This window comes from Pseudopodoces humilis, chromosome 17 (assembly GCF_049639895.1).
Source record: "Pseudopodoces humilis isolate 2021_Gansu_Grassland_sample_001 chromosome 17, ASM4963989v1, whole genome shotgun sequence".
NCBI classification, from domain to species: Eukaryota; Metazoa; Chordata; class Aves; order Passeriformes; family Paridae; genus Pseudopodoces; species Pseudopodoces humilis.
This window is the reverse complement of record NC_142216.1, coordinates 9,750,923-9,823,011: the sequence shown is the minus strand read 5'-3', so window position 1 is coordinate 9,823,011 and position 72,089 is coordinate 9,750,923. Positions and strand designations below refer to the sequence as shown.

Genomic DNA, 72,089 nt, shown 5'->3' with positions numbered 1-72,089 from the left:
AATTCACCTTTTAATGTGTGGCTTTTGTGCACCTCATGGATCTCTCCTTTAACAATTCTCCCTCAATTCTGCTTTTGACAGATCATATTGTATCATATAGAATACATAGAATATAGATCATACAAAATATAGACCCTATAAAATCATAGAATGGTTTGGACTGAAAGGAACCTTAGAGATCACCCAGTTCCAGCCCATCTGCCATGGACAGGGATGCCACCCACTAGATAAAATTTCTCAGGCTCCCATCCAAAGCTCCATAGCTTTAAACATGGAGGAAATATCATCTCGTTCCCACAAGAAGATTTTGCATTGCTTTCTCCTTTAATCTGACTTTTTGTACCCCAGCAAAAAGGAAAGACCTACACATGCTTAAGAACACAGCTGAGTTAATGTGCAGTTAGCAATTAATTTAACAAACTTTTCCTCTTCAAAGAGGCGCAGTCCCCTGCCCAGCCAGCCTCCTTTGACTGAAGCTGATGGAAGAGCTGCCAATTGTATCAGCACAGCTGGTCTACAGCTAGGCAAATAAATTTGGCCATAAATGAGAAACCAAGTTTGGCTCTCCTAGGTCGATAAACAAGTCCCTTGGTGGGCAATGATAGGATAGATCTGAACTCAAACAGAACACCCCAACCAATCCTTTTCAACCCTGAATGCAAAACATATCACTGGTCAGGGAGCTGGACGTGCTGAGACCTCAGCCAATCAGTTGTGCAGACACGGGAATTTTGAATCCTCTTTATAAGGGGGCAGCCATAATAAATCTTTGCTGTTTGTCTCATGATCATTGGACTCTAGTCATGAATCTGTCTCTGACCTATGACTGCATGTAAATGGGAAATGGAGAGCTGACATCACTCTCTCCCCCCCACCTCTCTCTCTGCTAATAGAGTTTTACTATTTTACTATTTGCTATTAGTTTTACTATTTACTATTTAGTTTTCCTTTCCTGTGTCATTCTCCTCAGCTCAAGCCTCATATCAATAATATTAGTAAAAGCTATTATGAATAATCTCTGTCAATTAACTAATTTACAAGACTATTCAAATGGTCTTTGAGCTGAAATGTAATTTGCTTGTTATTGAGCCCTCTTGACTGTCTTGTCCCTGTGCCAGAGGAAAACCACTGTCCAACTTCATCTGTCCTGCAGAGACAAAGCAGATTTCCCCTAATTTTGATTTTCATTTCCCATTCAACTATTAGAAGAAATCCATTCATCACAGCTATAGGTTTTCCCTCTGAAAACCTTCAGCATTTAAAAGCTTTTGACTGAAATACAACATTAATGGAAGCCATGATTACACAGCCCTCTGCTGACCTTCCATAGGCTGAAATTGCTTATTTTGCTAAATTTATTTGCTACCCATTTATCAGTCTAAATCTAAGGTGGTTTTAAAGGTCATAAACGTAACAGCTACTGAAATATGATTAAGGAATATGGAAATAAATTACAAACTCACAATGTTACCCCTTCCCATGATTTAGTGGCAGAAACTTGGATAAAGTATGGGAACTTTTTTAACATCTTTTGTATTTGGGGATTCATCTGCCTCCAGAGAGTTGCTCGAGCTCTGTTAATTCATGATGTGGTGCTTTGTGCCTACTGAAAGGAGGATTAGAGGGGGCAAGCCCCAGGTCAGGAGCAGACTAAGAAAAGGCTTTAACTTTCCTTAGAGGGAAAAGTCTCTCCTTGATGACCAGACACACTGCGCTGAGAACTTCCTTCCCACTGAATGAGTAGTGCAGTCGTTACCATGTGCAGTTCCCAGACTGCCTCCAAAATAATTAATGGAGCATTAAACTGCCTTAACACTGCAGGATTAGCATGAAACATGCTGAAGGTTATAGGGAAAATGAGCATTTTTTTTCTGTCTGGACGACAGAAGTAAAAGGGAATCTTCACAGGAAGCTTTGAGGCATGTTGAGCAAAGTTGGTAATGGTAAAATAGCCAAAACAATTCAGTGGTGAGCACCAGGAGGTGCTGTACAATTTAAGCTAGGGAGAAACAGCATGATCAAACTGCCCTGCATGAGCTGCCAGAGGAGCACTGGAGACAGCACTGGTGCCCAGACAGCACTTATTTGGGAGTAATTAGATAGGAGCACAACAGCAGTGGTCTCACACCCCTGTCCAGCTGGCATCCAGCTGCTTTCCCTTGGGTGTTCCACAGCCCAGTGCCCTGGTTCTGCCCTGCCACTGGGTAGAGCTTCTTGAGAAGCTGTGAATGTCCTGTCCCTGGAGGTGCTCAAGCCTGGGTCAGATGGGTGTTGGACCAACCTGGTCTATGGAAGGTGTCCCTGCCCATGGGAGAGGGTCAGAACTGGATGATCCTTAAGGTTCCTTCCAACCCACACCATTCTGTGATTCCTCAGAGTGAGCTGGACCAAGGAAGCCGTGCTCTCTCCAACATGTGTCAAAAGTAACTGGTAAATCATACAGGCTAAAAGCAAACTGCCTGCTCAGAATTAGGCATTAATTCCTGCATGTCATAGAAACAATTTTGATTTTATTACCAGAAACTTCAGTGAAATTAGTGTTCAGGCACTTGTGAATTTTAATTCTTGATGAACCTCTAATTCCCTATCCCAGCAGATATGGGTAAGCAAACACAACTATCTACATCCCTACAAAAATCAAATACCACCTCCAGAAACACAATGCTATTTTTGCTCAATATCACTTGATTTCTCAGAGAGCGTAATTCCATGTGGCAGGAAAGAACTTTTGAGGGTTTTCTAAGCAGATCTACAGAGACAGAGCTCCAGTGCTATCTGGCAAGAGCAATGCAGGTAGCACTAGCAGCCTGAGGTGCAAAATAAGCACAGCGTTGTTTCCTGAGCTGTGATCACATTTAGCTGTTGGTTTTAGTGCCTTTTCTTTTCCCTCTGGTCTAAATTGATTAATGAATTATTAATAAAAGAGACATGCATAGCAGACAGACACTGTTTCATAAAGACCTCTTTAGAGAACTATGGGGAATAAAATAGAGAGTACAATGGAACTGAAAGAAGAGCGTGGTATCTTAGGCCTGATCGAGCAGAAACTGAGAGACAGACACGGGTGACTCCCAATAAGTGACCAAGAAACATGTTGTGAAACTTTGTGATAAGATAATACTACCAGATGAAGTGATGTCATGAAGAATGTGTACCCAAAGGCAAATTGTTACCAAAAGTAGAGCCCTATATGAGTGCCATACAAGTAGCACCCTATATAAATGCCTTATATACTCAATAAAATCGGCTTCTGATCTCTGCTTGGATGTCCCCATCTCTCAATTGCTGACCAAGAACAGTGGGATGAAGACAAAAATAAGAAAAGCAGTAAAAAGGCAAGAAGAAAGCAAGCAGCAGCAGCCTTGTGAATGTATTATAAGTAACCATAAACCCAACAGAGGAACAGGAAGGCAAGTATTGCCTGACACAGTCCCTGCAAGGGGCTGCTTAAATGGATTGTTGAAAAAAATTAGATGTACCAAACTACTACAGCAGCCAGAAATACAGCCTTGCACATCAGATCAGCAATATTAAGATGTACACACAGCAAAGCTTTCTGGTTGCTTTATTTCTGGATTGACTCCAAGGCAAAGAACCCAAAGATAACATAGACAGTATGAAAGATGTCTTACAGAAGTTAAGAAAAATAACAGGGCTTGTGACTGACTTGGAAAATCCAGCTGTTCTCCTATTGATCTAAAAAAGCAGTTCTGCAAGAGCCAGGGCAGGTCCTGCTTGCATTTAAAAGCCTGGGCTTTAGGGAAGATTTCTGTTCACCTGCAGCACCCCAGTGAGAGGATCCCCGTCCTCTACTGATTCCCCACTGCTCAGCAAGGACTTGAGGTAATACTTTACCCTTTCCTTAGTCTAAATCTCTGAAAAGGATTTTCTCTGCTGCCTGTTTTCACTAAATTTGCAGAAATATCATCGCTTCAAAGCCTCTATTATCAGAAAATAGGGTTAAAATGTATTAATTGGTCCAAGAGTGGCAAGAAGAAATTATACACCCCCCCCCCCCCAAGCATGGACACTGCAAGTCTGATACCACAAATGTTGTTTCCTTAGGAAACCAAGCTGAGAAACTAAACTGGTGCTTTCTATGACCTGGATCACTTCTGTCACTTTTTGCCAGTTTTTTATTCTGCACTCTGCAGATCCAGACTATGTGGGGGCTATTCTGGGCAGAAGGAACTGGAAAGGGACCAGATGTCAGAAAATTGATTGCATTGGCACAGATCCAGAAGAATGCTTCTGTGGATCAGTCCCAACTTTCATATGATATTTTAGCAATTTCTCCAAGTCCAATTAGCAACTGATGTGTAATGCATTGAGAAGCCTGTGGTTAAAGAGTGTATTCCTATTAACACACTTATTACCTGCAGAGTTTGACATGTTGTCAGCTTAAAATGAATCATAAAAAACTACATTTTAAATAAGGGTCAAGAAAATAAACAAATAGGCATAAACAGAATTTTTCAGGTATCCATAATAGAGTTGCAGCAATAAAAAATGAGTTAGAAAGAATACATAGCCATTCTGAATTATGTGATCACAAAATTATGACTTGATTGACTCAGCTTTAATGCTTGCATTGGCTGGCACAGTTGGATCACAGAATTTCCTTTGCATATATTAACATTTATTTTAAAAATTATCAATTTTGAAGTTATGAAATGCCTTTCTAATTTACTACACTGCCATTTACTGCTAGGGAGCTGACCATTTTTCCAGACAAATGCCCTGGGAGTTCATTTTGGCCTGTTATTCATTTGAAGAAAATTAGTTGATTGAGTTTTAGACTAATGCTGCTGGAGGGCAGCTGGGGGAGATGGTACAAGTTGGGTAGCAACATCACACTGGCTGTTAAGGACAGCTTTGTTTCTTAACAGCACCTCTATGATGAAAATAAAGAGATTACTCCACTGTGAAAGTTGCATATCAGAGAGAAATTATTTCCCAGAGAAGCTGTGGATTCCTCATCCCTAGAAGTGTCCAAGGCCAGGTTGGATGGGGCTTAGAACAACCTGGTCCAGTGGAAGATATCCCTGCTCATGGAAGGGGTTTGGAATGAGATGAGCTTTAAAGACCCTTCCAACCCAAACTATTCTGTGACTCCATGAAATCAGAATGGAACAATTTTATGTTTTGAGACAAGCAGCCAGAAACTAGGGCTTAATCCTGACCTCATAGACATGAGTCAGTGAGACATCCAAAATAACCATGTTTTCATTTTGCTAATCACCTGCTCATAAGCTGCACTGGACATGGAGCACACTGGGCCTCTGAGTCCTGTCCAACTTGCACAAAATAAATGAAAACCTATAGGTCTCCACCCTACCAGTCACCTGAGCCTCATCCTGTCACCAAGGAGATAAAGAGCTGGCCTCACATCCAAGACACCATTGGATGAACTATAAATCTCATAATGGTCCAGGAAGAATGGTCCCCATCCCCTGTGAGGCTGATGGACCTGAATCACCACCATGAGCAGATGGAGACCCAGCTCTCCCTTCCACCACAAGCACTTTGGGAATAACTTCCCTCCAGCACCAGAAAAAACTCAGGTTTGAATAAGCTGCACCTAAAGCCCAGCCAAAGCCAGCAGTGCCCAACAGAACTGCCTAACCTGGCTTTTTTCCACCCAAAGCCTGCACACAGGCAGGTAGCTGGTCTGCAGAGAAGCAGCCCTCAGTGTGGGTTTGGGGCTTAGCTCAATGAAAGATGCTTGTAAGTAAAGATCCACACAGTCCATGTTTCTTTTTATATTTTTAAGACTGGGGATACAGGAATTCATAATGCTCCTGACTAAAGTGTGTTTATTTGATAATTCACCTTCCTCCAGGTGAAATAATAGCCACATCAATTAAACATAGAACTTCAGATAGTACAAGGTTCCAAGGCAAGAGGTCTCCTACCTCACTGCTGAGATTTTCCAGGCTGCCAGCAATTTGATTGCCAAGATCTCAGTCGGACATGAAATAATCAATTATTTACATTGCAATCCAGTGCCTACAACAAAGCTGTTCATTTTTCTGGAAATCTGGCAGTAGGAGAAAGCACTCAACAGCTCTGTAAAACATCTGAACAGGGAGCTCAGCCCACAGCACCCTGATTCCAAGAGCTGCTGTCCTGGGAGGTTCAACCCTTCCGAGTGGGAGGAACAGGGCATTTATAAGGGAGATACTCCAAACCACATGGTTTCAGTTTAATAATAGCAAGCAACTTGACACACATTTGGCTCCCAAACATGTATATCCCTTTTGTCTCAGGAAACATTTTGTGTAAGTTTGGAGACTGGGCTTTAGTGTATGTTATTACTAATTGCCTTACTCCTCAGCTGTGCAACAAACCACCCTGAAACACAGTTTTATATTAGCACCAGACAGGGATCAACTAATTAGCAAAAAAACCCCAAAAAATTTCTTGATATAACATTATAGATATATATTAGCTAATTAAAACTCAAAAGCTATGTCCAAGAACAACAACTTTTTTATTTGCTTTTTTTTATCTTGGGTATTCCCCAGTCACACATTTTCTTTTCCTCTGCCATGTCTCAGGCGTAATAAATCACTAAAACTGGACATGTGTCCAATTAAGTAATGAGATATTATTTAGTCTCATCTTCAAGGGCCAAAAAGAAAACTTACCTAGTCCATTTACTGCTGAACAACAGCAGTTCAGTGATCACAAAATAGGACATGAGGCCATTTCTGTATCTGTTGGTCAAACTCAAGCAAAGGGCTTGAAAGCTTTTACCTGGGAGGGACCCATAGTTTGCCTAACAATAATTCCACAGTTCAATAACTCAGAGGTGAGAAGTGGGAAGGAAAAGGAGGAGGGGTGACAGTGTGGTCCAGACAGGCACATGCCATGGAGGAGGCAGCAGTCCTGTCCTGGGGGAGAGCAGAATGGTTTAATGAGGCATGAAGACATCCCTCCAAACATGGGAGCAAAAGGAGCAAGGAAAAGCCAAGGAATTACACTCCAACCTAAAGGGGATTAGTCCACAGTGAATGAGAATATGACTGGGTAGGACCATTAATAAGCATCAGTGAGTCTGAAACTGTCAGACCGCAAAGCCTGAAATCCTTGAGTGAGTGTTCCCATCCTCTGAGAGCATTTGGGATTAGGCATGGCCTCTTCATGCATCCTTTCACATTGTTGAGCTGTGAATCCAATTTCACAGACCACACTGACTTTTTGAAAGGAACTTGTCCATATTTTCTTTACATCAACCTCTGCACAGATCCACTTGCAACAGCTGTCATTTTGTCTCCCAGATTCATGAGGTTCAGAAATTATAGCTCAGGAAACAAACTAATCCAAATCAAATGTAAAGTCAGCTGGGTCAGTGGGGGGTGCAGTGACCGCTGGCACCTCCACAGCCACTTTTGTGATTTCCACTCTTTAGCCCTGAAAAGGTTGAGTGAAATCAGCTCTTCAGACAACACAGAAGAAGAGAGATGGAGCCCTGTTGGAGTTCTCTTTGGGACATTTTAATTCAGCTCTTTTCTCCCAAAGAACCCAGAAACAAGAGCTCCTGAGGTCAGGGAGAGCCAGCCTTTTATACACTGCAGGTCAAGGTGGGGCAAAGGGAGTAACCAATGAGCAACACAGAATCTACATAAACTGAAAGGCATGCTGGGCAGGCAGCTTTTTTACCTCAGCACACCTGCACAGGTGGCTAGCTAAGGTTTCTCCCCTAAGGAGAGGGTGACAAGCTACATCTTAAAGGCTGTCTTCTCTCTAAGGGAGAACAGCCACATTTCTGGCTGGATCCCCAGCCACTACACAAATGGACCTAAAATGTCCTCCCAAGTAGAAGATTTGTATCTTTTTCCTCCATGGAAATCACCAGTGCACATCCATAAGGACTGAACATCACGCTTCCTTCACAGGAAGACAATTGAAAAGTTCTCCTGGCTGGCAGCAAACTCACCTCTTTGCTGTATTTGATAATACCTGTTCTTTATGCACAGACAGGAGAAGGGTAAAGAATGGTATTATCTCATTACTGACACCGATCACAGTTCAGGCACTAAATCCTACCTAGGAGAATATGCCTCCAAATATTCATAACTTATCTTTGCATGAAAAGAAACTATGATTAATCAGCAGCATAGAGAGCCACTGTCCTGTGACATACTGGAGAAGATCAGAGCATACCCTTCTGAACGAGACCAAAATTTTCCAGAATTTCATTGTGATCTCATTAACATTATGAGATCACAGAAAGTACATGGAAACAGGCAGATTATTATGCTTATTATTATTATTATCATTATTGTTGTTGTTGTTGTTGTTAATATTTCCATTATTATTATTTAATCAATGTACCCACAACAAATCAGCTCTCTGACATCCCAGGGCTTTCCCTTCGGTTTCCTAACCTCATCATGAGTACACACTTGAGTCCTGTTCTTCTGGGAAGAGCACCAAACCAGTAAAACATACTGCACCTGTAAACTGAACCAGCAGCCAACAGCAGCTTCTGTGGGACACATTCCTGAGATTCCTGATATTTGGAAATCTGGTAGTTTTCCCCTGGGTGTATTTCCCCTAGGATTCAATTCTCCATTGCTCTGTAACAATGTGCATCCATTTACATGCACGTCAAACATGCAAGACAGAAGTGAGGAGTTGCTACTGCAGCAGCAAAGCCCCAAGATGAATTCAGTCCTTTGAAAGTTCCCTTGAGTGCTCACTAATATTCAAGTAGCTGTTTAGCACCTGGGTTTTGTTAAGTTTTCTGGTAGCATGGCTTTTGAAACTGTATTACTAGATGCTGGGGTATGATTAAAATGCTGGGCTTTCCATGATAACATTACCCATCTTAATCTTGTTTCTTAGTGAGATCTGAGCCAACCATACCAGTAATTTCCTTCAATGGTCAGTCTTCAGTAATAATTCTGCCCTTTAAATGCAAAATCTGAGGCAACACATGATTGACAGAGATCATGGCTTTCAGCTAATTAAGTATTCTGAAGACTCAGTCATGGGAGATTTTTTAAATTGAAATAATTTTAGTTGCCAGACTCCCTGTGGCAGCTCTGCTGTTACCAAAACCTCTGGCACAGCCCTGGGGTGATGCTGCCGAGCAGTGGAGCTGCTCTCCCTCTCTACAGTGGGGACTCACCAGGCTCCCTCCACCTATCTGGATGTAAATGGAACTCCACCCTCAATTGCACAAAGCACTTAAACGTGCTGGGTTAATTAGTTACAGCAAGGATGATCTAGGCAAGCAATGTGCTGTTCCTTGTAAATGATGCTGCCACTGAAGTGTTAATTCCCTTTGAGGATTAAGCTGCCTTGGTATAAATCAGGTGCTGCAACTGCCCCAAAATACCAATTGCTGTGCAAAGATCATAGTCAAAAGAAGGAGAGCAAGGTGCTGAATACTTTGCACAACCTGGATAGGCTTGGAACACTTGTGAGATGCATCACATGGATGGGCTAAGAGTAGTTTAACTTTGGTTTTTTTACAGTGCAAGAGCATGTTCAGTTCATCACAGCTCTGAGTGGGGTTTGGGTCTTTGAACAGCACTGCAATAAAATTATTTGTAGTAAATTCTAGAATAGCAAAGGCAAGGCGCATGGCCACTTTGCAGGTGTCAGAAAGGATGAGCTCTGCTGGAGTTTGTCACAGCTTCAGCCCCACTGCTGTGACTGCTGCTCTTCCACCACAAACACTTTTGTACGCTTTCTCACGTACCTGAGTATTTGAAAGCCCCCTTCAGCAGAGATGATTTGCTATGATAAGTCTCAACCAAATCAAGCATTTTGCCAACAGCAGTTGGAAAGTGTCCATCTTTTTATTGCCTGCACATTCTACATATCCCATTACTATTGTTCTGTAATAAATGTATTCATAGCTCATACGAGCTTCCCACCTCAGATTAAGAGTGCTGCAGCTGGAAAAGACACCTGGGTGGACTGGAAAACACGTACCTAATTTAACAGTCTCTCTCCATCTGTAACACAGAACAAGTCAGGTGCTGTTCACAATTTAGCTGCAAAGCATTTCATCTAGAGCCTCCAGGATAGCTGTAACCTGGAGTAGCCTAGGGCTCTGGAAATCCTTGGGCTGAGCTTTGAACAAAAGGCTCCCTGGATAGAGAAGTGAACAAAAGGGAAAAACCAAAACCAAAACAAATAAAACAAAACAACAAAAGAAAGGGACAAAAGCTGCATTGTTGGGGAAAAAAGGCTTTACAGCCTCTGCAAAACTAAAACTGCTCACTTGGCAATTGAGCTTCAGGAAAGTTTTAGCTGCTCTAAGTGCAGAAGTATTTAAATCCTTTAGTCACAGGATGCAGGAGGTGATATTCTGGAGACTACAAACAGATTGTAGGCATCTTGCAGTTTTATTGCTCTGTTATTGCAAGGAGATGTAGGTACACAACAGCATACCTGAGCCCAGCTGGGGCACAGGAATCAGAAACAATCCCTGAAGGCAGCAGCAGCAGCAGCACTGTCAGGATGGAGCTGTGGTCCCAACCCTCCCAGGGATCAGGACAGGCTATGGCACGTGCGGGGATCCTGCTGCTTCGTGAGGATGTGTGGATCAGCTGCACAGGCAAAGAAAGGCTCATCTTGAAGCTTGGCATCAAATAAAATACGTGTAGGATCATGCTGTTAATGAACACACATCACTGACAGGGCTGCTGAATAATTTATCACCACAAAACCCATCTTTCTCCAGAGTTTTCATAATTCTCATATCTTTTTTTATAAAGTAGGAATCTGTCTAAAAAAAGAAAAAAGGGAAAAGCAAAATTTCAAATGTAAGCCCTAAAATGTGGTGAAATAGTGAAAACTCTAAGTGGAGAAGAAGGGATTCAGCTACTTAATTTTGCAACTTTCAGATGCCAAGTGTTCCTGAAATTCTGAGTTTGGGGCAGTTATACTCTGCACATGAAGTCTAAACCATGGCCTGAGCTTCAGTGATGTAGAAGAGGATGAGGATGTTCTGCTAGAAGCAACAGGGTTTTGGTGTTTTCAAAAGCAGAAAATATTTGAGGGCTTTGTTCTTTTTTTCCTTTTTTTTTTTTAAGAGGATTGATGGTAATAGGAGGTACATTATGTAAATAATTTCTGTAGTGAAGACCTTTATCCAATCAGCAATTTCCACAACAAGTTGCTGATATAAAAATCTGTAAATGCCCCACTTAGGAAGTAGAAGAAATTGTGACATTCAAATATTCTCACTTGAAGCATAAAGACAATCTTTATTGTCTTTATTGCAGACCAGAAATGCAACAAGCAGATTATGTCCCCGGAGATAGAAGAATATATTTGGAAAAGCTTTTAAGTATCTCAAGAGCAAAGGGCTATTTGAAAACTAACATGTCCGTCAGACATTTTAACATGAACATACTGGTTCCATCAGCCCCTCTATAGTAAATATTTCAAGATAATCTGTCCTGAAATAGAAAACTGGCTGCTTGGTTTGAATGCCCTGATCTCTGCTGGCCTCCTCACAGCAAACTAAGGCTCAGCAAGACCAAGCTGGTTGAGCTGTGCATTCCTGGGACTGGGGAGAGCATAACCAGGCTGAGGGAGTTGATGGCAGTGTGGAGTGGTTTGCTGGTACAGCAGAGAAACCCTCAGGCTTGTTGAGTGCCTTGTTGACTGCCTATTTCCAGCCCTGAACACTGATGTGGTTCCACCTTCCCAAGAAGACTTCCCTAATTTGACAGGGAATGTAGGCAACCCCTTTCCTCAATCAGCAGGGCATTTTGAGACATGCTTTGCAGCAAGTGCCATGAATAGAGGAAAAAGAACTGTTTAGTTTTAGAGAAGTCGCAGCTCCCACCCCCAGCAGGACATCCTTCCTCGAGCCAAGGTGTCAGCAGAGAGAGGAAGAAATCACATTCCCCCTGCTCTCAACCCGGGGCCGAGCAGCCAAACCTCCCTGTGATTTTCTACATTTGCTTTTCTTTACTTTCCTCACTCAGACAGAATGTTGCCCCTCTGCTCCTCACTCTCTGAGGAGCCTCCTGCAGAAACCACTGACATTAATCACAGAAGCAATTCAGACAGAGGGGGAACAGCTCTGTAAACCCAAACAAGATTGAAACCATCTGGCAAAAAGAAGCAAACCTGTTAAGAGACCAGTTTGTCCTTCCTGCAACTTCAGCACAAGCTGTCAGAGGCATTTCAATAGGAAGTTTTCCTTTACAGCACAGCACACAGTGCTCAGTTTAGTTTAGGCTCTTTTTGCCCTTCAATATTATTTCATTTGTTGTACCAAAACTGGTGGATTGCTTTTGAAGTAGGTGTAATCCAGCCTAACAGCATCAGAGCCTGGACCATCATCTCTAAAGCCTCAGCCCTCAATTACCTAAACATCTGTTTGCAATTCATTGTAGGGAGGGAATTAAACAGCACTCAAACAAACAATAAACTGGAGAGAAATACATAGAAATTTTTTATCATTATCTCTGCTGATGCTGTTTCCACCTCTAGACTATGTTTTATGTTCTAGGACTGGCAAGTTACTGAGAAATAACGCAGGAAGTTAACCTGAAGGCTTGGTGGGTGCTACCATGATAGTTTTCTTTTTCTTTTAGTGATTCTGATTAACATTTGTTAGGAAATCTATCACCTTAATCTTGGGTAAAGAGGCATGCTAATGGCTGTACCAATTTTTGTGATTGTTTTGGCTTTTATATTTAATTTTATTTTTTGAATGGAGCATAAAGAGGAATAGTATGAAGGACTACCAGACTTCAGAAGCACATCAGAGTCCTCTGAACATTAGCAGAACTCTGCTTTGAGTGCTCCCTGGTGGGAATTGTAATCAATTTTAACAGAAGTTAATTGCTGCTGTAAACATGAAAATGGATCAGTAATGCAGGATTGACTTGAGTTGCTCTGGGACTGGGGTTTCTGAGGACAGGGACGGGAGACCCTCTCCTGCTCTCAGCTGTTAGGCACACAATAACTCACCAGTGCATCTTCCATGGACCTCAGAGGGGTTCCCTTGACCCTCGGTGGCTTCAAGAGCCATTGCAGGACCCCTGTAGAGCATGTCAAGACTTCAAGGAGGGTGACAAATGGATACTGCAGATGATGCACAATTCCCAGCGTTGCTTGTTGGACTGGAGCCTTTTTCAGCACTGAGCATTTTCCCTTTAGTACTGGGGACAGAAGGAGACCTTTACTGGAGATCACCCCAGATACAGCAGCTGCAGCAGAGCTGAGAATTTTTATTTTTCTCCCAAATTAAGAAATTTCTTCCCTGAGTTTCTTAGACATCTTTGCCCAACATTGCAGCTCCACAAGCATTAGCAATTCCCATATGACAACTGCACATGTATGTAATTGGATGAAGAAATGGTTAAGCAAGTAATTAGGCAGGCAAACTATTTACAGATATAAAATAACTGTTTTTCAGACATTGAGTTCAACAAGAACTAGGTATTACCAGTGTCCATGTAATTAATCTATTAACCGGTGTTTTGGTGATGTATTTCTAAATCTGTATTTACTCAAGCACATAGCAATCATTTGTCTATTGCTCTGGAAAAGGTTAGGTGCTGTCTGGTAAAATTCATCATATTACAATCCTATAAATAGCAACATTTTTTCTTTCTAATAATTTCTGCTCCCATGCAGTAACATTTAGGGAGATTGGTGTCTTTGCTTTCCAATGTTTTCCTCTTGCACAACAATAGAAATTTATGTTAGATTGAGGAAACAGATTTATTTTTCCCTGTGTTAGAGAAGAACAGTGTGATTTCAAAGCTGTAGAATATTTTGCTGAGCGCCCCCCCCCGGAGTAGAGACAATTTTTATTCTTATAAGATTATTACAGCTGAGATGGATTAATACATAAGAGCTTCTGATGTTAGAGACATGCACTTTTCAGGACAAAACTAAAAAATAAAGGCCCAGGAATGCAGTGTAAGAAGAAGATAGAATAATTTAGATTGGAAAATTTGAAAAGACAATGTAAGATCATTGAGGTCATTACTCCAAGGTAAAAAACTCTGTTTCTTGAAGATTTTTTTAATAAAATAAACTGGGAGTTTTTAGAAAGTAGGTAAACACCCCTTAAGACTCCTCCACATCTCAGTTGCTCTATGGACTCATGCTGTCTATCTCACAGTGTCAGTTTTGTCCGAAGGAATTTATCCTAACTCATTCTTGAGTTTATTTTGCACTTTTCCAGCCCCTTGCTGCCTACCAGGTGTCTTCTATGGTGCAGCCACACTCCCCCCTGCTGGCTGCTCCAAGTGCTGGCTAGCAGCAGGGAAAGCTGTGGAAAATAAATTAATTTAATATCTAAAGTGAATATTATTTTTCTTCTGTGTATTAAAAAAGTTGACCTCAGCAATGATGGTTTCACAGCCCCAGCAAGGTAAGCTTGCTTCCCAGATAAAATACCTTCCTCTACCTCACAACTGAGTTCTTTTTGCAATACAACTTCTATTTAATAGTTCTAGTGCCTTCTTGCCCAGGCTCAGACAGGAGCAGGCAGCACCCCAGGCAAGTGCCAGAGATGACAGAAGGATCCTTTTATTCTTAGAGCCACTGCCCACCAGCAGCAAAATACATCTTGTTTGTGCTGTGATACCCAAAATATTCACGCCGAAGGAAGAAAGGGTGAGCATAGGGTTTTTCAGGGATTGGAAGATAAAGAAACTGCCCAGTTTGCTGTCCTGGTTCTCTTTAACAAGCTTTTCCTGCTGATCAGTTCTATGCAGACCAAGGATGACAGCTCAGGAGAGGAGCTCTGCTGGGACACCCTACTACTTCTAGAGCAAGAACAGCTGCCAGATAACAAGTCCCTCCCATCCTTCAACCCCAGGAAGCTTCACTGCCTCCAAATTTAGGCAGAAAATTGAAGCCTGAGCAAGTACCTGCTGCCAGCCAGGTTTCTTTTTGCTCAGCATGTCAGGTTTCCACCAACAATAAAAGCAAATAAAATCTCCCCCACTGTGGCTCATCACAGGTTTCCTAAACTGACCAATTCAATTTTCAACTTTCAATTTCCTAAACTGACCAATTTTCCACTTGGAAAACCCCTGACCAATGTTGTTTTTCAGTAAGAGTCTGTGTCAGAGACACAGAACTCTCTCTTTTCCCTTTCTATTATTTTTATAGCATTTAAATTCATTTAAGACATATGACATTTTTCATCTCCACCTTGCAAATTAATTTCCTGTAACTCAAAGCACCCTGCTCAGATAAACCCTTTTCTCTTCATCTTGTACACAAATGAGCAACAGCCAAGGACAGTTGACTTAGAGCTGAATAATATGCACTGGTGCTAAATGAAAATTAAACCATTAATATTTTAAAATACCTGATTTCCTGGATAGTAAAAGTGAAATATATCATTTGTTTAAACTATCCTATTCATTATTTCTTTCTTCATTTCATAAAACCCAGCCACTAACAAGAACCTACATAAATAGAGCTTGAACTTTCATCTTGGAAAGTTTAATCAGGAAGCTCTTCAGGAATATTTTATTCCTTTTATCAGAATATTGATGGAAGTCATAATTCACCTTAATGTGAGAAAGTTTCCTTTCTTCACTAAAGAAATTCATCAAGACATTTCTTGTTGGTAAGATGTGACATAAATCCGATTGCTTTTTCCTCTGTTTGATCTCAGCACTTTATGAGTTTTTGATTGCCTGCTCTTAATTTCCCACAAGCAAATTCAGAAGAAATTAAAACCCAGTAGTTCAACCCTGATCACCCCATCCACAAATGGCTCTTTTATTGCACAGCAGATGACATATGCCACGCTATCCTGGTGCTGCTGGAGCCCTTGTAAAACCGGATCAGGAAAAACCTGTTCCCTGTTTATTAGTGCTATTAGGCAACAGCTATTGACCACCCAAGCCAATTCAGCAAGCACTTCCCTTGCTCAGGCAATAGTCCAAAGGCTATTAAGGACGAAAAAACAGCCCTGGAAAAAAGAAGTCAGTCACTGTGTGTATGAAACCTTTCACCAGCGGAAGGGCGAGGTCCCATCTCCACGGGAGAATGACACACAAGCGTGCCACAGAAATAACCCGGCACCGCCCTGGCCACGGTGGAGCTGAGAGATCACCTTGCTACAAATGAACTACACTTTTACACTGGCACACAGCAGGGACTGCAGGGCAGGGTGTCTCTTTGAGGATACAAATCACCGCTGCTAATTGGCACTGCAGCCTCTGTCACTGAACGCCGGGCATCAGCCGTGGACAGGTTTCAAGAAGACTGGAATTACCATGACTATCATTTGCTGTGATGCATCCACAAACATTCCATCCACCAAACCATCTCCTGAGGCACCGTGCTGCAGTAACTGTCAACCTAACAGAGACACACTCACAAGTCTTTCAAATAAATTTGTATCCAAAAAGAGCACCTGTTTAGGTAACCCCCCAAACTAAACCCACTGTTTAAAGAACTTCAGTGATTTCAAATTCATATTAATTCCCTTCGAATTTAAAATTATTCTTATAAGCTGCCCTTATTATCAAGAACATAATTTTAAAAAATATATTTTTAAAAAGTTTTTCTTACTTCCGTGACAGAGGATGCCACAGAAGTGACAGTAGAGCAAGCAAAGAATAACTGCTCCTCTTAAGTGATTGAAGTACTTGAGTGAGGCAAAGCTGTACTCTGCTAGAGAAGACACATGTGCAAACCATCATTTCATGACCTCAAACATCACTTACCCAACTCAAAAGGTTTCAGTCCTGGTATGACTTCAAGAGCAAAAGGCTCATAATGTGATTTTCTCCTCTAAGGTAACCTCATAAGAGCATTTCAGAGGACAGCCACACTGGCAATTCAGCAGAGGATTGATTTAACAACTGCAGTCCAGCCCAGGGGAGCTGCAGGTCATTAGGCCTAAATACCTAATGAATATCCCACATCTGTGGGACAGGTATCATCATGGCACAGCTAAACCTACAAACATTTTTAAATCTGCTGACTGCAAAACAAACTGGTTCACTGAGCTAAACCAGGCCTTTGTCTTCTGTGAGCTTTTCAGGGAAAGATGTTAATCATGCCATTAGCTGTGTGCATTCCTCCTCCAGAAGTTAGTGGGTTGGTTGTAAGGAACAGCTTAAAAGCTGTAAAGATTAATAAATATCTCTCCTTAGAGACAGCCTATCCACAAGGACAACTTGAAAAAAGCAGGGCAAGGAAATGCAAGATTATTCCTCAAACATATATTCTTAAAGGAGACATTGTTAGTTGTTCAGAAAGCTGAAAGAACACATTTACATTGGTTTTATCCCACCAGTTGAACTGTGCTTCAAGAGCTCTGGAAGACAGCCAACACGGATGAAGTTTATATCTATGAAGTCCAGAAAATAACAGAATATGCCTTATTTCTATTAATTTAGAATGATGTTAATTTTCTGTATTTTTTAAACAGTATTGTAGCTATTATAGTGAGGGAAGTGGCTAAAAATGTAACATGTCTCAATGGCCTAATTCACTGTGTGGTTTGAGGAGAAAATGAAACTTCTCACTGTACCTCTGCACAGTCAGGTTGTTCACTGTGGCTTCTGTGTAAGGCCTGTGGTACCAAGCTGAAAGGAACACAAGTTTCTGCCAAGAGTGAATGTACTATTTTCTACTGTCAAAATCACTACACTTTATAATCAGTAATTTTTTTTAAGGACAAAGTTACTGAATTTCTTGGGTGCAAAAAAATTAGCCACCTCCTCAAATTCCAATATTTAAAAATCCTAAAGAAGCTTTGAGAAGTAACCTTTCCCTTTAGATACTGACCACAGCAGTGTTACACTTCAAAGTAGGTATGTTCAGGTAAGAATTTCAAGTATCTTCCACAAGAATTATTCCACAAGACTAAACAACTTAAGCTAAACAAATCATGTTAAAGAATGCATTCATTCCCATAGCTTAAAATATTTACTTTAAGCCTTGATATTTACCCTATACACCATTTAATAGATGCATATAACAAACCTTCATACACCCAGTATGGGCAACTGAGAAGATAGTTTTGAAATGGTTTCCAATTCCAAGCATAAGCAAGTTCTTTACTGGAAGTTACTGTATAAAACCAGTGAAACAGTTGAGATAAGAAACACAGGCTTATTATTGTAATTTATTTTAAAAACCTTATTCAAAATATTAAGTGATACAAGTCCAAATACAATAAAAATTACTGCAAGAGAAGTGTTTTTGGATATTTTGTTTGTGCTTCACTTCCTGTGGTTATGAAAAGAATGAATTTAACAGTAGGATATAGAAGCTTTAGCATTTCATTCTTAAGACAGTATCATGCCTTCAGACTCCTCATGCCAACAGGCATGAAGTTGATTTGTTTCCAAATGTTACATAACTACTTGAATACCAAGTCATTAATTATGGGGTTCTGATTCACCATTATTTACAAATGTATCAGTCTGAAAACTAAATCACAAACAGAATGTACAGAAAACTAAAATTTTGTATTTTACAACTCAGGAAAACATAAATAATGGACATACAAAAGACAAATTAGAAAAAAAAACAACTAAACAAATAAAAACAACGAACAAAAAACCTACTGTAGCAGTGACTTGATTTACACTAATGCATAAATGTTTGTCAAAAATCAGAGTGCCCTGTCCACAGACTGGTGGACCCCACACCCTTACTTTCACCTGTCTGTTACCTGGGTCAAAAAAACAACCAATAAATTATTCTTACAGTTTCTCCCATTTAAAATATAACAAATCAAATAGCCATTTCCCAACTGTCTCAAAATTCAACAGAAAGCTTTGATGTATTGAAAGCCTGTCAGCTATCTATATTTTAGTAAGATTATTCAACAAGGTTTGTTTTCCACTCATTAATTACAAAGACAATGAAGTAGTCATAAATAGCCTCAGAGAAAAGGACAGTCAAGGAGCTGCCTTCACAAACATCTTAAACGTTTTAGGAAATACAAAACTTCTGAAATCAAATGGGTTATACATTATTATTTTTAAATTATTTCCGGCATGAACACATACAGAAATTATTAAATTGCCATTCTAGCTATTTTGCCAAAATAGGATCAACTTATGCAACAAGAAAACAGAATCAGAAAAAAAAAAAAAACGAGATGAAAGACTTGCAGCATCAGATTTAAGCAGAGAAAAAAGTAATTATATTCTAAGTTTGCAATACAGTGGAATTTATAAGCCATGTAAGTGATTAGCAAAGAGATCATTAACTTGATTTAGTGATGCCAAAGTCATTAATTTATTAGACCTAAAATATTTTATGTTCTTTTTTTGTAGTATGACTATTAAGACTACTCCAGACAGAAGGGAATGATGCTTCTTGAATGGGAAGAGTGCTAATTTATTAAACTCGCTATCTTTACAGTTGATATAAAACCCAACCAAAGCAGCAAACAGATGGATCATGCCCTTGATCTTCCATGAGATTTCATCTCCAAAACATCCAGGTCAAAGAGAGTACATCTTATTTCCATACAAGCAGCTTATTTAGAATACCTGAATATCATTACATGACTGGACAGGCAAAGAGTGATAAGTTCAGCAAACTCAAATCATGGTGCTTTCAAAACACGTAGTCATTGGTTATTTTCAGGGAAGGCATCGCTTCATTAACGTTTTGATCCAAGCGATGATATTCCACTGTCCTGGAGCACAGGCCATCCCTCCATCTTCGGCTCTGCACCAGTAAAAAGATCTGAAAGAAAAATGGGACAACTTACAGATGCTGTGCAGAAACATTCTGGGTTTGACAGACAGCTTCACAGTGGTACTGTCATCATGGTTTTACCTGCCATGCTGGCAAAGGCATTACTGCGGCAAAGACAACTCATTCTTTAATCACTTACTTAACTGCTCTCAGATAAATTTTCAAAATGCAACAGTCTTCAACATCTTCCCCTATAAGGAACTAGCAATGCACATTACGAATAGGCCACTGCACAGTAAAAAAGGTTTTGGGTTTTTTGCTGCTTTCTTTTCAGAGTCCTGCAAATCCTCACCCAAATTAATGTTCTCCCCCAAAGATAAACACCAAAACTTCCCTCATGTCTAAAAAGTAATCTGTGGTTTAATGCAAATTTGTGCATGCACCTCTATTGCATTGGGTTGGGCTAAAGGTAATTTTTAATGCTAACAATGTATTTTGGAATAACACCAATCAGGCTACTTTTGAGACACAGATAATTACTTTGTACTGAAGAAACATTTACCTGAAAATAGTAACTTAGTAGCTTCTTTATGTAAAACTGGAAGCAGCATTAAACATTTTCTAAAAATTTGTACATACATTCTCAGAATGTCTATGATATAAAGACCATATTGAAGTGACTATTAGAAGGATTATCACAATCATAACAAGAACATTCCCACACCATGTGCAATTAAAGCTCCCTTAATTTGTTGTTTTCCTGTGCAGAAAAAAAATGAATCATTCACCCCCACTTGACTTGGCTCAGGCGTCCTTTATAGAACTTACGTTGTGCACTGCAAGTCTCCATTACTGTACTGACTGATAACTGATGTTACCAATTAACTCATTTTCTTATAGTAAATGTTTGACTCAAGTTCATTTTCATTGTGAAGATAAAAATGACACTAATGATCTGCATATTGGTATCACTACAAGACTAAGTGGTCAAAGATTTCATTCTTCAAAAAGCTAAGTTCCTCTTCTTAAAAAGCCTGTACAAGGGAATGCAACTTTATTTTGAACACTGCAGCTGTTTCTCTCAACCTTTCAGAGCACACCTACCTTCCTCTTATTGTGATAGGTGACATAAATAACAGCTACTAAGAAGGCAACTACAACCAGATGAAAAAAAAAATGGCTGTCTTCTTCCTCCTCCAACCCTGAGACAGAAACAGCTTTTATCTTCTCATCAAGGGTCTTGATCTCCTCATTGTAATTACTGATGGTGTCAGAGTTGTCATCTGACATCTCTAGAAGGTCTGGATTGTATCTGGAATTCGGTGTCATTTCGTAAGCATAGTCATCTCCATCTGACTCCATAGCTTCTTTTATGATGCTTGGGGAACTACTTAGTGTGTCTTTCAAATCTGTTAGAAGATCATCTTCCTCAATTTTAGTGTCTTCAGAAGCATCAACATCCACCTGTGATACTGGACTAGCAGGGACAACAGGCGACAAAGAGTCACCATTTCCTGTAGGTGGCTTTCCTGCAGTCACCGAATTGATTTTGGCTGTTGTTGGGAATGCCTCCTTTCTTGCTGAGGTTAAACTCTGCAAGGTGTCTGTCAAATTTTGGGATCCACTTAGTGTTTCATTCTCACTTGTAGAAGAAATATTTCTTGTAAGCATATCTGCTTCCACAGCACCTGAGAAAAGGATGAGAAACAATCAGCACTACGCACAAGGCACTGACTTCTCTTCTGACAGAAAACTACTGCCACAAGTTTCCTTCACAGACAAGAAATCACATGAAGAACACAGTATATGTCACTCAGCAAACATTTTAGCATTCATATGCAGAAATACACACTCCTGCACTTTGGCAAATTCCAAAGAAAAGTCTTGAGTGGGACAGGAACTAAAGGTTGGAAGTATATGCCTTCTAGATTAGTGAGGCAAAGTGTCCCTGAAAAACTTAGCACAGCGGTTTTCCAGAACTTCATAGAGATGTCATCCTTCCCTCTGTGGATTCATGATGTCTTGCAGAATCATACATGATTACCATTTTCTCCATCATCAGATTCTTCCACAGAATGAGCTGAGGTCTACAAAGGGGGATGTTCTCAGCAAAGTGTTTCCTGCAGTTAAGATTTTCATCTTTCACCACTGCATGTTTTACCAACAAAAAATGAGAAGACACAGAGGTTCCCTTCAGTCAGGACACATGGTCCCAGCACCTCTTCCCAAGGACTAATGTTTATTGAATCTGTAGACACTGAAACAGATTTCCAACCCTATATTCACTCAAATTAAACTACTGAACCATGGATTAAATATAAATACTGCCCATGCTCCTGGAGGAAAGCCTTTTGTTGGCAGCAGTTATTGTAATGAAGTAAGTCAGAAAGAGCACTGTAACAATGCACACTCAGGCAAATTCAGCACCTCTCCAATGCTGGGAGAGCTTTGAAGAACTACATAAAAAACAAGGTGAGCATTAAATCCAGATGCAGAGACCGCTGTCTCTTTTCTCTATCCAAAGGAAAGTAAAAGAAAGATGCAGAGTTTAGTAGCCAATTTTTTTAAACCTAAAAATTAGCAAAGTATTTATGTTTGTAGTACATCACTACCAGATTGAAATCCAGAGGCACCATAAAAAACATAGAACAAATTTTAGACTTTCAGCCTGCATTTTCATTTAAACCAGGAAACCATACCTGCCTTATATTCTGGCATGTCAAACTAATTTTTCATTTTACAAAAGCAAAAATACTTTCATTACTTTCATTAAACACTTTCACAGGAAAGCTACAGACTCTAGAAATGAAGCATTCAACCAACTGCTTCTGTCAGTTACAGAGTAAGTAAAATATTATAGAGGGGACACTGAATCACGTTATTCATGGAACTTGTATATTTGCAGAGGTTGAGTTACAACAGAACTCTTGTTTACATGGCACACTTTTGCAGTATTCATTACTCTTTAACCAACTGTAAAACAGAGAAGACTCATCTCACGTGAAGCAGACACCATGGGGCCTCTCTGCTGAAGTTCGAAGTCAACCATTTCACATCTAACACACTTCTTGCTGCTGAAAAAACTACTCATCTGAATTATCTTATCAACATTAACTTGTTCAGTTCTTATTCAGGACAAGTTTAGGGAATTCTGATCTCAGGTTTAAGCCAGTTAGTTGCATATGCAGAGATAAATATGCAAGATAATTTCATGTTTATAGCTAGCTGGCACATTGTGAGTGAGGTCAACCTTACTGCTACCCTCCCCATACAGACAAACACTATCAGAGAGTAATAGCTAAACTGATTGAAATACAAACAAGCATATTCTACCTATAAAACTACATTGCATCTGGCCTCACACTTCAAATTATTCTTTAATTCATTTTAACACGGAAGTTTTAGAAGAATATATGCTCAAATGCAAGGGACTTCCAGTGGCTATTGCTGTTCCTTCAGACAAAGAGCAATTTCCTATTATTCCTAAAATATGCTTGGGTTTTTTTGTTTTAATAGCAGTTGGAAGTACAGCAGCTAAACCACAAATGATTTATGATATTTGCACAAAACTATTTGGCACTATAAAGAGTGGTTGCACTGTTTGCAATTATACAACACTGTCAGATGATTTTAGATCCAGAGATGCCTCAGTTTCAGGAATAGATACTAATGTTCAATCATGGTGACAGAATTAGCAAACACAAACACTGCACATAAAAAACACATCATGGTTTAAACTCACTTCCAGGAAAACTGCTTTTAGAAAGCAAGTTGTTTCATGATTCCTGAAGTTAAAAACTCTGTTTCCTACAGGTTTATATCCCAAATTCTTACTGCCTACCCATCAGAGCCGGTGACGGGCAACACGAATAGAACTGGTGTGGAGATACTGACTGACAAACACGGAAGGAACTGATGGATCAAACAGTTCCTTTTTTTTCCTTCACTAACTCCTTTTTCTTCATTGCTCAACCAGTACTCCATCCAAAACAAAGAAACTGTCCCTGAAGCACGCATTTTTTATTAGCCTTTGGTTACAGCTATCTGTAGGTTTAAGGGGGAGAAAGAAAACACTTAACTAGGAGTCAACTTGCAGAATAACATAAACTTAATTTCTAGGGGAGGAGAGACTAAAACCAGGGACGCAGACAAGAGTACCTAGAAAAAAGTCTCAAGTCTGATGAACGAAGTAACCAGTTAAACTGCTCTTCACAGCAACAAAAGCGGTGTACACCTCACAGGCCACCTCCCGCCCCCCACCCGGGCACTGCCCCTCCCCTGCGCACAGCTGACCCCAACCCACTCCCAAACTCGGGAGACCGAGGCCAGGCCCGGGGCCCGGTCACCTCAAGGCACGACCCGCGCCGGCCGAGGCCGCATAGCGCCCCAGGCCCAACCGAAAAGACCGGTAAGAGAGACCGGCGGGGGAGCCACGCAGCACCCACAGCCCACAGCCAGCCCCCCGCTCCTGGCCCCGCGGCGCTCACCGGGGGGTCGCTGCCCGCGGGCCGCCAGGGCCCAGCCGCAGAGCAGCAGCAAGCACAGAGCGCGGCCCACCGGCCTCCGCCGCTCCCCACCGCTCGCCGCCATCTTGGCGCTCTCCGCGGACGTGGCGATAGCTCCGCCCTTCGTGAGGCGGCCGCGCACGCGCACGGGCGGGAAGGCGCGGGGCGCGCGCAGGGGCTGAGGGCGGCGGGGCGGTGTCACAGAACGGGGGAGCTGTGGAGCGGTCGTCATGGAATCGTGGATCACTGACTCGTGATACAGTCATGGAATCATCAAGGCTGAGGGACCTTTTAGAGCGTCCCCTGCACCAGTACTGCCACTGTAACCCCTAACCCGCCTCACCCAGCGCCAGATCCGGGCGCCTCTTACACCCCTCCAGGGATGGTGACTGCAGCACCTCCCCGGGCAGCGGTGCAGTGCCTGACCACCCGGACAGTAAAAAGGTTTTTCCTAAAATCTGATCTGAATCCTCCAATCTCAACTTTGCGCCAGTTGTGATCCTCTCACTGCTTGCGTCTGCCATGCTTCTGGGAGCTGACTGCACCTGGTTCTTTCTGGAAGGGTTCTGCTTGTCCCAGGAGTGCTGTGTTAAGTGTCTGAGATAGGAAATATTCGGGAATGGCTCTCGGTAAGAGGGAAGTCAGCATTGCCCAATTCGTGCTCTGCAATGGCCTTGCCTCATCGGGCACATCCTCCTGCCCCGCAGCCCTTGCCATCTGCAGCCACCCACAGCAATGGCCTACACATGAAAAAACACAGATTTATACAATACAAAAATACAAAAAACTAATGAACAGCCACTGAACATGATCCGAGCTCATATCTGTTCATTGCCCACACTTACTTGCTTATAGAGAGGTAATTCACTCACTGAATTCTTCAATAAAAGATGAGTAATGTTATCTTGTTTTATCCATGGGATAAACACATGTAATGTGCAGTTGTCAGAGCTTAGACAGCACTAAGAACAGTGCCACACCTAGAATTTAATTCTGCTAAGTACTTTCGGTTTGTGTTGCCAGTCTTCTGCCTGAGCCACAAATGTGGATGAAATTGTTTTCACAATTAATATAAAGACAGAGTAAAAGATGACATTTCAGTATTTTATTCAAGTCAGGTTTAGGGTTTTTATCCATTTTTAGTAGTGTCAAGTACAGCATTTTGAGGTCTAGTTCCACACAAAATGGAAGACTCTCTAAAAATGTACCCACTTAGTTGCTAAAAAAAAAGTGGTAATAGAAGAAAACTCCATTTTAGAATTAGTGATGCAACTATGTGATTGCAGTTGCAAAGACTCTTCCCTGATTATGTCCATTTTACAAGATTTTCCATCAGTGCAAGGGGGAGGAATCACAACACAGGACAGGCAGTATTCGCTGATTCACATCAAATCTCCTCCACAAAAACTTGGACAAGGTAAACAACCTAAAGCATTCTGGAGACAGCAGTAGGTGTGGGATAACCAAGTAAGACAAATCATTGATGAAACACATATCTAAAATAATTAATTTTAAAATCCCTTTTTCAGACAAGTTTGCACATTCCCTCGTTGACTGAAACCTTCGATGACTGAACATTTTGCTTACACAATGAACAGTACAATACAGTGGTCTGCAATTCCCATGTTTTATAATACATTAACACATTCCTTGTGCCATCAATATATTAGTAGAGGTAATCAACACGTTCCTTCTTATCACATGGCAGTTGGCAGATGTAATGAGCAATTACATAAAGGAAAAAAAGCTAGGATTTTTCATTTGTGATTTTGTCTCCACTTCTTTAACAACATCATTTTTAAAGCTTAGCTGTCTTTAACCAGGACTAGCAGGACAGATACGTAGCAACACTTGCACCCCAGACAAAACACTGAAAGGTATGCTATTTTCTGAAGGTAGCTATGCTGTATTTTCAGATTAGCAATTGTGAAATCACTCCTTATGCTTCAAATTCCAATCCTAGACCAAGTTTGTGACCTCCTGCATTGACATTCTTGCCATCCAGCAAAGCTGACAACGTCAGTTTGATACCTGCAAAATAGAGAAAAGGGAGAGAAAAGTTAACTTAAAACTTGGAATGAGCTTTATGTTCACTAAGTGCCATGTCTGTTACTGCTTTAATTTATTTGGTAGCCAAGTTAAGGGGATTTTGCAGCTGGCCTTGGAAGGACTGGGCATCTTAAAACAATTTGCAGATACGAAATCTTTCTGAATTATGAACTTTATAATAAACCATGATGATTGATTCTGCTTTTTATCACTCCCAACTAATTAAAAACCTCTGAGCCAATTTGCTGCTGATGGTCTACTGATTAATCTAATTTTAGAGTTCAGAATTATAAAAACCTGGGACCTTGATACATACTCACCTTTCTAAACCACTTTAAAATCTGGGTATAAAAAAGCCAAAGCCCCATCTGCTGTAAATATCTCATGTCTCAATCTGCTCAGTATTCTGGCAGCAGATTTATTACACTACATTAAAACAAATTTTGCAGCAGTAAGATTGCCCTCTTCCTGGACCAGGGGACCTTAAGAAAGTCACATTTTTAAGAATAAACTCAGTAATAAGAGCCTCTGAAATATTAAAAATTTAGTTACTTATGTGTGACACAAATAATTATAGACATATTTTATATCAACATGAAAGACTATTTGACTGGTCAGTGGACAATAGTCTCTAATAATTCTGCTTAAAACAGATAGCCAAAATTAACAGAAGAGTCCCTAGAAAAGTTCGTCATTGGCTTGCCAATCAAGGAAAAGCTTACAAAATCCATCATCCTTTATAACCAAAAAACTGCTGATATTTTAAGATTAAAGTATCACTTTATTGATTATGACCTTTTTCTGCATAAACTTACCTGGCTTTAAAGTCTGAGTGTATCCTAACCCAATCAGACTGGAGTTGTTCACTTTAGCCTTAAAGGGAAACAATAAAGCATTATTTAATAATAAACAATAAATTTAGTAAATAATTTAGTATCTTTCTTCAAAGCCCTCTATGCCTTAGAATTATGCAACAGCCTTTAAGCATGTAAAGATTTCAAGTTTTAAAATCAAAATAAATCTAGAGTTAATTTTTCTGTAACTTAAATCCAAAATCTCAAAGAATCTACAGTCACTGTAGCAAATAATGGGTTTATTAACATAATTTTGAATTTTTTCCAGACTGACACAAAAACAGTCTCAAAATAGTGCCTAGTAATACAGTAAAACATTCTGTGTCTCTTTTAAGGAAAATCCAATAGCTGTGCTCTCAGGCTGCCAAAACCAAAACAAACAGATCCATGTGCCAACGACACAGCGCAGACCATGCTCTGCTGATGGAAAGACTACCTTCCATTTCCATTACAAGCACTTATTTTCAAATGCATATAAATGTACATGCACAGGACTCACAGAAAAAGAGGCATCTGAGTCAATCTGATACTTGGCTGCTATTCCAAAGCGAGTGTTGCTATTTCCAGCTGTCCAAGCAAGATTCACAGCAGTTTCCAGTTTATCATTCACCTTCTGGTAAATGGAGCCACCAAATTCTGTTCCATCATTCCTGGAAGGAATGCATTAGTGGACTTTTAAAAAGCACCCCAAAAGAATCATCTTTTATTTTTCCAGTAAGAGCTGTATTTGCACAACATCCACTTACACCTCATTAACTATCCCTGTAACAACCAAGATAGAGACATTAGGCCAGATTGGTTATGAAGGTATTTTTAGATGCTTCAATTCATTGCAGATTATTATATTTCAACAAGTTCTGAAACCGAGAAAAACCCATGACAAACTATCAAAAATTAGACCAACAATCACAGCTTCCAATTTTCCCTTTCCTGTAGATGGGAATCTTTGTAGTAGAGATTTATTTTTCCCTGCATGTCTCTGAAATAATTCTTTTCCCTGGCAAATGTCTCCTTGTGCCCTGAGAGGGCTGTACCCCGGTCACAGAGCCCGAATCACCCCAAAACTGCCCTGTCAGCAGGCTTTAGGAACTGTATCACAGGTGAAGATGCCAATTTACTGTGCAAGTCTATGGGCTTTTGCAAATGAATTCCATTTGCAACAGTCCTTATGGTACATCTGTGCTATGGTCTATGGACTAGAAATAGAAATTGAACTAATTTGGCTTTGCAGAGAGCACTGGCCCACAGCTGAAAGACGAGTAGCATAACTTCCAATTACTATTGCTCCCAATGTCACACAGGAATAAAGTTTGGTAAATAAAACACAAAACGTTAGAGCATGCAGATCATAAAAACAAGACCAAAAGACTCCTAAAGGCCTTGCACTCCTTATAAACCAGTGAGCATCTGAATTTCCATTTTTGCTTATTTTCTTAAATACAAACATATTGTAGAAAACAGTCTTTAAACCCCAGGAAGATCTGGGGTTATTTCTAAACTGTGAAATCATCTGGTTCCAATTATTAGAGTACACCAGACCTTTAGTGATTACAAAAAGGGGTAGATTTAGGATCTTTTCCCTTTTACCCCTTTGGTCTGATATTCTTCAGTTTGTAACAGTTGCACAAACAGCGGTGATAGGCCTATTTAAAAGTTCAAGCAATAGCAACAGCCTTTTAAATTGTTAGAGCAATTCTTCCAGAAAAACACTACAATACTTACTTCAGATAAGACTGAAGCTCACATTAACTGCATGTGCTTGGCTCTCAAGAAAAGGAGGGATTAAAAAGGACTGAGGAGAGCTGGTTATACAGGCAGATTTTGTGCAAGGTTCCCACACAGCTCTGTCTTGACCTGCAACATTAGGGGGGGGCGGTCTGAGCTATGCTTAAAAAATGAGGAAAGTCATATTTAAAACTAGAAATTATCCAGCCCTACCTCCCTTGTTTTTATTATTAAAGAATAATAATAATAATAAAGTCTCTTTTAAACTCTAATAGTAATAATAGAACTTTTTAATGCAGATAACAGCGCCTTTTATGTAGATTAAAAAAACCCAAAACACTAACCCCCTATGAAAATCAATATATTAAGGCACCTTTAAGGCAAGTAACTTGTCAGAGTCCCCAGCTGGTTTGTGTAATGCCAGGAACAAAAAAAACATGCCTCAAGCCCCACCTAGTTACATTATCTGCTCTGCCACAACATCCCAGTGAAATAGACCTGTGTAGATGTAAAAACCAAACAGCCTAGTGAGGGGAGTTCCACACATGACTCTTTCTGGGATTATATAAAAGCTTTGACACCTTTTCAAAGATGAAATACATCAATCACCTAAATAATCTATTATTAACAATAAGAAAGATTTCTATGCTTACCATACATCTGTGGTTTTGTACAATAACAGCAACCTGAGAAACAGACCCTCAGGAATAGCAGAAGGAGATCTGAGCCCCCACTGCTGTTATGAGTTTCTGCTGTTGCTTTAATTAAGAGTAATAATAACCACAGCATTTTATAGCAAAAACCAATACAGTGTTTTGAACTGCTACAGCACAACTAAGTTGAAAGTCATTGCACTTGAAGGAGTAACTTCTAACTCCTGAGTGGAAGGGGACCTCACATATTATTTTGATGGAAGTTTTCTGCCCACATTTTTGAGCTTTGGCAATCCTTCAAACACACTGTCTGGGCTGTGGGGGTTTGATTGTTCTGTAAGGCAGGAGAAGTTTCCTAAACCAGATCACTGCAAAACAGCATGAAACAGAACAGAAGGTCTTTGAAGATGTAGCTACAGGAAGGCAGAATGGTTGTTCAGCCCCCAGATGAAAACAGCCTGGAATAGCTCTGCTACATGCAAAATATCCAATTACCCAAGGGCACAGAAAGGGCGGGCCAGGAGAACGGATTAGGGATTGCCTAATCTCAAAAAAACTGTCTTCCGCAATGGTATAAATTGCCTTTTTAGGAGGAACAGGAGACAGAGAAATTAAGGTTTTCATGGAATTTGATCCTGGCTTCCCATTGTTGATACATTCAGAACGGACAAATACTTGTGTAAAAATTAGAAGTTGCAATACCAAATAAACTTTTACACCATATCCCTTCCAGTACTAAAACAAACCCAGTTCCTGTCTCTTCCAGTCACTCGCTTTTTTCCTGCTTGTTCATCCTCTGATTAACTTTTTCATCTACACATCAAACCACCATTTTGTTTGATGCTGACAGGTGTAAAAGGAAAGCATTGCTTTTATTTCAGCTTTGACAAAGAGTATTTTTATAACTTATATTTTTTATTGTATCACTAATGAATTCTAATAGTCCTTATCTGCTAGACAGACACTGGACCCTTGGGTGCTCAGTGAGTTCCAGTTCCTTCCATCACGCACTCCCTCACCCACACAATTCAAAGAAAAGGTAATGCAGCTGAAAAAATACAGCTTGACATCTTTAATGAAGAATTAATTTCAAATTCACCATTCCTTTGTTCACCATTGCTGAACCTTTGACCCTTTCACTGTTTAGTAAGCGGCAAAATCCTTCCAAATTCCTTTTTAGTGCCTGTCTGACAGTACTTACACATTAGTATGAAGCTGGAATTCATCAGTCTTATAGCCAACAGCAAAGTTGCTCTGGGTTACTCTAGACTTTGCTGTCTCAAAAGTCATTTGGTAGCCTGCCAGCCACCCCTCGTAGCCAAGCACAAGAGCTCCACGTATTGAAGGACCCGCAATATCAAAATCCATGTCGCAGCCAATGTTGATGTGTTCCCTTTTGTACCCCGACTTAATTTTAGCACTCTTTTTCCTAAAGAAAAAAGAAAGATATCGTAACTTTGCAAAGATACATTGTAGGTAGCAATTCCATCATATCACTTTAAGTCAGTGTAATAGTTCCTGAAGTACAATGTGTACATCCCCGGAGAGCCACATGGTATGTCACCTTCTTAGTGTTCACCTTTACAAAATCCTAAGTCAGCTACAGTGAATTTGTAAAGGAGCGATAAAGTGTGGTGTGGTGGCCCACAAAGCACTTCTGGACTGTTTTCTGAAAAACAGCTGCACACAGATGGGAAATGACAAAACCATATCCTCATCTCCAACTGATATGATGGTTTTGGAAATTTGGTACATAAAGGGAAGGAATGGATACTGTAGAAGACTACAGGTTTGCCACCAGAAGTCCACAATAGTGGACTTGCTTGCCTGTCCCAAGCAAGTAACTTTTGCCTGTTCCAGGCAAACAATTTTTAGACAGTCCTAGTGAACTGGTTAATTTTATTTACTGTGACAGACATTAGGAAATCACTACTTTGCAGTTTCCTGAGGGAAAGTCTCTGCTGTGAAGCAAACACGCTGTTTCAGTGGCCTTGATATCCCCATTTCTCCTTATGGTACTTTGTGAACATCAATGGTTAAAGCCATCTACAACCACCAGAAAGCTGCCAGGTTAAGGCAGAAATAAACTTTCCTGAGTCACCTGTTTATTTTTATACTATTGGCCAGAACAGTATTTTCTCATGTATCCTAAGGTTGATTTACATCAAGGGTGCAGACCTTCTCAAGGCAAGAGAGTTATGTCTAATACATTCAGCTACTCTTATTTAAGATTTTTTTCTTCCCTTTTCACAAGTGTCTTCTGTCTTTCACAAAATCTTTACTGAAATCTTTCTGGAAAAATCAGGCTAATTTGAAATTTCAAATCAACTTTTCATGTCAGCTAACTAAAACAACCTCCAAGAACAGTATCGGTGCTGTATCAGACCCACACAGAGACTCCTCTCTCTTGTATTATTATTATTAGGTCAGACACAGGAATTTCTTGTGTTTTGCAGAATCAGAAATAAAGTGGAGGAGTGCCAAAAGCACTCATCTACAACTTCTGTAAAAGTCAGCAGTACCTCTCCCACCAATGTCACAGGGACAGAACACAGAGTGCTCCAAAAAATTACTTTACCTGCTGAAAGATTCATCACAGTCAGTAAGTAATAAGGAGGGGGAAAAGAAGTCTCATATTCAGACATGGTGCATCACTGTCAAACTAAGCCCATATATCCATATTTAACAGTCCTCTCGAGGCACTGTGTCTGTGAAGTGCCCAAGAAATAGTTCTAGACCTGTAACATCATTCTTGAACAAGGTTTTTCCTTTTAATTTCTCTAAGAATCCTAGCAGTTAAGAAATAATTATAAAAAGCTACTTGCAATTATTCTGATTAACAAAAATGTCTCGTTAATCTAGAATTAGGAGTGGACTGAAAGTAGTCAACAAGGCAGAACACTAAATCTAAAACACAGGGTGCAAGCTCCCCTGGGACTATTGCCCTGAGAGGCTGCAGTGCAGTATGCTGCTTTGGGAAACTGATGTGCAGAGTATTTTGACTCACTGATAGCACTGCTTGCACAAAGATAATCAGGGGAAAAAAATAAACCAACATCTAGACTTACAGCTGCTGCTTAATCCCTCTGGCCCACATAAAACATAGCATCCAATCACCATGTCAGAAATACCCATCCACCACCAAGGCACACTGTGGCCTGCAAGAATTCAGATGACAAATTCAGCTTGGGACAAGAGCCCAGTTCTGTGTCAGCCTATCAGAGCTGTGGCCAACTGGCCCCTGGAGCTTGTTAAGCTTTGCATTATAGCTGACATGTTTAGTGCTTTTATTAAGGCAGCAGCTCATCCTCTGACATGGCCAGAAATACAATATGGAGCAAAACCACAACTTTTTCTTCACTCTCTAATTCAAAGTATCGTTTTCAAGCTATTGTGTTTAAGTTTGCTTACTATAGTTAAGGATTAAAAAGGGATTATAAATACTGAGATTTAAGTGAGATGTACATGATTTCATCATATAAAGGCTGATTATTACCTGTCTCGAAATCTCAGGACAAAAAAATCAAAAATGCCTTTTTTGTCACTTTAGCCTACTCACTTCTTACCCAGTGTTAGGAGAGAAGGTGGAGTCAAAGGTCAGCTTCAGGCCCCGTGCAAGCTGAACAGAAAAGAAATTCACTGGTTGGATTGCTAATTAGAGAGCAGTGTAGGGGAATTTGCAAATTGCTTTTTTGGAGCCAAAAATTACCTGATCTTCAAGAGTAATCTCAGTGCCTAGTGTGTTGTCAGTGTTCCACTTTTCTGTGAACATCAGTCCATATTCCACCCATTTGTATTTTGTTTCCAAACTACCACTGACTTTGCTTGTTTCTGAGTTTGCTGAACCGGAGCTTGTAAATTCCTAAAAGAAAATAATTTATACATATAATATATGTACTTGTTGATATCTAATATATGCAATCAGGCAACTGCTTATACTTGTAGAATGTATCAGTCATTATAATCTGTTAAATATTAGTTCATATAAATACAAATATATTTATTTTAAAAATAAATATATAATAATCACAAAACCACCACAATTTTTTGGATTTCAATGTGCCTCCAAACTCACCAGTCCATTTTCAGATCTTGTTTTCAAATCAAGCTTTATTAACCCAAAACCTACAGAGTGAGTAAAAAATATGAATCACATATATGTTGATTTGAAAATAATTTCTGATTTATTTTTTAAAACTCTCTTCTAAACCACCAGTGAACTATTAAATAGTTAAACCAAGGACACAGTTATCAAATCATGTGTATTAAGAAACAGCTTGTACTCACTTCAGATAGCACTTGACTGATGAATCCTATTAACCTCAGCTATATAATTGGGGTGAAATTAAATAATAATATTTTACTCACAGTGAGCAACGTTCTGTTCACAAGCAAACTACTGCCATCAGTGATCCTATTTATCAATACAAGGTGCAGCCAAAATACAGCACACAATTTCCTCCCAAAACCAACAACAGTTCTATGGGGAACAGGAAGAACTTTATAAAAAGAAAAGTAAGTTGCCCTCCTTTTCCAAACAGCTAGGGCAATGTGAAGCTGTGATTCTGTGGATTCTAATGGAAATAACTGAAGTATTTCTCAGGGAAAAGTAATAAAATCCTAACAATTTCAGGAATCAGGTAGACAGTAAAAGACCAAACTTATTTTGGCTTTATTTACCATATCCCTTGGTGAAAATATCTCTGGCAGATTTTCCCAGGTCAGCATAAGCAGGTGGAATAGCCATTTTCTGGAAAGGAAAATTTAAGAAATAAAAAAAGGAAACTACAGTGTTCAGAAACGTACTTAGTTAATTTAAGCAACAAGAAACTTAAGCCCATTTCAGCCCCTTTCATTTTGTATCCTCCCACCCACCAATTAAATACAGCCTGAAGAAAACAGCTATTGCAAACAGTGTGAGTTCATCTTGCTCAGGAGCCAGCAGCAGCAATGACCATGCAGTTGCCACTGAGGATGTGAAACAGGCTGCAGAGCAAATATATATTAAAAGAAAAGGAACCTTCTATGCCTTTCCAAAGAGTTAACTGTTGTTTTCTTATCAGTGTAACTGCATGAATGAACTTATGTTTTTTACAAACCATTTCTTGGAAATGGTTTTTCAGGAAAAAAAATCCTGTTTCTCACATTGATCTCTGCATTCTGATGTGAAGCATTAGGGCCCCAACTCATTCACTAAGGAAATGTAACCAGAACAAGCATCTACCATAAGGAACATCTCTCTTCCCCTAATTCAGAACAGCAAATGGATAACATTTATGTCAGCAAAATGAATAAATGGTCATTCTTATGCTTCCGTTCTCTTTGACTTTGCTATCTCTATTAATGGGTTAAGATGCCTCCTTAGACATTGACTTTCAAGGTTTTTTCTGTGCACCTGATAAAAAATGAGCTTGCTGAGGAAAATTGAGGCTGCAGGGAGGCCACCTTGTGAAGTCAGGCCATCAGAAGGGCAGCCACAACCCCGCTTCAGCAGCAAAATACAGACTGGAGCTCCCTGCAAAGGCACAGCCCAGTGGTGGGGACACTGCAGGGGCAGCTTTCTCCACTGTGTTTCGTTTCTTAGGGGTTCCCACACTGCCATGGAGCTCCTCACTTTCCCATCCTCAGCAGGCCCTGACATTCTTAGTTCAGCGGCCTCCTGCAAAAGAGATAAATACATCCCATTTTCTCAGCCACTGGGAAAACTGTCTCACCATACATGGAGGAGAAAATAGGATCCTGAGGGGAACAAACCAAGCAAATCTTTTTTATTCAAGTACAATAATTTCTACTCCCGTATTCAAATAAAGTAATTTCTTTAGGGGAAACAAAATTAAGCTATCTGAAATGGTGCACATCTTCTGTCTTTGTAGACAAGATTTCCAAATTCTACACAGCAAAGGAGATAAACTGTACTTATAAAGCTAATCCTCTCAATATAAGATGTTCCACTAAATTCCACATTCACAAATGTTTTGGCTATTCAAAAGTAATAAGCAGTTTACTACGTATGCATGCAAATACTTAAAAAACTTCCAGACATTCTTACTCCAGAGTATTCAATGCTAGCAAAAAATTGCCTGATATTCTTACTCCAGATTATTCAATGTTAGCAGAAACTACACCTTTAAATCCCACACAAACCCACTAGCTCTGAACACGAGGGTGCTTTAATATCTCTGGCTGCTGACCAGGATGCAGTTCTCAGACAAGCTCACCACCCCATCAAGATCAGATAGGGACTTTCAGCAGTCACTCAGCACCTCAAGCACTCCAGACAACAAGCTGGTGCCTGTTAAAGCAAGATATTGCTATTGCATAAAGAATCCCTGTCCTAGAGGGAACAAAACAGGGAGAAAAAGGGGGAAAAAAACCCCAAAAAACATAAGCAAAAAAAACCCCTAAGAAAGTATTACCATATTCATCTGAGTAATTCCTCTGCTCCTCATTGAAGTCAGTGGAAGCAGATAAAATGCCCTGCTTGGAAATCACCCCCTAAAGTCAGGTACGACTCAGGAGAGGGATGGCAGGAGTCACTAAGAGCTGTCTGTGTACAGCAAATGCTTCTGCCTTGCAAGAGCAGCCCAGCCCCATGAGAACCCTCTGATGGATATTGCCATTTAGCATCATCAAAAATTAAAAATATTGCAAATCTCTATACTTGAAAAAGCAAATAAGGATTGCTTTGAAAGATAATGCACTGCTCTGCCAGCTGCATCTCGGAATCTATCAGATCTATTTTATCAACAGTCCCTTTTGAGTCACTTCATAAAATCAAAATATTTTCTTCATAAATAAATGCTGTATGCTTTAGGGTTAGATTTTCTCAGTCATGTTTTTCCCTCCTCCAAACCCACAAAGCCAAGTTTTGTTCCCTAACAAAACTGTGTATCCCCTCTGGATGTGGCCAGGTTTGTCAGGTGCACAAGTTGTGCCAGGCTGCTCCACTGCTGCAGTCTGTGCCCAGAACACTGGGAGACATGAGAGCTCCACTTAGACAATTACTATAATTAGTGGACAATACTGAAAGCCAAATCCCTGCTGGTTGTAAGGCAAACCATATATCACACACAGAGCAAGGTGTCTAAAATTGCTGAGTGTGGAAAACGCTAGGAGCTGTGTACTTGCTGGTTAACCTTGCTGTTGTCAGCAAGAACAAAACAAAAATAATTATTTCTGTTTGCACTGGCTAATAAGAAGCCTCTTGTTTAACAGATGGAAAACAAAACTGATTACATCCTATGCGAGTACAGGTTGTAAGACAAGCATGCTTAGCAGGGATTCAAACTCTTAAAGGATCAAGGAATGGCCATGGCCAAGTGCCCTTGCTTTTCACCAGTGGGATCCCTGCACATTAACTCAGATTAGGTTTGGACTGAAATGAATTCAATTGCTTTTATCCTTGTCCAACAGTGCAAATAGCTCAGCGTGACTATGGACCTCAACGCCCCCATATAGCAGGCCAAGTAGAGCATCTGTAACGTGTTCTACATGGGAAAATATTTTGATTTTCTGGAGTAAGAAACACCATTGCACAAGTGATGACTGAAGAAAACCTGAACTGAGGAGAAGTAAGCTCCAAGTGCTGCTGTGAGCATACCTCCAGGAGTGCCTGATTTACAACTGCCACAGGGAAAAAAATCAGGAGTTCCTTTTGGAGCTGCAGGACCCAAAAGGCAGCTTCAGTGAAGACTTCATTACAGCAGGCCAAATTTCAATATTTTCCAGGGTCAGAGATGGCAAAGTTTCCACTCTGTGATACAGTTTTTTTGAACAATTAAATCAAATGCAGTCGATAAAGTAGCAAACCCACAGGATGCCCTGGCAAATACAAGAGTTGGCTGCAACCAAAGGAGAACTCATCGCTGCTTGCTAACTGTCATACATGCCTAGGTTAAACCTTCCCTGCACATATTTATCAGGTTTATGATATTTACATGAGGAAAGGAACAATCTAAAAATTTAAGTTAAGAATCAAACCCATTATAAGAATAAAATTCCCATAAAGACAATGAAAGTCAGATTCAAGGCTAAGAAAGTAAAAAAAGGTTGGATTTATCCTTATGTAGACACATTTTTTCCCAATAAATCTGAACTCATGCAACATTTCTTGACAGTACCAGTAGTTCTGAATATTCTAGCTCCCAGTCTCCACAAGCATGAAAAGATGCTACTTGCAGGGTGGACACGTTCCAGCTGCTGGGAACAGCTGGGAGGGACAGACAGCATGGGGTTATGCAACGAGGTACAGTCTGTCTGCATGGGGAAAAACCCACATGAGGGTCTTTTGCCTCAAGGTTAAAAAGAATACTAATTTACTTGGCATTTATCTCCTTCATTAAAGGAAAACTTATTCCTTGGAATTAAGCAGTTTTTAGGTGCCTTTGTGCACCTCCAGCCTGGGCAGTGTCATTTCACAGCCAATTTTTGTTGTGTCAATACACCACAAAGGATGGGGTTTTACTCTCAGACAGAGCAGGGCCCAGCTTCCTCCACACCCCATGGCTGGCTGGAGGCACCAACATCCCTGTACAACATCCCAGGCTCCCAGGGGAGCTCGGTGCTGGCTCCACACTTTCGGTTTTATGGTCCCAATCCCAAATCCCTTCAAGTCATGTCTACAGTCTGCTTCAGATCAGGTTCAGCAGACTGTACAGACTTAAGAACACATTTACCCATAAATACATATACAGTCACACAGAAGTGAAACATCAGGTTGGGCACATTCCCTAGGCTTTTGAGAAGCCAGTAAAAGCATATGGTTTGTAAATACTCAGCATTTTTAGACACAATACTTAACAACACTTTTTGTCCCAACTTGCTACTGTGCCAATATCATATAATCCATGCACCATTATGACTCAAAATTTAAGACTGGGAGTCCACAATTTCTTTTGTTGCAGGCATTATATGGCTGTGCAGCGCCCCTGTGATACTTGAGGGATCCCAGCCTTCCTTCTGGAGTTTTGCTCTGAAATTACATGCATGATGGAGTAGATTTAAAGAGTTTAGGCAGTACCTCTGTAGCCCAATAAACAGATGAGCATAAAGGAAATAAACCCCTTAAAAGCAAATGTAAATATTATTATTTAGGCTATACTAATTACGGAATTAAAGAAAGAGACAGCCTTTTTCTTAATTGTATGGGTATACATAAAGAACTGCAGTGTTGCATGGCAACCCCTTAATAAACTATCACATAAAAGTATCAATTAAGTGAACCTGGGGGATGTCACAGCTTCCTGTAGCTACTAAACTGTAGCTAGTTACTAAACTGCAAGGGAAGAACACAGAACCACAGTCCCTACATGTTAAATTAAACTGTTTCTGTTAAATACCCGTGGAGGAGGAGAAGAGCAGTGCTGCTGTCCCACTCGGTGCCACCAGCCCGGCAGGGCCCAGGTCAGCACACGCCTCGGCAGCACACTCAGGAAGGGACCTGTCCCTCGTTCCCAGCCCCACTGCAGGAACACCCAGCACCAGATTAACGGGAATGAGTAATTAAAGTGGAATTTTGTCTTCCAGCACAATGTGTTAGCTGACACAGAAGAGGAGCATCTGCTACACCGGTGGATGTGTTTTTCCCTACCTGCAGCAGATTCTAAGCCCACAAGGGCCTGAGCTGTGTGTCCCAACAGTGCCAGGGCTGAGGACATCCCCCTGCTGCTACAGCAGCCAACAGTGATGTTCCCCACACCTTCACACCCCCAAATGTGGGCAGGAACAAAAGGTGGATCAGTGCAAACCTTTGATGGAGAGTGCTGGGGGGAGGTATTATTCTGGAATGTCAATGCAATAGTGCAAAAGCCCATTTCTGACAAAAATTCATAGGTGGAATGCCATGAGAAAGGTGATTATTCAACCATCCACTGAACCCAACAAAACAAATTGGAACACACCTCTATTCTCACTAAGCCATCAGAGAAACAAGCTGGGATCTGTTTCTGCTGGAATCACTATATATATTCCCCAGAGACACAACCCTGCATTGGTCACTGATGATGAGTCAGCTCCACTCCATTTTCTGAAATTTTTGTTACCTTTTTTTTGTGTGTGTGTTTGTTGGTTTTGGTTTTTTGTTTGGTTTTTGGTTTTTTGGGTTTTTTTTTTTGCAGTTACCTAAAGACTGAATGACTCAAAGACTTTAACCCCTCCAACAAGAGCTGTTCCCAGCAAGGGCTGTGACAAGGCAGAATCGAGGCAGCTCCTGCTGTGGCCCCACAGTGCTAGGTACAGGAGGGGAAAGCAGAGACATGGGGATTTTTTTAATTGGCATTATCCCCCACAAGTAAAAAGCTACATTCTGAGAATAAGCAGAATAAAATGGAAGAAGAAATCAGTTTGGCTGCTTGGCTTGAGGCTTGGGGTTTTGGTACATATCAGAATGAATTTGCCAACCCGCCAGAAGGATCCCGGGGGTGCGGAGGAGCGAGGTGAAAGGGATGTCAGAGCCAAGACGGTGTTAAATCCGTGCAGGTACAACCACCTTCGACCTTTGCTTCCCGAGACGGAGCAGAAAGATCCCGCTTGCTGAAGCGCTCGTCAGGAGCCGCACGCCGGCCGTGGCCCAGTGACCTTTCCGCTCCCGTCACGGGGCCAGCTCCCGGTTCTCTGAGCTCGGCCTCCGCGCTGCGACCGGCGGCATCCCGGATGCGGCGCCGGGACCCCGCCGCGCTCGCTGTCCCGCTACCCGCGATGTCCCTCCCGGCCAGCCGCGCCTCCCCAGCAGGCCCCCGTGTCGCAATGCCCGGCATTACGTAAGGGCACGGTTTTATCTCGGTTCCCACGGGCCGTGGGTGAGCAAACCCGCCCGGGGCGCCGCGGGCTACCCCCGCTCCCACGCGCCACCGGCCCCCCCCGCCCGCATCGCGCCGCGGCTCGGAAGGGCCGGCCCGGGACCCCCCGCCCGGCTCAGCCCTACCTGCCTCCGGCCCGGCGGCAGCTGCGCGCTCCGCTCCGCCTCGGCCTCCTCCGGCTGCCCCTGGCCGCTGCCTCCCCGGGCTCTGCGGCGGCGGCGGCTGCGTGACGGCGGGCGGGGGGCGCCGGGGCGGGGCGGCCGCGGCGGGCGGGGCGGCCCGGGCTGCGGAGCCGCGCTCCGGACCCGGCACCGGGGGCTCCGCCGGGCCGGCCCCGAGCTGCAGGGACCGCGCCGGCCCCCGGCTGCGGCATCCGCCAAATGCACCAGTGCCAGCCGCGGTACGAACCGAGACACCTGCAGCAGCCTGGCTGCCAGAGTCCCCAGCTCTGCGGGGAAAACAGACGAGGTGACTTTTAAAGGGCCCTTCCAACCCAAACTATACTGATTCGATGAAAGTCCCCATTTAGTCTGAATTAGCTAAATTAGAACTACCCAGAATTTAACTTAGAATTTTGTGCTAACTCCCCGTCTTGTTAAAATTTCGATTCCCCGTATCCTGATTGAGGCAAAAGCAGTGGGAAGGGAAGGGAAAATTTGAAAGAGATCTGTGAGCAGGTGAGGCTGTGTGTGATAACTGGTGAGTGTCCAAAGGAGCTGTCAGAGGGCCAGGGGTCAGTGAAGCAGCAAGACTTCCCCCGTGGGGACTGACTGCGGGGCGTGGAGAGGCTCTCGTGAATTAGGGAGCTGACGTCTTTCCTAACTCTCCCTCACACACACAAATTAGCCCTCACAGCTTCCAGGGAAGCTGGACTGGGTCCAGAGCTACACTCTCCTGGTGACAAAAGGTCAGGCAGGGAGTACTCTGCTATCAGAGGGGAACAGAGATGGAGCTGGGCCATTTTCAGGGTGAGATATAAACTCAGTCGTGCACTGTTGGAGGTCCCTGAGACTCAGAGCATCACCCACAAGATAAATGGGAATCAGCCAGGAAACTGCTGATGGTCTGTCTGGTCACCCTTCTGCCCCCACCACACAAGGGATGTCTCTGTTAAAAAAAGAATCATTGGTGAGAGTTTACATCCCACCCATGGGAGCGTTGGCTTGTTTATTTATTTATTTATTTTTAATTGCTTCTTTCCCGCTCTTTCTCCCTTGCAAAGTGGGAATGGATGGTGAGAGAAGAAAGTTTCCCTGCTTGTGCTCTTACCTGGCTCATGCCTTTGCTTTCCCAACAGCATTTTTCTGAAGGGCACTGTTCCCACAGCCATGGCAGGGTTGTACCCCAAGTGGGTGAGTAGTGCCTGCCCCAGCACAGCCCAGGAACAAGGCTGGAGTCATCCAGCTGAGCACACACACAGCACTTGGGAATTTTGGTCAGGGTTCAAACTAAATAAACACTGCAAGGAACTTAATGTTGAACTGAAGTGTATAAATGAGGCGGCTTGTGGAATTCAGTGGGATCTCAGGAATTTCTTGGCATGACAGGGTGGTAGAGTGGAAAGGATGGTGTATAGCCACATATCAACCTTAGAAAGGCTGCTGAGGCAGCAAAGGCTGAAGGAATTGTGCTGGGTACCAAATCCACATTAAAATAAAGTGTGCAGCCTGCCACCAGTGTAGAAACCCATGAAAAAAAAAAAGAGGTCTCTCTCAAATTTGGAAAGTTCTTCTAACCACAGTTGTTCTGTTGATCCAGGCACCACTATGAGTGTGAGTGTTGTAATCAGAGCACAGAATGGCAGTCAGGGTGAAGTGGCGGCTCTCAACACCCTCTTGGTTCTCCCTCTGGTAGCAGCTGGTGCCTTCCCTCTTTTCCTGCATCCTGGGGCTTGTCAAAACCCGCCCTGGATTTCACTCACTGTCCCATGAATAAACGTAGGCCAGCAAAAAAAATCATGGGCAGCTTTCTGCTGGGGTGCATTGAACCTCCTCCAGGAGTCAGAGGAGCAAGGGAAGCAAGGGGGCTGCCAGTGCAGAGGCAGGACTCCAGAGGGGAGCAGGGGCACAGGACATTCCCCATCATCCCTTTGGCTCAGTCACAAGGGTGCACTTTCACCCTGAGCAGCAGCTCCTCAACCTGCCCCTGCCAAAGTGCAGCCTCAACTCTTTGCCCTCTGCAAAGGTAAATCTGGCAGTAATGAGTGTGATTTGTGGAGCACTGCCTCCCAGCCTTGCTCCCTTCCCTTGCATCATCCTGCTGCTGCTCCAGCTTATCAAACATATTCTTTTATTACCTCTGGGCATTGAGAAGTGTTTTATTACTTGCAGACATGAAGAGATTGAAGTCTCTTCCCTACAACATTTCTCTGAGCAGCCAGACCATGAAGAAACCAGCCCAACCCCTGCCCCACACTAAGCCCTTCCAGCCCCACAGGCATCCACAGGTTTATTGGGAGCTCCTTGGAGTATCATTGGCTGAAATTAATTTTCACAGACTGCCTCTGCAGTTGAGGCTGAGTGCACAGAATCACAGAATCATAGAATTGTTTAGACTGGAAAACCTTGACGATCATCAAGTCCAACTGATAAACCAGCACTGCCAACTCCACCACTAAACCATGTCCACAAGTGCCACATCTGCACAATTTTAAATCTCTCCAGGGGCTGATGCTGCAAGTGGGCTAAGACTGAGCAGAGGGAGAAAATGTTTAGTATCTGTGAGAGATAATTTTTCATTAATTTCTGGAACATGCATCTACCAAAAGATGGCAGCAAATCTCCTGATATGAAGTTGGCCGTCAGTGTCATCTGCTCTCTTAGGCTCTATTTTTCCTACAGGTTATGAACTGCAGATTATCCTGGAGAGTGCCAAAAGAACAGAAGGATTACACTAGATGTTGTCAACAGTGAAAATCTGTGCTTGTGACTTTGGTTTAAATTTTACAAATTCCTTCTACAGTATCAGAAATCTCCAAAATGCTCTAAATGTCCATTCCCTCTTTTATTTTGACAATTCTTATTTTTTTGTAATGCTACAGCTTAATTTATTTAAACAGGTGAAAATGGAACATAAGGGAATGCATCATAATAGATATGACTAACAATAATTCCACAAATAGTTCATATACAGTCTCTGTCTAAATGTTCCTTTTCCATCACAGGCTTTAGGTCTTGAGCACTCAGAGCAGTTTGTTTAACACCAGTTTGCTGGAGAAATCTGGAATTACCCCATCTTTCATTATATAAATCTGCATGTCAATCAGAGGATTATTTTTAAGCTCTGTTCTGCATCACTAATGGATGTAGCCATGACCCTGGTTCTGATACTATTCATACCAAATTAGCTGGGAATAAATCAAAGTCAGTAGAGTTACTGCAGGTACCAAAATATGGGCTCTGCTCAGCTCAGGGGACAGTCCTGGGGCTGGGTTTGCAGCAGCTGAGCCCTGTGCTCCCCTGACAGGGAACAGCTTTACAAAGCAAACCACAATACAAGTGTTTTATTCAGGAGTTAATGGTGGGAGGCATGGAAGAACCAGCCCTTCTGCACTTCAAAGTATATTTCTGATTCAATTTCTTCATAAAATGGGACCAGTAAATACTATTTTCATTAATCACTTTTACATAGCCAAATTGTGCAAAATTGTTATTTCCTCCAAAAATAACTTACCTGCCTAAAATAAAGCTGTGACAAAAAAAATGCAGCTTGTGGATTTTTCCAATTAGCTGAATTAGCTAAGTCTAATTCAACTGCAGTTTCATTCATATCACATAATGTTTGAACAGCAGAAAAACTAGCCAGAGATCCAAGATGTATTTGTTCAATAAAGTTTGACTTGGTTCTCTTTAATAACAAAAATATTTTCAGCTTGTTAACCTGCAAGGAATCCGTTCATAATCAGTCAAGAACATGCTCATAGAATCATAAAATAAGCAAGGATGCCTTGCTGCTGGGTATCACACTATGTAAACATATCTTCATGCCTCTTACACTTACAAACTCAACCCAGGCTGTGTTGCTTAGAGCCAAACCCTCACTGCCTGCTGTGCCCATGTCAGAGAGGTTGTTTCCACTGCAGAAAACCCTGCACTGGGGATGCTTACATAGTCTGATGCTCCACAGAGCATCTCTGTGTTAGAATAAACAATTTTTACCTGGTCCAGTGTGAGTGGGCTGCTGTTGGTCTCTACAAATGAGCATTATCAGCTATTTACCACCAGCAGCACAGCCCTCTCACAGCCACCCATGTCACTGCTCCCTCCTTCCCCATTCTCTCAACGTGACACAGGTATCTTAAAAACTCTTTTAAATAGTTGTATAGTTTTAACTGATTATTTCCACAAAACACAGTATGGACCAACTAACCATGCAAGTTATCCTTGAGGATCCAGAACCTCTGGGCCAAGCAGCCAAGACAGTGGCTATGCCAGCCAGCCCAGCTGCAGCCAGGACAGGCTGAAGCTGCCACAGCTTCACACAGAGGGAGGGACAGACTGGTCCAAAATGTGGGCTCAGCTCAGAAAGGTCATTGCTTTTTCCTATTCCCATTTGTCCACTCTAACACCTGCCTGGAGTTTCCAGGCATTGTTCAACTACTTAATAAAGATGTGGTCCCACTGAAGGTTGTGTTCTGCCTAGCCAGATAAACCAGCCCAGAGCCTGGTTTTCCCCAGCACAACAGGCTCAGTCCTTCGTGATGCTGAAAAAACACTAGAGATGGTGCTGAAGGGAAAAGAGGTTATTAATGGAATTCTGTGGATGGGTACTGATCAGTACATTTCTGGGGTGAGAGAGCCTTTTATCCTGGCTGCACCCAAACATCCTTCATCAACACAGTGAGGTGATCTCTACTAAGAGAGTAAACCCTGGTTCAGAACACTGAAGAAGGGATTATTACCATGTATCTTCTGAAGCAGCAGCCGGCAGGCTGAGCAGTGATGGGCACCCCTGACCCGTGTGCTACACCAGGACTGTGCCACACAGCCTGCAGTGGGCTTGGGGTTGGCAGGAGTGGGGGGCACACGGGTGTGAGGAGTCCAGAGAGGGCTGGACTGATTTTTGAGGAAGAAAGCTGAAAAGTAGAAAACAAGAAGGGAAGGCAATAAAAGCTGAACTCCCACAGCTCCTTTTGATCTTGGAAAATAACAAAGAGATTGACCTGACATTATTACACCTTTTGCTCTCTCCCTCTGGATTTTGTTTTTATTTCCCCAAACCAGCAATGATCAAAGCCAAGAACCCCTCCATCTTGCTGTATATTTTCCTTTTCACTCCAAACAAAAGTTGTGAAGGCTGCAACGCTTTCTCTCACGCCTTTCCTGGACCAGTGGTCTGCTTCAAACAGAGATTTTTGCAGGAGCAGCAACTCCCATGGTCTCAGTAACTTCATCTTCACACTGCGGGGGCAAAAAAGCCCCACCCAGGCAGGGGAGAAGGAAAGTGATACACACCCTCCTTGTGGGGTACAGTCTGTCAAAACAGATGTCACCACTTTTACAACTTGAATTGTCTGGGGAGAGGTGGAAATTTGATATGTCAGGTAAGGCTGGAGTAGAATCCTCATTGAGGCCAGGGTGTGGACAATATATACACAGGCAGATAGTGATGGGACAAGGGAGAATGGTCTTAAACTAAAAGAGGAGAGCATTAGATTAGATGTTAGGAAGTAATTCTTCCCTGTGAGGGTGGTAAAGCACTGGCACAGGTTGCCCAGAGAAGCTGTGGCTGCCTCATCCCTGGGATTTTCCAAGGCCAGGTTGGACAGGGCTTGGAGCAGCCTGGGATAGTGGAAGGTGCTTTTGCCCATAGCAGGGAGTCTGAAGCCTTTAAGAGCCCTTCCAAGCCAAACCATTCTACAATTTTATGACATCTGTAACCATAGGGAAGTGGTGAGTGACACAGGGGTATCCACTGTAACCACAGGGAAGTGGTGAGTGACAGAGACATCAGCTATGCCATCACTGCAAGAAGCTGTGCCTGCAGATACTGAAGAGATCTTAGAATCATAGAATCATTTAGGCTGGAAAAGACACTTAAGATCATCAAGTCCAACTGCTTTTAACCCAGAACTTCCATGAATTCTTCTTCAGAGAAAAAAGAAGAAAGAGAATAAAGAAGATGAAGTCATGACATCCTAGCACACATTTTTCTGCATATATTGAAGAATGTGTCAGCCCTCTTCACTTCTCAGAAAAAAATCAAACCCAAAATTATCACAGGGTATTTTCTAAATATCACAATTATGTTGTCTTGCAAGTAACACTAGTGAAGCGATGAAGATATGGTATGGCAGATAAATAAGTGATAAATGCATGCCAAGCAAAACATTATCTGTAGACTATTTAAATTCAGGAAGCATTGGTATTAATCTGGCAGATAAGTTTCTATATTGTGGTCACAGAGCTGCAGACACAATTATTACCTGTTATATAGTCTAACACATCTTTTACTTATCCAGGACCAGACTGCTGAATAGAATTGGAAAAATAGTCATTGAGTCACTGGAACAAAAACTGAGCCAAGGTCAAGCAGTGAAAGCTGAGTGATAGGCAAGAGAACTCAGTGAAGGAAGAAGCTACCAGGGCTCATTGCTGACTGCCAGCATAATCATGGCAGGAAGATTCATGGCCATGTGAAATGGCCAAGGAAAATTCACCTTGGCAAACAAGAGCTGCTGGAGCTGAAGGCTTGCTTTCTGCCATCTTCACATATGGAGTTTAAGTACTGGAATTCTTCTAGAAACAGAGACTTGGCAGCAAAATATTCACATTGGATTGATATTCGGAAAAAAAGAAAAAAAGTATGGTTCAGCTCTATTTAATTGATTATTTAATCATATTTTGGTCATATTTTGGTTGCCTGATCAAATAATCCTGCAAATACAGATGTGTAACACTCTTTTGTTTTAAAAACAAAACAAAACTAAGAACATCTGTTCTTCAGCTGCAGTATTTATTCTGTGCAGTTAAACTGAAGGCATGAGATCAAATCTAAATGTGGTTGGGTTATGTGTGAGCATCCCAGCCTGAAATGCAGCTGTAGCTGCAGTACCAAATAAAACAGGACATGGGGGTTTAGACCACAGTTCTTTAAATTCCTCCATGTAAAACTGAGTGTACAGAGAACTTTTCTAAACATTGTGACTGCTTGTTTCTGCTGATGTTGAGTGGATACAACTGGTATTAGCACTGAAGGAGACCATGGAAATCACTGCACTTGGCAAATAGAATAATTTTACCTATTTACATAGTGTCTTAAATAGGATAGACACAGCCCTACAGCTTTTCCCTTTGAGCTGCTGCTTCCCATGGGAGCAAGGGGAATCTCTGGTTCAGGGAAGAACAGAATTGCCAATGAGCTGCATTCCCCCTCAAAATTGCAGAGAAGCAAAGCCCCCATGGAGAGGGACAAAGGAGGCCAGTGAGTCCTTCCCACCTCACTGAGGGTTTAGACCCATCCTTGGCATTAATGAATAGCCAGAGTTCTCCATTCCAAAACGCATGGGTTTGCCTCTTCAAAAAGAAGTCGGAATATCCAAACTGGCCAACAACTGACTGATAAGAACAGTAGGGATGTGATAGCAGAAATTTGAAAGGAAGGACAGCATGGTCAGGAGCCTGCAATAGAAAAGGTCTTTCACAGCTCCTCAAGCAAGTCCTGGCATCAGATTAAAGCTGGGTATGAGTGCACTTGTAACCCCATCCCTGGCAGGAATGGGAGGGCTGCCTTAGCACAAGATAAATTGCTGGTTGCATAGAAGCTGGGGGCTGCTCTGGGAAAGAGGGATTGTTTTTTCTGGAAGAAAGAAAGAAGAAAATGGAGTATTCCCTAGAGGGCACAGGTTCTGATGGGGGTGGGCAGGCTAGGCTGTGCTGCTGGGAACATCTGTCACCAGACTCTTTCCAAAAAGAGCCTCTGTATGATCCTTACAATTCACATTTTCCAGCCAAGAATCTCATGGAAAGTGCTACCTGGGAGCTCTCCTTCAACCCTCTTTATGCTTATAGAAATGCCTAAAAATAGATTTATTCCTAAAGAAATATTTTCTAGAGCTGCTGATAAACATTGCTGGTTGCCTTGAGGTCATCCCCCTGAGCCTTGCAGGGAGGAGAAGTGGGTGACTTGAGCCAAGAATCCTTATAATTTCTGGTCTGGTGTTTATACAAAAATAAAGACAGGTGCAGGGTAAAATTGGTGCAAAAGATCTTACAAATAAAGTCCATGTGGGAGAGGTGAGGAGGGCTTCTCTTCCAATTCAGAGGGAAGATCAGGGCAAAAATCTCCTCCTACTTGGTCAAACACAGGTGAGCAATAATTTAGATGCTTCACTGCAGTCTGCTGAACTCAGCACAGTCTTCCCATGGATTCCAACAGGCAAGATTGTTTCCCAAGCACAAGCAAAAGCATTACCCAATGTCTGGCACTTTCTGCTGAGGCTGGGAGCAGCCCATCTCCTGGGAATGCAAAACTTGAGAGCTTAGCAGAAATTTACTTTCCTTGCTGCATCCAGCCTGGATAAAGTCCAGAGAGCAGGACAGTAACAGCAGCTTGCAGAGCATCCTGTAAGGATGTGGATTTCCTCTTTTGGAGGAAGCTCTGCCCTTTGAACTATTCCACCTTAGAGAAGGAAAAAGTGATTTTCCTCTTAGTCCTGGGATACATCAGTCACCATGTGGCTTAATTATGACCCTTAATTATGAAAGAACAAGGCAGAAGCTAACAGCAAACCCCAGCTCCCTACACACATGTCCACATACACACATCAGCCTCAATTCCATTGGCTGTAATTAGTGGTACCATTTTCTGTTCTCTTTTGATCAAAGTGTTTTATTTCTGTCTGTCCAAAAGTCTATTTTTGATCTTTGGTCCTATACTTTGATTTGAAAGCTATAGTGAAGGAGATTCCTCCACAAGCTCAATACTTGGCACACTGAACAAGGCACACAACAAAGAGAATAATTCCTCATGACAAAGGTCCCATTTGGCAACAGATGTTAACAGGGGCCTAGGGCACTTTAGAAGCATTTTGGACACTTGTTTTTAGCCACTTCAGGCCATAACTTAGATGCATGTCACCCCTCTAGTGACAACTGGGGGACAGACATCTCAGGAAAAGGGCCACATAGTGGAACAGCCACCACCCTGTTCCCTGACAGCTAAGACCATTAGACCACAATTATTCTGCAGTTTTAGGCTTTGATTGCCAATATTTTTGCAAGCGGTTATATATAAAAATACAGAATTCATAAAATATTATTTTAGCAATCATTTATTTTAGCAATCATTTGTAGAAAGATGTCATTAAATATGCTAAGACCTCTTTAAAATTATTTTTTTTCATTTATTATATGATATTTCCTGGGTTTATATTTCATTCTCATGAAGAATGGCAAAGTAAAAGCTCTATCCTAGTGCATCCCTGGGATGGGAAGGGCAGGAACAGGGAGGTGGCAGAACTGCACTGGATAACAGAGTGATATTTAATGGGGCTATAGGGCAGGTTTGGATGCATTAGATGTATCCTGAAACAGCCACAGAAGTATAAAAAAAATATAACATTGAGGGAAGAAACCTCACTGCTAGGCTTATGCTCTGCTAGTCAGCCAAGAACAGCTCACATGTGCTATCTAGTGATGCTGCTATTTCATATATTAGGAGTTTTCCAGGCACAACCAAAAATATTCAGCAAGACTGCAGGGCCCATAACCATGAGGATGGCCACCAGCAGAGCTGTACAGGCAGTCCTGTCTGCTGGTGCAGCTTTCTCCATGCACAGGCTTAGGATTGATATGAACCCAGAGCCAAAAACAACCCAAATCAAATTTCCCAAATATAGTAGCAAGGCTACTATAGGTTCAAAGGTTCAAAACCATATATTCTTTGGTGCACATGTACAAAAAATACACTAGGTATAAGTAGCATAACTAAATAGGCAAGAACTAAACAATAACTAGATAACTAACTGGGAACTAAATAGCAGCAGTAGAAAGCACCAGTAGAAGGCACCGATGCTTACATCTGAAGAAAAACCAAGATTTTTAAAAACATGTTAATTGAAGATGGCCTGGGATCATGATCAGAGCAGATGGGCAGATCAAAGCCCTGGCATTGCATAGGCTTTAGAAGGACAAAGTACCAGAGGCAGCAAATGAAGGGCAGACATTTACCATTTTAATTACTGGAAGTGGGTTTGGAGGGCACTGACTGAAGGAGGATGTGGGAACAGCCATTCAATTAAAAATGGAAATGCCTTTTGCCAATACGCTTACTGCTGCATTTGTGACTGGATGAGGAACATGTTGTGTGGAGTTTCCCATCTGAGGTGGGGTGGAGATGGGCCCAGAGATGCCCCAGAGCCAAGAGCCTCTCCCATGCCAGCGGGCTTGAAGCCATTTCATTGGTGAGGGCTGGAGAACCTCAGCACTCACTGCTATGTGCTGGTGAAGAAGCACTTCCTCGAGAGCTCAGTGGGGTGAGCAGCTCCAGAGCAGCTCCAGCAGAGAAAATGAGAGAAGGGCAGGATGCAGAGTGACCAAAGGCTGCAAATCCAGCTGTCTCCTATGGAGGTTTGCTCAGACTTGACTCTATGGATGGGCTGGTGCTGTCACTCACAGCAGTAACACACTGAGGGCATAAGGACTGACAGCCCAGGCTCTGCTGACCCCAAACACTTATTAAAGCTGACACGAGTGTTTGGTGTCCAAATTGCCCAAAGAAGTTTCCATATTTACCAATAACATCTCCATCTTTCATGCTTCCATTTACCCTCCTTGATTACAGAATATTTTCAGCCTTTTTCGAGGCAATTACATCTCACACAGGATGGTTGTAGCCACCTCCTATCCCAAGAAATATCTTTTCAAAGCATGAGATACAGGGAGAGGAAGGGATTAGTGTTTGCCTTCACTGCAGGCAGTTGTCCCTTGGAAATCTGCTCTCTCACACCTGTTTTCAGCCTCTCTGAGGGGTTGGCTTTCAGGGATATTGAATCTCAGGGATGTGACCTGACTTTTCCTTTTGCTGTTTCAACTCCTGTATTGTGCAGATCTGCAGTCTGAAAGACACCCCAAGATCCTTCCCGGACTGTTTGATCCCCTGCTTCTTCGTTAGTAAGATGAATGGTTCAGCTCACTTTCAACCCCCAAGTGATTGCCCTTTTCCCTGAAATAACTACAGCTTTTATCTCTCATTTCCCTACACACCTACTCCCATATTTCTTTACGTTTATCCCTGAAAGCCCCAAGCTTTTCTTGCTCACTTTTCATGGCCTGCAGCTTTTCTTTTAACATTAAGAGCATTGTTTCTGGCAAGACATTAAGGTGCTCATTAAATGCCAACATAAAAGCCATAAATAATACCCCATTTGCATTCATATTTTGATAGTCCCTCTATCTCTGCTGCAATGGTGTGTCTCCCTGTCTGCATCCTCTTGGCCCAGGCTGTGTTCCTTCACCCAAGCTGGGATCATACCTTTCCTCTTTCCATCATGGGTTATCTCACCTGTGACAGTTGTCCATTCAGTGCAGCAACAAGGAATATTTCTTCACTTGGACTTCAACCTCTCTTTTTCACTTTCAAAAATCTCATCTCCTGGAGAAGATCATGGAGGTTTTGGCAACTGCAAACTCAGAGATTGTTCCTCTTTCATTTTGCATGCTCCCATGGAAGGGTGCTGCTGGTCTCTAGCAGTGCCTTGTGTTCCTCCAGCAGCTGTGCTGCGGGGACATTCAGCACCACTCTGAGTTAACCACAGGGTTCTAAACACACCAAATGCATTCCAGCCTGGCTCCACGTCCACTAACACTCACCAAGAGGATCATTGCTTGAATGTCTTCAGCTGCAGACCACGTCTCTGTACAGATTTAGCTTCAGCAGAGCCTTTTTTTCTCCCACTTGACTTAAGATCTGTACTCTCCCAGGTTTCCACCACCTGACATGTTCCAGCCTAGGATATGTCATGAGAGACAAGATCTTAGTCTGCCTTTGTTGCCGAGTTATAGGAAATGCTTTAAAGAAGGCAAAATCAGATCTCTGCTGGAGGGTAAAAAGGGGTGAATGAAATGGCTTAAAATTTTTTTTGATTATCAGCTGATTTAATTAGGTTTTGTTCCCTTTTAAATAAATTTCAGGACTTCAGCAACAAGACTTGAACTTTGAAGTGCAGGAATGGGATTAACAGCAGCCATAAAAATAAGCAAAGCCCTCAAAAGTTATGGCCAGCATCATGTGTCTTGTCAATTTTCAGTTTCTTATGCACTAGGGAGAAAACATCATTCAGCTTTATCTTTTCTGCCTTCCTTGGGGAGATAGGTTGCATAACTCCCAGTAGTTCTTAGTAAAAGAGACATGAGTTAGAGAAATTAAATCATTCTCATTTTAGGACCAGTAAGATTAGCACCACCAGCAGCACACATCTGATGAATATTCTTATTGCTTCTCTAAATTTAATCTTGTCATTCAGAGATTACAACTTAGAAATTCCTCTAAGAGTGAAACTCCCATTCATCACTTCCAAAACCATGTATGGTGTTCCCAGACTGCAAACTCTTCTTTCTTTGAGTCTGCAGTGTGCAGGGGAAGAAGGCAGAAGAAAAGAAAAAACTTTACATCCATTTACTCTGTTATTACTGTCTTACTTTCTGAGATTGGTTTTGGAGATGATACCAACACCAGCCCTCCTGCCCCAGCCTCCCTGGAAGGTGCCTTGTTCGCAGGCTCTCTGTGGCAGTAGCATGGCCATGAATACATGCAGTGCACCTACATTATTCTTTGAACCCCAAATTGGAAACAGGTTGTGAACCCATCACAGATCACACATGTGCTATGTGTATGGATCATTAACACTTGGTCCTTTGAATCCAAGTTTAACCTAACTTAGGTCTGGTTTGCTCTTTAGTTCCTTTGGCATAAGCAAGTTCATCTGGAGCACCACAGCAACTCAGAGGTTGCCCTGTTCCTCCCACCCACCTACTCTTTCTGTCCAGCTCAAACACTCAAGGTACAGGGGACATTTTGAGCTCTGCCACTTCTCCACTTTTCACTCCTCTGCCCACACTCAGCCAGCACACAGCAGTGTTTAACCTGAGACTATGCCATGAGCACAGGCCAGGCTGAGACTGAGCAGCTGAACAGCTGGCAAGAGCCACACAGAAATTCCCCAAAACCTCTATGAGCCATACAACCAGCAGAGCACAAAAGCCAAGGTGAAGAGCACTGCTCTGTACAGAGGCTCTCACACCCAAGTAGGTCACAGGAGACATAACACAAGGTTTTCCCCTTCACGAAAGAAGAATCACGTGCTCTTTATGTGGCAAGGAACACACAACGGAGCAGCTCTTGCAGCCTACTGTGCAAAGTCACATTCACAACCTTTTTCAGAAACAGTCACATGAAAACAAAGGTGTTAAAGTCTTTTAGCTTTATGGAAAGGAGTTGGGGTGTTTGGGGGATTGTTTTTTGTTTGTTTATCTAAGTCAGACTAAGAAAAAATAATTTGTTTTAATGATGGCTGTTTAGTGGGTTTCCTGATGAAAGGCAGCAGTGTCTGTGCAGAGATTGCTTGTGAACATCAGGTCTCTCCGGCCCCCAAATCATGTTATTGCTTTGGTGATGTTTTCCTAAGGCTAAGCCTGCCAGCCCTAACCACATGAGCTGGCTGGCAGAGGCATGGTGTGACTAACCTGGATCCAAACCCCTGGTCCAGGACAAAGCAGGCAGATTGGTGCCAGCACGGCCAGAGATCTCAGTAGAGCTGATACACTGCTGACCAGTACCCTTGCTGTTAGGGTTGGGATTTTTTTTTTCTGGGTTAGTCTGATGGTCCTACAAGCTTTAAAGACCCTTTAGCTCAGCCTCTCATCAAAAAATGACTTAGTGGAAAATTTTTCCCAGTCTCCCAAATTTCCTCCGTCTCCTACAGACTCCCAAACATCCTCTAATATCTCTAAAATCAGGGAAATCAGTCATAAAATCCCACTCCTTCACAGTATTATAAAGGAAGGCACAGCAATTTCTGCCTCCAGCTCTTTGCTGGCCCCAGCTATTAATGCTCCTACGAGCAGGAACAATGACTGGTTGAGATGGGCAGGGATGGAGAGGGCTCTGGAGGGTGGCACTGACAGCAGCTCAATCCAGGCTATGAGTACAGCACCATAAGAGGGCTTTCCAAAATAGGGACACCAACAAGCTGCACCCAAGTGCCCCCACATTGCCCAACAACACCACATTGTGTTACTTATTTTTTTTAATTTTTTTTTTTCATTTTCTTTTAATAGAGCAAAATTAATTCCATACCAACAGCCAAACTACATGCAGCTACCTCTGACACTGGTGAAAACTAACCTTGCAGTTCTTTGAACATTTGTTTGGCATCTTCCTGAAGCACTTGACCTACGTCTTGCTCCTATTCTTCCTTTTGCTTCTGTATATTCAAATTAACTACTTAAAGGAGTTATTTGTTTTTCTGTACTTAGCAGTAATACAAACTCTAATGATAGGAGAAAAGTCTCATAGATCAGTCATGTTCAGCCTGTGACATCTGCCACACACCTTATTTACAAAACAAATCCTCCTTTCCCTTTAGAGCAGCTCATGGGCTGCTGAAGCCCTTTTATACTTTACTAGTCAGACTGGAGATCTTAATTGAAACTGAAATGGTTACTGCAGGCTGTAGGAGCTAATGAGCAATTTCCATTTGATTTGATCAAGAAATATTTAAACAGAGGTGGACACATGTTTCATCAGATCTCTCCTCTGGACAAGGATGGCACCAGGTACCCACTTACCATCAGCTCCTGGGTTGTCCCTTCTCCCTTCTATCCCAAAAACACCCAACAAGCCAGGGAGGAGCAAGGCTTTGCAGCTCCAAGTAATGGATGGGGCATTGGATACCCCTCCAGCAGCAGCAGTATGGGATGCTGTGGACCTGATTTTCTCTGAGCCTGAGAGAATTACAGGCTGTCAGTGGCTGATCTGTTCCCAAGGGAAACTTTCTTGGGAGATCTCTTGCTCAAGGACAATATTTGTAAAATATTTTTTGTTTTAAATACTATATTTAAACAATATTTTAAATATTATTTGTGAAATATTTTACTTTCTCAAAACAGTTCTGTATAACTGTAGATAGTGTGTTTTTCTCTTATCCCACCAGTGGGACAAGAGGTGGTGTTCCCTTTACCAATCATGTTAAACCTGTAGCATAAGAGCCTATGAAAGCTGAAAAGTTCAGAGAATAAAGGCCCCTTTTCCTAGCAACTCATTCTGGTGTTCTGCATAGAACCCACACTTTACATCATGTCCAGCAGTGACAGGATGCTGTCTCTGGTGACCACCCAGCACTGCTGCTTTTGTCAACCACTGCACAGCAGCAAAACACACAGCTGCACCATGGCAAAACCTGCTTCCCACATGCTGCACAAGAGCAGCTTGTGCCAGACTCCCAGCCAGGAGCCTGCTGGTGCTCACAAGGTGGCTTCCCAGTGCTGTTTACTCCGTTACAAGTAAGCAGTTTGCTCTCATGGCATGCATGGCCTTAAAGAGCCATTAAGTGTTATAGAAGCATTTGAGCTAATTAGCAAAATCCACATCAGAAAGTGCAAGTTCCTGGTATTCTTCCTGTTTCATTATGAATACAAGATCAAGAGGTTAAAGTCCAGCCTTTAAAAGGTGACCAACACCTAAACACCTCAGCAATCTGGCCCCAAGCAATTTGTGTGGGGCTGTGCAGTTCCAGGGTCAGAGCAAGGATCCTTTCAGAAAGACATTTGCTGCAAATTCTGTGTTTGTTCTTACAGACACAATCCTCCTGTGGCCTCAGTAGCAGCCCCATTTGCTGATACACAGAGAGGTGACTTTAGCAGATGGCAGAACAGGGTCACAGAGTCTAAGAAAATAAGATTTGATCTTCTGAGCACACTTCTCAGAAGTCCAACCCATTTCCACTGCTCAAACGGTGTGACTCAAAGCTCAGCCAGGGACAGAGGAGGGATTTAGAACAAGAAGGGCATGATCTTTTTAGGTGTTTCTCCCGAAGTACTTCCACAAGATTGAAACACTCGATACCACAAAAGCCATGAAGAGCCTTTACGTACAATGGGAGAATGATTCCCATGAGAAGATCGTAGGTGTGGATATTGCCCGGCCCAGACACGTCTTCTAGGTCAAGCAGTGGGTGTCACTGCCTGTCCAGTAAAGGTATCCCATATTCATACCAGCCTTCAGCTGTGTGCATGGCAATTCTGCCTATCCCATCAACTGACCACCTATGGAGAAAAGGTAGTTTTATCACCAGCACAGTTCACAGGACACTTTTGGACCCTCCTCTAATACGCAGAAGTGGCAGAGGGGAAATTGTGCTGCTGTTTCTGCAGACAGGAGCAGGAGGTTGGATTTAGCCAAGAAAGCACTTTGCTATGCCAAGAACATTTTCATGTGAAATTGGTCATGTTAGTTTGAACTCAAAGCACAGTGCAAGGGATGATGGTTTGGCCATGAACACCTTGTCAGGTCACTTAGTATTCAGAATCTTGGACAGAAGAGCAAAGCTATAAACTTTCTCTAAAAGAAAAATGTAAAGTGTTATTTTGATGTTTCAATAGTTTTTTTTTTTCAAGAGAAATAATGCACTTGGAAATACAAACCCTTCAGAATCTTTTCATACTTCGCAATTTGCTGTTTTGTGAGAGAATTTTGGTTGTTAACCAGCAAAACAGAAAAACTTCCTTGTGCATCTTGGTCACCTTACCAGAGCATAGGCGTTTCTATGGCTGTTAGCATAGAATCAGCATCCCTTGGGAAGTTCTCCTGGAGATTCTGACATTGTGGTGATTCACATTCAGTGCCCAACAGCCAGTTTGATCCTAATCCATTATTAAAGCTTGTACGTATGGCTGAACACTGGATAAAGCAGAGGAGTGGAATTGCTATCATTTTAAGTAATTTTGCTTATGAAAGATTATTTCACAGGCATCCTTAAAACTGGAATTTAGGTAGTTCTCAATAAGACCTCTATAAATCCCCTTGTTACTTGCTCTTCACTGACTTTCTCACTGCCAATAATTATTGTGGTTTACCTGTCTCCCAGCAGAACCTTTCTTACTTTCCTAATTAAAATTCAATTGTGGGAATCATCTAAGAACTTGCAATCCAAAAAAACTCAGGCCATTGCACAAAACAGATCCAACTCATCCCTAATGTAAGCCCATTGCAATGAAGTCAATAGCTACACCCAAAACCAAAGAACCAAAGCCTGTGAATAGCTCCTGGGCTCCTCCAGCTTGCCTTTCTCCCACTGGGATTGCTCTCTACCAAAATTCCGTGGGATTTATAGCAATGTAGTTTTAGACAAACTAACCTGGGCTTTAAAAATCTTGTTTTAGGGGCACATCCTGATGTTTCATCTGCATTTTTCTTCTCCCCACCCTTAATGTACCAATAAATGGTGGCATCCCCAGTGCTGAGTCCCACCATCATCACAAGTTATGACCACCTTCAGCATCTCTTGGCTAAGTTTGCCATATTTTGCTGGTTTAACCTTTCTTCTACAACACCCCAAATATTTTTGCCCTTCTCACAAGGCTTAATTAGCTAAGGAAAAGCTCCAAACCCCAATGATGCCCAAACCTGAGCACAGCGACTGATGAAGAATATGTAACATCACGTGGTAGTGGGTAATACCATTAAAATGCCCATTTGTCTGGGTAACTGAGATTCATTCCAAATTCATGCCTAACATGGAAACTAACACACCATCCTAATGCCAATTATTAGCTTCAAAGGCAGCAGTGCAGACTAATGCTGTAGACAGATAATATCAGACTTCCCTATATTAAACAAACACAAATTATTCAATTTCATTTCAGATTCAAATGGAACCTGGAAAACTCTGTCTCTCCCATATTATTGTGCTGGTCCCCCTGGGAATGGCATCAGCTGTGTTCACCCATCCTTGTTCCATCTAAGATGTCATTGCTGTCCATTTGCAAACATGGGCTGGTGGCACCATGCCTTGACCCACAGTCAAGGCTGTCAATGCAACATATTCTAATAGCAGTTCCTGATTGTATTAAGGTGAAAATAAATCTCTTGGGCAAAAGTTAATCCTTAGTTTCAGAGATTTAAAACCCCAAACCAGTCTCTCACCCAAGTTACAGTGAGTTCTCATCTGATTTTGTATTAATAAAATCAGCATCAAAGAAGTTTAAAGTGATTTGGGCAACAAAGCTGTAGCATATCTTCTGGTTCAATCCAATTCTAACAAGGCATTTTATTTTTTTGTCTAGGAGCACTTCAGTAGCTCCCAGAGAGTTTTAACTAGTTTGTTTCATGGAATAACTGCAGCACGTGCTGGGTACCTTGTGGATGACATGCAGTCTGTACTGACTAATTTGTGTAGGTCCTTTTGGAGAAACCACTCAGGCCAGTGGGAATTGTCCAAACTGAAACCAGCTGTTTGTGCAAGTTTTCATATGGGCCTGGCTGCTTTCGATCTAACTCACATTTGCTCTACTTCCTGTCAGAGGACCAGATCTTCTCAACTACTTGTGTTTCTGGATCTTTCTGTTCTGTGAACAAAATATCCAGGGAATCCACTCCCACAGCCAGTGTACCACGATGAGCTACACAGGGCGATGAGGAACCATGCTGGAGTCCTACATGAAAACCACCTCCATATGGATTATGTGGAAATGCAAGGAAGGAGTTTAGTGCAGTTAAAAGAGAATATCTGCATAATGCATATTTACTTTTCATTGCCAAGAATAAATTCCATTAATACTTTTAGGCACTTTTTCCAAGGTTTCTGGCTTGTGTTCTTTACAAAGTGACTTTCAACACAATCTTGTGCATCTGTTTTCATTCATTAAAGAGTTTGTTTCCTTATATGATAAAGACAAATCTGGCAGCTGAAATATCTATACAGAGCAATAGCAGTGCCAAGACATCATCAAGGCTTTTGCAGTTTGAGGCTGGATCTAGACCTCACAAAATATTCTGCAACATTTTCTCCTCTTTCTCACCTAAAACTTCATTGCAGCAGCTACAGCAGTGCCTTCAGTATCCAAAATCTGAGAAGAGAGTGTATATTCATGGGCAATTCCAACAGGATGCAGGCAGAGGGGTAATACCTCCATAAACTCATGCATCAGCTATTCAGGTGCCCCATGCCAAAGCACTGGTTGTAGGAAACTCTCATGCTATGGGGATGACAGCAATGCAGACCTAGGAAAACATTACAAGTTATATATAAGTGCTTCAAAACCATGGACTTCTGTTTATATTCTCTCCTGATGCATCCTGTAGAATTCTGCATGAGCCTTATTTGTGCAATGGTTATAAAGCCAGCAGAATATTTATAGTCACTTTCTACAATTCCCTCCAGTACCTGGATGTCAGAGGGACTCTCAGTGGTTGCAGAGTATATTAGGAGTGGCTAAAATCTCCAGATGCCTCTTTTCACATGATATAAATCTTTAGCTCCAAGGGCTAACTTGGACTGAAACTCACCATCGGTCAACACAAGGGCTGCCTTTCAATTAAGTGCCCCTTAAACTGTGAAAAGGGTATTTCTTGTGACTTTGGAAAAGCAGCAAATTTCACTCTGACAAAAGTAAAACCATCAACTGAGGCATGTTCAATATATCACCTAGACCAGCCCATGGAATAACTGGGGAACGTTTCATGTCTTCTCCCAAACTGTGAATTGATACTTTCATTGCTAATCTAGTCTTTCCATCACTTACACAACCACTTATGTTGGTTTTGTCCATATCTTTTTTGCTGGAGTTTTTAGAGAACCCTCAAGGAACTGCTCAATCTTATCCCTTGGACTCATTCTAGAAGGGGTGTGTAAGAGGAATATTTTCATTATAGGGAGTCTCCTGTATTAAGACCCCATGAAATGCCAAGCCTAAATGTATAAAGCCACCACTGGGAATAGTCACCAAGAGAACAAATAGCAATTTTTTATTTCAGGAAAAAAAGCAAAATGCGTATTTACCAGTTGATAAAGTGGAACTTTATACCAGACACTGAAACCTAGAAATACCTGATCCTAAAGAGGGAGCAGAGCATATTGTGCAACGCATACATCCAGTGGGAACACATGAATTTACAGTCCAGAGACACCCACAAATTGCTCAGAAATAAATAATTCACAGAATTGATTCAGGGGACAGTATGGAATAAGGAATACCCTGCAAATAACTGCAAGGACCTTAGTTGGGCACAGGCAGGAACCTTCCAGACATGGAGAGGAGAGCACACATGGATCTGCCAGCCAGGGCACGCATTTCCTGGCCATGGCACCTCACCACAGGGCATGCTAGACCATGCTGGACCACACACAGCTGTGGCACAGCCCACTCGTTCCTTGGAGCCAGGGAAAGGAGGCAGCTGCCCATTTTCAGGCAGGTTTCAGTGTAAGCACAGACATGCCCAAGCCCTGCCTCAGCACAGGGTCAAGCACCACAGGTCTGTGCCCAGTCTTGCAGCCACCTGGGTTGTGATCGTGTCCAGGACTGCTTCTGTTCAATCAGCCCACTATCTTTCCTCCCACCTCCTTTTTAATTTCCCAGTGAATTGCTGGGAAGTCTTTAAAATACATCAACTCCATGGAGGTTATTTTTAAGCAAATAATTGGGAAAAAATCTGGACTGCAGTTTAATTGGTAAGCCAGGATTTGGTCAGTATGAAATCCTATCTCCAAGTGTTGGAGATGATATTTTTTCTCCTTTATTTAACAAGCATTGTGGCAAGAAAGCTTTCTAAAGTCATAGAATAATTTGTTTTGGAAGGTACCTTCAAATATTATCTTGTTCAGCCTCCTGCCATAGGCAGGGACACCTTCCAGGTTGCTCCAAGGCCCATCCAGCCTCCAGCCTCACCTTGTGGATCCACAGCTTCCCTGCACAGCCCGTGCCAGGGCCTCAACACCCTCAAGAGGAAGAATTTCTTCCCAATCTAACTCTTCCCTCTGTCAGTTTGACGCTGTCCCAGTGTGTCCTGTCACTCCATACCCTTGTCCAAAGTCTCTCTCCCACTCTCTTCGAGTCCCTTTAGGCACTGGATGGGGCTCTAAGATCTCCCTGAAGCCTCCTCTTCTCCTGACTGAATAATCCCAGCTTTTCCAGCCTGTCTCCAGAGCAGAGCTGCTCAAGCCCTTGGAGCATCTTTGTGTCCTCTCTGGTCTCACAGGTCCACACATCCTTCTGATGCTAGGGGTCCCAAAGCTGGAAGCAGCACTGCAGGTAGAGTCTCAGGGGAACAGAGTGGAGGGGTAGAATCACCTCCCTCAACCTGCTGGTCACACTTCTGATGCAACCCAGGGTACTGTTGGTTTTCCAGGTTGAAAAGGCACATTCCTAGGTCATGTCCAGCATTTCATCCTCCAGAGTATGACAAGAAAAAAAGTTATGTCTGATCTTCCTCAATTTCGAGTATCTGGAGATCAACAGGGAGAATGAATTGTGGTTTTCCTCCTTGGGTTTTGGGGTTTTTTGTTCTGGGTTTTTTCCCTCAGTCCTGTCTGATCTACAGAGCACCACTACACACACCATTTTCTGTGGTCCAAACTTGAAAGTCCAACTTCTGCCAGTCCCAGAAAGCATCCCCTTATAACACCCTGCTGAAGGCATGTCACAGCAAAATGCACCTCCTAACACATCTTTTGACAGAAAGGTTTGTTGTGTGAATTCCAAAGTACATGAAAACATTTTGCCTTCACAGATCGCAGCAGGAGTCACCTTATTTTTGTTTTCACATCATAAAGTTCTGCCAATTTTTAAACAGAAAATGAACCCAATTAGGAGAATGAGAAAGGAGGAACCCAAAGACTGACACATATAAGTTTGACCCACTCTGTCAGAACTTGCATTTAATGGTTGAGGTCCATTACCCATTTGTGCAAGTCCTGACTGAGCCCTTTGTGCTCCTGCTCTCCCAGAGATGTACCCTGGCTCTGTGGTAATAACAGCTCAGCTGAAACTGTGCCAAAGCCCCAAACTTCCTGCAAAAACAGATTCTACAGAACACCTGTGTAAAACATTCTACCCCTTTTTCTTTGCTTTTCTCATAGGGCGTGAAGGCAAAATTTAAGTTTTTGTTTCTCTACACATGAATTCAAAATGCACCAGTTGGAAGACTCATGAACTTAGAAGCAAGCATCAGAGTAGGCATCCAATTTCTCTTTTGGACAAAGTCAGCAGAAGGAGTTAGTGGATCTTTCCCTATGCACCAGACATGGTTTTTTACACTGAGCATAAAGGATGGATGCGGAGAGAGATCAAAGCCCCAACATTATACAGAGACATTAGCTGAAGGTTTATCATACCTGTCATGGGATGCAAAACCATGTTCCTGTGGTCAGTGGAGACCTCATGACCTCTCACAAGAGTTGACCACAGAATCCTGGTCACATACCAAGAGCTAATTACATTTTGGCTTTAAGCACACGCTGCTGTGTGAACCAACCAAGGGAATCTCTTGGTGTTGGGTCTAGAAAGCCCTAAAAAACCTCACTTAACTTGGCTTTCAGTGAGGAATGGTGCAAGGGGAAGGGATCAGAATTTATTAGGTGATTACCAGCAATTTAGGTATTTAAGGCAAGTTGCAGGCAGATTTTGCCCTTCCAGGAAGAAAGCTGCAATGGAGGATGAACACGCCTCAATTGCTGGGTGAGCATGAGCTCCCCTTCTGCACAGCACCCACAACACTTGCCATCACTCCTGTAGATAAACTGGCCTCCATTTGCTTCCTTTTAATCAGGACTGGGCTCACTAAATGTTTTGATTGGCAGTACCCCAGAAGTAAGTTTCCTGAATACAATCACTTTCTTTTTTTAGCGTGTCAATAAAGGGAAAATGAACAGCGAGTTGTTCCTTTGAAGCTGAGATTTTGAAGTGAATAAATATGAATGTGCTATCAGTGCTGTTAAGACACATCCCTCCCAAATACCATGGCAACATGATAAAAAAGGCCATTTTCAAGGTCCCCACACCCCCCACACAGGTCTCATCCCCTCTGCACACAGATGCACAGTGCCTCTCCAGGGCAGGACAGGAGACAGAAGGTGCCCCAGAGAAGCCAACAGCTTTACCACAGATTTCCATCAGGTTGTAGTTCCACCTAACATGCTGCAAAACCTCAACATTAGCAGTACAATATAAAGCTAGTGAACACCAAAACTCTTCCTATATTTGCACACATTCCACTGCAGCTGAAGAGAAATCTGTGTATATTCTGGAAAGAAGAACTGGCATTTACTGGTTTGGGCCATTAGAATAAATTTCCAACAACATATCCAACCCTGGCTCCAGAAAGACACCGGTAACACCACGAAATATCTGGCCCTATAAGTCATATATACAATATAGCCATAAATGCACAATAGTTCAGCTCTTATACCTTAACTCAAATTTTGGCCAGAACTCACACAATTCTTACAGCAGTTTATATCAAATGATTGGAGGAGCAGTACGTATCTACAAAGAAGCTGTATGCTGTTCAACTGTGCTTCATTAGCTCCAAGCTCCAGCCAAGAACAAAACAACAAAAACCCCAACAGTTAGCTTAATTGGTTGAAAAGCAGTCATTTTCATTTTCTGTTCTTTGTGAGGGTTGTGCTCCTGTGTTTTCAGATGTGGTTACCTTCATTTTTCTTAGACCAGCTCCTCATTTGCTCTCTCCCCTGCTCACAGAGAGCTTGTGAACTGGAGGGGCAGAGGAATAGGGAAAAGCATCTTTTAAATTAAAAGGTAGGAAACTGAAAAACCACATGAAGTTTTGTTCAGTGCTATGGATGAGATATGAGCAGTGGCATTATTTGAGGTTGCAGGGCTGTTCTAAGCCAAACCAGGGCAGCACACAGGCCCCTTGATGGCATTTCATGGGGAGATGAGACTCTCCTCAGGATGATCCACTCACATCAGCTTTGCCTGCATAAAGCCAAGACCTTTCAGTCCTGCAGCTGCACTGGTGGTGGTGGTAGGAAAAGTTACAGAGTGAAGCCCAAGTGCCTTTCTATTTTCTCAATATGTCTCCTACACTGAGCTTCACACACAAGGATGCACATCCAGGGCTGGTGCAGGCGCTCTGCTGAGGTTTCCAGATAACCCAGACTACACCAAAGAGCCCCATTTTGCTTTTTTCATCACTATTTTTATGACTCCTTCCTTTCTTAAGTAAGAGAGTGCCTTGCAAGCAGCTCAGCTCCCCAGGGCTTTGCATGGTGTCTGTGGGGAAGGCAGAGACAGATGGCTCCACCAGCTCAGGCTTCGCTTTCACAATAGAACTTATGGATGGATTCCTTCATTGTGAACACACTGTGGCCCACCATTGACTCACAGACAAGGAAAACTCAAACCACAGCTGCACATGGGGGGAAAAAAATGCCTTAAAGTTACATTATTATGTATAGTGAGTGGGTCTATAGTGCTGAAAATCATTTCCGAGAAACACACAATGCCAGGCAGAGTGCCACAACCCTCTTCCTGCTTATTGTGCCTTCTCAGCCTCAGTAGTGGGAAATTTCTGCTGTGATTAATGGGCCCATGCCTTGCTTTTCTGCAGAGAAACAATCCCTCTAAAATCAAGGCATCATCGCACAAGTGGTATTACCCTTCAGCAACTCGGAACACATCAGCCCCCTGCTGGGGCATCCCAGAACCCGCTAAGGGCTTCAAGGACAGCGCAAGGGAGGGAAATCCAGGATAAACACACAGTATTGCTCATCTCATTTCTTTTAGCATTAGACAGAAGAGCAAGAGCTCGACTTAGATCCTGACATGTAAATGTTCACACGTGGGGGTATGGCACAGAGACCTGAGCAGTAAGCAGGACATGTCTTCACTCTACGTTTCCTTTGTAAACGGAATCAAAACACTAAATAACATAATCATGGCTGTGTGATTAACAATCACACACACAACCCTGATGTGCTATTGCCAGTGATTATATATTATCTATTCACAACTCACAACGTCTCCACTTTGCAATAGCCCGAGTGTTCAAGAGCACAAAAGTCTCCCACAAAAAGGTCTCTTTTCCTCCTGCACCCAAACACCTTTAAACACAGCCCTCCAGTTAAAACCTTTCAGGTGGGGTGTCAGCTTTATCCGGCAGATTGTCCCCCTGCTTCTGCTTGGGAGCAGCTCAGTCTGGTTCAACCAGCTTTTAACTTGCCAATTGGCAAAGCCAAGGTGATAAGGGGAGAAATGAGTGACCACGGGGCAAGGCTTGCAGGAGGAGAATGCCTCAGTTGCCCCCACAAAGCAAGAGGGAGATGCCACTAGGTGGTGACAGTGGCCACAGAAACCAAACTACCCAGGAGAGATCCCTATCTCCAGTACCAGGGCACTGGCAACATGGGTTGGAAATAAATGGTTAGTGCTTCTTGTTTGTAAGGAATGAGAACTAATGTAGTTGGTGTTGTGGGCAAGAGCAGCACTACTGATAAATAGAAAAGTGAATGAATTCACCTGTTTGGTGTGAGTGTGAAATGAGCTGTTTCTGCATCATCAATAGAAGTAGATAAACTCCATTTATCTTCATTTCCCCATGCCCTCTCCCTTGCACCTCCAGTGCCCTCAGGCTGGGATCAAGTATAATCTGAGCTGTGGGATCCCCCTGACATTCCCAAATGGAGCTGACAATCTTCCATGGAGTGACTTCAGTTGTTCTGCTCCTTGTGCCAGCACAGGAGGAGCCGAGTTATTGGTTTACAGCACATTCCAAGTAACACCTCAGCAGCTTTATGGCACTCCACTAAATAACCTTGAATTCAGTAAAAACGGGTGGTTACAGATAATCCATAAAAACTTGAAGTGCTGATAAGCAGGAATTGGATTGTACCTGGTTACCTTGGTTTGTTTCCTGTGCAAATACTTGTGTAAGGGATGTTTTATCCTACAAAAGGATTCTCTGCCACTTTCCTGAAATCAGAGGTGTATGAGAACGAACAGGTTCACTTACTTATTTCATCTTAAAGTGTGACACATCATCAGATACTGGATTTGTCTTTCATTTTTTATTAATCCCCTAAAAGATGCATTCAAGAAAATGTAAATTTTTCAATAAATGGAAGCAGAGAAGAAACTTTTTCCTGGCATTTAATTATCTTTGTCTCAAAGATCTCAAAATGAAATCAAGAGCTCATTTACATTGGTTGTTTTGTTACTGTAGCGCTCTCATCTAAAACATGAGAAGGAGCCCAACTTGAAAAAACACTACAGTACCCAGATTCTTAAAAAATCCATATGCATGTTGTGACCTGCTCTTTATTAGACTTGTGCTTCCTCTTGACCTGCTTCAGAGCAGCATTTAACAAAGTTAAAGTGATCCCATCATTACCACAGAGCAGACAACAAATCTACTGTTTTTTTTATGTTAAATATATCCATGGTATGATGAGAAGTGGGGAATGTCTGGAAAGGACAGAGAACTTAAAGAAACGGTGATAATATTTGCAAAAGTACAAGAAAAATAATGTTCTTTCAGAGATGGAAAGACAAAACACCTGTGGGTAGTTCTGAAAAAGAGGAAAGTTACTGATGTGTAATTCATATCTGACTTGGGGCTTTGTTTAGCTCCTTCTTAATCCAGCACAAATGTTCTCCTCTCTCCCAAAGCACAGCCCCATCAATCAGAGCATGTGAGCACTGCAGGCTAGGGCCCTGCACTCAGGGAGATAGAAGGGAATGTAGGTGAGCTGTGCTCAGCCTCAAATCAGTGCAAATCAGAACAAATCCCATCTTTCAGACCACTACCATAAACCCCACACCTGTACCCATGGCAGAATGGGATGCAAGGGAAGCATGGCAAGTGTCCCTGTAGTTATGGAGCATTCTTAGAATCACAGAATTGTTTAGATTGGAAAGCCTTTCTAAGATCATCATATCCAGCCATTAACCCAACACTGCCAAGCCCACCACTAAACCATGTCCCTAAGTGCCACACATACACGTTTTATAATCCTTCCACGGATGGTGACTCCACCACTGCCCTGGACTGCCTCTGCCATGGCTTGACCACCCTTTCGGTAAAAAAATTTTCTTTGATATCCAGTCTAAAACTTCCCCTTGAACAATTTCAGGCCATTTCCTCTTGTCCTATTGCTTTTTCTCCAGGATGCCTGGCTCCAGCCTCCCTTCAGGGAGCTGTAGAGAGCGAGAAGATCCCTCTCAGAGCCTCCCTTTTCTCCAGGCTGAGCTCCTCCAGCTCCCTCAGCTGCTCCTCATCATGCTCGTGTTCCAGACCTCTCCCAGCTCCATTCTTCTCTGGACATGCTCCAGCCCCTCATTGTTGAATTTGATGATCTTAAATGTGATCTTTTCCAACCTTAACAATTCTGATTCTATGAAATGTCTTTGTTGTAGTGAGGGGCCCTACTGCCCAACAAAATAGCATTTATCAAACTGCAGTTCAAGAGCTGTAGAAAGGAAAAGATATCTTCTCTGACTTGGCAAACAGGTGTAACATGCATCTGCAGAGCATTTTCACCTTCTCTTCATGAGTGATGCTCAAACACAGTTAGTGCTTAGCACCAAATGTGTGTTTTGTCAAGCCAAGTTCTCACATGGAAACACACACGTATGTCAGCACAAACTGAGATATTCCCACTGCAAATCCCCTTTGCTTAATGATAGCACAAATTTTACTCATTCCTAAACAAAGTCTCCTCTCTATATTCAAGAATCACTCATTTCTACATAGGAAAAAAAAAAAAAGCCAGTGAATTTTTTAACCAAAAAAAAATGGGTTTCAATTTTACAGTGAGTGTGAAATACCCAATTCCGCCTGTTTTCACTTTTATTAAATACTGCATTTATTTGCACAGCTCTTCTCTTACCCAGGCTGGTAAGTGACTGGAAACTCAAGGGTTTGCCTCTTCCAAGGTCGTATAACCCCTGCCAACAGACATTGCCAATGCCCCAGTTTAGGACTGGGTTCCTTCTCTGGAATGAAGTAGGATGCCCTGAGAGGATCCTGTCCTGAGGGAACAGCCACCAAGGGGACACCTGCCATGGGTTCATCCTTGCACAGGGATATCAGGTGTTCCAGAGGAGTCCCCCGGGATGGAGGTGCCCTCAGCTGCCAACAGTTCCTCTGGTGGCACTCAGCTGTGGAAAGTATGGCTATGGAAAAATACTATGCTAGAAGGTGTAAATAAAAGTATTTATTTTTATAGCTGTGCTCTTTTTTTTCTCAGCTGTACAGGCATTTTAGTGAAAACTGGAGACTAAAAGGCCACTCATCTATGGAGGCACCTGGAAACAAAGGCAGCAAAGAAGTGGAGACAGAAAAGGAAATTGCTTTCCTCATGTTCCAATCATGGGACATTGGCAGGGAAGGCAGGGGGTTTCCTGCTATCATATATATTTTGTGTTCCCCGCTTTGTGCCAGCTGTGGGCTGTGAGCTGAGAGCCAACATGCATCCCAAGCTGTGGGGCTCTCTGAATCCACCCCTTTTTCTCACTGTGCTGCTTCTGCACAGCAAGATGACCTTGACAAATCTCCTGATTGATGGAGGTGACACCCAAACTTGTCCACTGTCACAGCAAACATCACAAGGGCTTTAAAAACTGATGGGAAAATATCATTAGTACTAATTTACAGGCAGTTAATTGGTGCTTGAGGTCAAGGCTGCACCACCCTTCTTGGGGAAGCTGGGGTGGGAAAGAGCTGGTGTCCCCCCTTTGACAGCCAAGGTCAGGGCCAAACAAACTCCTCAGGGAGGCAACCAGAGGTTTGGGGAAAATACCTTCAGTGTTCCAAGATTAAAGGCAGGGTGTCAGCAAGAGCAAGCAGGTGCTCTCAGCATGTGCAGCTCCTGTCCTCATTTCCCAGCCAGCGCTGTGCTCTCAGCCCCAGAGCCCCCACGTGCCTCGGGTGTCAGGTGGGGACACAGCAATGGGAGCGATGTGCAGCCCATTCCTGCCACAGTGCAATAACAGAACTGCTTGAAAACAAACTGCCTGTGGTTAGTGCAATGGAAAATATGCAAGAACATTCTTTCTCCCAGTATACACTTGCCCTGAACCTGCCCCACAGCTGGTGCAGAGCTCCTCCTGTGCCCCATACCTTCAGGTTCCAGCACTGCCATTTGTGTGCATCTCATGAACAAGGAGACTTTGTGACTTTTATTCCAACCATTAATCCGTATCACCTACCTCATGGTACACTCCAAAACTCCCTTCAGGATCACCTTGATGTTGAGCAGATGTAGGAGAAGGCTTGTCCCCATACCAGTGAGGGAAAACATCTCTAGTTTGGAGAATACTGCTTTCCATCATGGTCCAAGGTCACCCAACAAGAGGGGTTCAGTGTTATAACAAGTAATACCAAAATGACAATTACTTTTCCAGACTTATGAAAAACAAAAATAATTTAAATATTGCATCATATATGCAAGCTGATTCTTGAGCATAGGCTCTTTTACTCCTTCCCAAACCAGGTGTGGAAATGACAAAGCAAAGAGACCACCAAAGAGATGTTTTCTACAGACACGGAGTTTATCCAGCCTTCATTGAAGTAATCTGCTGTATCCCAGAAGTGAATGCTGCAAATTGACAATGATTTCCATGTTTCCCCGACTTTCTGGCATGCATATGGAAGTGTGTTGCTATAAAACATAGGCAAGAATTTCAGACTAATTAAAGGGATTTTATCTGGTTAAAATCATATCTTTTTTTTTTTAGCAGACATCTCTTTGCCTGTGTGTTCTAAATAGCATCTTAGATTATTAAATTTTTACAAACTTAATTTACATCATGCTGTTTATTGTCTTCTGTTTATTTTTGCATGTCTCCCTGTATAGTCTAGTCAGCCCTACCTTTCTTCCCCAGAACTAGAAAGTGCAAATCAATGGCATTTTCAGACTCTCTCGCCCGAAAGCAGGAGACAGGATGGATCAGTGGTTAGGGCACTAGACAGAAATACAACTCCCTGCTGCCAGCATCCCATGGGATCCCGGGCAAGACGCTCTTTGTCTCTCCTCCCCATCTGTAAAACACCATTTTCCTAACTCGCAGGGCTGTCCCAAAGCACACAACATTTCTTTTGAGTGAGGTAATGAGGTGCAGACATAGCTCGTAGCCACCTCTGTGCCTGCCACCACTGTTTATCAAAAAAAAAGCTACAAAAGGACTGAAGGGAGCTGTCTACTGTAATTGCAGGCAGGAATGAAGCTGTAGGTGAAACATCTGACTTTGAAGAAAGGAGATACATGAAAGTGTGCAAGAGCGCTTCAATCCCTGGGGTGGAATGTAAATACAGCTTTCCCAGCAAACACTCTGCTCCAAAATTGGAGTAACTTTATTCAGGCATAAATGCTGCACTTTAAATAGCACAGCAGTGCCTTATCTGCTTATCTTGGCTATTAAGGAACCCTTTGTTTTCAGCAGATTGCCACTGGCCTAAATGATGAGCTTGTGACTCCTGTGATGGCTATTAACCAGAATAAGATTCTGCACAGCAGCCAGGGGTGCTTGTTTTTCCCTAGTGAAACCCTCACACATTGCAGACAGCCTGGCCAGGTGTGGCTGGAGCTGCACGAAGTGTAGGGGTAGAAAGCAAGCCCTGATCCCTCCCTGGGCTCTGTTGGAGGCTTAGGTGTCCCAAATAAATCAATATTGTTACCTTAAATAGTCTAAGAATCCAAGGTTCTGGAGCAGAATCTATAAAACACTTTATTGAATTCAACCCGTTGTTCCCTCTGTCTTCCTATCGTACTGTAAAACATGATAGGAAGAGACATAAAAGGATATTGTTAAAGAGATTCCCATTTCAAACAGGTAAAGTCCAACCCAGAGTGCAAAAGAATTTAATCTAACAGTCAATATAAACAAGTCTGGGGCACCAGATCAGCTCCTTCTCTGACAAGGGCGGCATCAGGCAGGACTGGCCCTGCTGCTAAAGGGAGCACAGATAACCCATGTCAGACCCCACAGGACTCACCTGGGAGAGCACCACCCAGGCAGGCTGGGCCCAGGCAGCTCCAGCATGCAATGGCCCTGGTGAAAACACGAAATATAGTAACAGATTTTACAATGACTGAATTCACACTTGGCTGTGCTTGTAGGAGCCCCATTTTCTGGCACATTTCAGGGAGTCAAGAGCTGCACTGCTGTTTGGGGTGTGATGTTATATTCTCCACAGGCCCATTCAATCTGTTTAAAACCCTACATAAGTTCCAATGAATGTGTTCACCAGAACTGCAGTGGATGCTGGGTTGCACAAGCTCCTAATGCATGTGCCATTCTCTGACAGTGTGAACCATTTGTATTCTAAAGGTTACACAGTGATCAGGTCTCCTGTTTGTAACAGAACCCTTCAAAAATAACTGAATTTATCTGTTTTCTCCTAGATACACAGGCTAGTAGCAATGATCTATCATTCAATTGCTAGTAAAATGAAAGTATGTGCCACTGTACACACTCTGGTAACAGCAATACCTACAATTACCAGGTAAAGCCCAGTTTGCTCTACAACACTAGTTGGTTGTAATTACTTATATTTACCCAATTTCAGCTCATCATACACCTGTCTATTCAGGGATCAGCAGCACTTTCATGAAGACCCCTCTGAACATGGAGCACTGAGTTACCTTTGGGGAATGTGAGCAAGAAGAACTGATCCATTCCATCAGTAACTCTGGTGACACCAGATGGCTCCCAGGATTAGTCCCTCTCTTGCCACCCTGAGGCAAGGGAAGCCCATCCAAACACATCTGCAGAACCACATTCATCACCAGCATCCTCTGAGCCAGGATCAGCCCCAGGGAATTGCAGGCAGTAAGTGCAGATCCCATGGATGATGTGGGGTGTCAACCAAGTGGACACATCAAGATAATTTCAAAGCAGAAGGCAAATAATTCAAAGCTTGTAA

At 42.4% G+C, this 72,089-nt stretch overlaps 2 protein-coding genes across 4 annotated transcripts; both read right to left on the bottom strand.

Moving 5' to 3' along the window:
- Positions 1-18,070: 18,070 nt before the first annotated feature.
- Positions 18,071-24,269, bottom strand: C17H5orf15 (chromosome 17 C5orf15 homolog). Its single transcript, XM_005523497.3, has 3 exons — positions 24,117-24,269; positions 20,734-21,317; positions 18,071-19,677 (listed from the first exon to the last, which is right to left on the bottom strand). Exons 1-3 carry the CDS (start codon positions 24,217-24,219, stop codon positions 19,546-19,548), a joined length of 819 nt encoding a protein of 272 aa, XP_005523554.2. The 5' UTR covers positions 24,220-24,269; the 3' UTR covers positions 18,071-19,545.
- Positions 24,270-25,224: 955 nt separating this feature from the next.
- On the bottom strand, positions 25,225-40,447 carry VDAC1 (voltage dependent anion channel 1). 3 transcript variants are annotated; one of them, XM_088063543.1, is made up of 9 exons: positions 40,337-40,447; positions 34,096-34,165; positions 33,491-33,540; positions 33,125-33,277; positions 32,982-33,034; positions 30,617-30,844; positions 27,537-27,687; positions 26,995-27,056; positions 25,225-26,165 (listed from the first exon to the last, which is right to left on the bottom strand). In XM_088063543.1, exons 2-9 carry the CDS (start codon positions 34,160-34,162, stop codon positions 26,081-26,083), a joined length of 849 nt encoding a protein of 282 aa, XP_087919669.1. In that variant the 5' UTR covers positions 34,163-34,165; positions 40,337-40,447; the 3' UTR covers positions 25,225-26,080. The 3 variants fall into 3 exon arrangements, with proteins under 3 accessions (XP_087919669.1, XP_005523555.1, XP_087919668.1); XM_005523498.2 differs by having other exon boundaries at positions 26,999-27,056; XM_088063542.1 differs by having other exon boundaries at positions 26,999-27,056; positions 40,341-40,411.
- Positions 40,448-72,089: the final 31,642 nt, after the last annotated feature.

Bases quoted from the DNA above. Each gene is read 5' to 3' on its own strand.
- C17H5orf15 (XM_005523497.3), bottom strand. From the start codon at position 24,219: ATGGCGGCGAGCGGTGGGGAGCGGCGGAGGCCGGTGGGCCGCGCTCTG. The intron at 21,318-24,116 runs GTGAGCGCCGCG...TCCTTTTCTCAG, and splicing joins CCGCGGGCAGCGACCCCCCG to GTGCTGTGGAAGCAGATATG. The intron at 19,678-20,733 runs GTAGGTGTGCTC...TTTTTCTTTCAG, and splicing joins CCTATCACAATAAGAGGAAG to ATCTTTTTACTGGTGCAGAG.
- VDAC1 (XM_005523498.2), bottom strand. From the start codon at position 34,162: ATGGCTATTCCACCTGCTTATGCTGACCTGGGAAAATCTGCCAGAGAT. The intron at 33,541-34,095 runs GTAAATAAAGCC...CTCACTCTGTAG, and splicing joins TATTTTCACCAAGGGATATG to GTTTTGGGTTAATAAAGCTT. The intron at 30,845-32,981 runs GTAAGAAGTGAG...TTTTTTCTTTAG, and splicing joins ACCTTCTCTCCTAACACTGG to GAAAAAGAGTGCTAAAATTA.